Consider the following 72089-nt stretch of genomic DNA (forward strand, 5'->3'; position numbering starts at 1 on the left):
TGGAGAAGTTGATCTGAAGCAAGAAGAAGGCTGGAGCTCTTGTGGAAGCATTGAAGCTTTAGTTCTTCTCAATTTTATAAACTTATCTTCTCATCTTCTACCTTACTGTTAACTATAACTACTGCTGTGTTTTTAATGTCTGTTATGGGCTAAACTTGTGTTGTGTTGGGATGATAGTAATACCTAAACCTGAATTTTGAGATGTACTTATCATGTGTTCTTTAGTCTTACTACAATACAACCTTTTGTCAATGAATTCAGCATGATATATATTGATTAATTTCGGTTCTTGAATGATCTTTCATGAACGAATGTTATGATTGAGTTAACTGGAAAGTTAATGCAGCTTAGATGCTTGTTGAATTGTGTGAGTTAGCATAATCTTTAATTAGTTTGTGTTAATTAGTAGGTTGGGTAGGAATACCCATTTACCTCACATGGCCATGATTGGGATTGGGTTTAAATTGCATTCATATTTCAATTCTTCATAGGAATATGCAGATGTTGATTTAGGATGCTAGCTTATGTGTATTGGAAAATACCATATTGCCATTCATTCCAGGTTCTTGAAATATTTTGGGGTTGTAATATTACTTTAGTATTTGCATTATAGAATTTAGGGGAGGGGAAACTTGATTCCCGACACTCTTTTCGCTCACTAAGTTCCCTCTATTGCTTAATCTCCATTTTAGTTCCTTAGTGTTATTAACTCATTTGGTTATTTAGTTAGTCAATCACAAATCAACCTTGTTAATCTCGTTTAAATCAATTGTACTTTTACATTGAAAGTTAATGATAGAATTCTCCGTGGGATCGATACTCTACTTATCATTTATTAGTTGATTGCAACACGTGCACTTGCGTAACATCTTGGTACACAAGCAACAAGTTTTTGGCGCCGTTGCTGGGGAATTTTGTCATTGATAATTAGTGTAGAAGTAATTTCTTGTTTTATCTACTGAAATTTCTTTACTTTGATATTAGTCTTCTTTTATTCTCAGGTGCTTTTACCCTTGTATGAGTCCGCTGCCTAATCAAGAGTTGATACCCTTTGACTTTGAAATCAAAAGGACATTTCGGGCTAGAAGAAAGGAGCAGCGAGGTTTAGCTGCAGATCAAGCAATGGCTGAAGCAGTGAGATACGGGTTGAATAATAATGAGAATAATATGGCAGTTGAGGGTGATGATAGTGATAGGGCCATTAGAGGATATGCTGTCCCAAGGTTGCATGAGCTGAATCCAAGTATAGTAAGGCCAGAAATTCAAGCATTACATTTTGAACTTAAGCCTGTGATGTTCCAAATGCTTCAGACTGTAGGACAGTTCAGTGGGATGCCAATAGAAGATCCTCATCTCCATCTTAGACTCTTCATGGAAGTAAGTGATTCTTTCAAGATACCTGGAGCAACTGAAGAAGCCTTGAGATTGAAGCTATTTCCTTACTCATTGCGGGATAGAGCAAGAGCATGGTTGAATTCTTACCTCCACAATTAGTAGCCACATGGAATGATTTAGTAGAGAAGTTCTTAATGAAGTACTTCCCTGCAACAAAGAATGTCAAGTTCAGATATGATATCACTAGTTTTCAACAACTGGATAGTGAATCTTTGCATGAAGCATGGGAAAGATTTAAGGAGCTCTTGCGTAAATGTCCTCACCATGGTATTCCTCATTGGATTCAAATGGAGACTTTCTACTATGGTTTAAGTGGACAAACTCGATCCATAGTGGATGCATCAGCAAATGGGGCTATATTGACAAAGTCTTACAATGAAGCTTATGAGATCTTGGAGAGAATGGCCAACAACAACTACCAATGGCCAGCTGAGAGAGGTGCTGCAAATAAGAGAGTGGCAGGGATTTATGAGTTAGACGCAGTGACAGCTTTAACTGCACAAGTGTCATCCCTAACTAGTGTGTTAAAATCCGTAAACTTGGCTACAGCTGTATAAACTCAACAAAATACAGCAGTCTCGTGTACATATTGTGGTGGGGAGCATGTCTTTGATCGTTGTCCATCTAACCCATAATTTGCTTACTATGTTGGTAATTTCAGCAATGCCAATAACCCATATTCCAACACCTATAATCCTGGTTGGAGGCAGCACCCTAACTACTCTTGGAATGCTCAAGGACATAATGCAGGCCCATCTTCCATCCCACCTCAACCTCATCCGCTTCCAAGTGCTCAACAGCAAGTGAAAATTCAGCCTATGGAACCCTCTTCATCAATAGAGCTTCTATTGAAGGAGTATATGGCAAAGAATGATGCAATGATTTAGAGTCAAGCATCTTCATTGAGAAATTTGGAGAATCAAATTGGACAGCTAGCTAATGCTTTAAGCAATCGACCTCAAGGATCATTGCCAAGTGACACAGAAAATCCTAGGAGTGAAGGCAAGGAGCATTGTAACGTTATTGCATTAAGGAGTGCAAAACCTCTAGAGCCACCTCATTCAAAGCCTAGCCAATAGAAGGGAACTATTTCTATCCAAGAAGAAGGGGAGAAGGAAGATCCTGTTGCTGTTCAAAAGGAACAAACTGACTCTGCAATAGAAGAGTGCTTTGTTGTGGATGTCATTGAAGAGCTAGTTTCAGAAGAGTTGGAGAAAGGGTGTATTAAAAACCCACTAGAGCTTTCATTGGCAATAGAAATTGAACAAGTGGATGATGAAGGAAGTAGATATATGGCTTAGTTAGAGGCAAAACCAGCTAAGGCATTTAAAGGGAGTGCATTCGAGCCTCTTGGGTTAGCTAAATGTGAAACTCAACCCCCTAACCCATCAATTGAAGAGCCACCTATGTTAGAGTTCACACCTCTCTCAGAACACCTTCAGTATACCGATTTGGTTGAAGCCAAGACACTCCCTGTTATTGTTTCAGCAGTGCTAACAGAGGAGCAGGAAGATATGCTACTTGAAGTGCTGAAGAAGTGTAGAAGAGCACTGGGATGGAATATAATAGAGATCCAAAAGATCAATCTTTCAGTGTACAAGCTTAAAATTTGGTTAGAGAAATGTTGCAACGGGTATGTGAAGCAGCAAAGGAGTTTGAGTCCAAATATGGAAGGTGCACAAGAAGAAATCATTAAATGGCCTTGGGAACTAGAGCATGCAGTGGATCAAGCATTATTGGGGTGCACCATTGGAGCGTGACAAATCTTCAATTATCCTTCAAGATGCTTAAAAAGGGAGGCAACCCAATTTCATTGTTGTTAGTTATGTTTTTGGTTATTAGTTGATTAGTGTTTAATAAAGTTACTGGGTAGTTTCCAATTTTGATAATCTTCATTTGATAATAAAATTGGAAGATGACTTGATGACATGTATTTTTGATATGCAGGGAGTGTGGGAAACACAAAGAGATTGAGTGGTTGTTTTGCCATATTGAGCAGTAAACCCAACTGCTGAACAGAGAATGTGGCAGTACCCAGGAGAATTCACTATCTTTGTCACAGATTTGCTGCAACAAAATTTTGTTCATTAGTGACGGGTCTGGCATCCTCTGCTACAAATTGTATTCTGTGTTCGTTGCTGTAGTGATGTTGCAGCAACGTTACAACAAAGATTTTTCAGCTAGCTACGGGTCTTACATTCTCCGTTGAAAATTACATTATGTGTTCGTTACTGTAGAAATGCTGCAGCAACACCACAGCGAGGATAAAACCACTCACTTGACCCAGTTTAACCTCAAACCCAACCAACCCATTGTTTCTACACTTCTAAACCTTTCCTAAACCATTGCTGACCCATATTGACTCAACCTAATTTAAACCAATACCAACCCATTAAACCCCTCATTTAAAAAAAAAAAAAAAAAAAAAAAAAAAAAAACCAAAACCAAAACCAAAACACCCAATCCTGTTACCCACCTTCGCTTACCTCTGTGCTACCTTCTTCACCTATCTTCCTCTCACTTTCCTTCTTCGATTTCCTTTTCCGTTGTCTATCCTTGCTGCACCAATGTTGCGTTCGATTTTTGTGTGCTTAGGGCTGCTCCAGTTGCACTCCCTCTTTACATCAGCTAAGTGTTCACATTCATGATGATGCATTAGATCCGTAGCTGGTTCAAGGAAGTCTTGTTCTCCTTCTTTTTCTCTGTTTTTTCCATTACTTTATTTTTCTTTCTTTCATTGTGGGGACACTCCTTATCTTAAGTTTGGGGGTAAGCTTTGCACTGTTCCAATAATTGCATGTGTCATCTTTATGTTATAGATGTTCTTAGTTGCTTAATTTTCTCTAACTTTCTTTTGTGGTTTACTTTTAATGCTGCATATGTTGTCCAGTTTTAGATTTGTGAGTTGTTGTCTAGTTTTAGAGTAGATGTTTTGGGTAAATGTTTTGTGTAGTTAATCTGGCTTGTCATGTAATTTGGATGGTTGTTAATGAATGAGAATGTCAATGCCTCTTAATCTGATTTTGTTGGAAATCTTAGCACAAGTCTGCTATAAAGATCTGATGTCTGCATTTACTCATTTCTGTGATGTCATATTATTGATGCCCCAAGTGATGTTTCAAGCTCTGGAGAACCTGGGAAAGTTGGATCAATGTGAGAGTTTTAGGATTTTAGAATTGGTTGAATGAGAACCTTGAGACTTACACATTAGGGGTCCCCATTTGGGTGTTTCCAAGAACTCTGTGCATTGTGAATATTGACGGAGGTTTGACCCCTTCCCTTCCCCAAAAGAATAATGCTCCGCTGATTTGGGTTGCCTAGTAACCAGGAATATGCATGTAACCCATGTGTATTTTTGACGTCAACAGTGGCCTGAAATATGAGCATGATAAAAAAATAATAATAATAAGAGAAAGGAAAAGAAAAGAAGAAGAAGAGAATATTGTTCCGCTATTTTGGGCAACCTAGTAACCGGGAATATGCATGTAACCTATGTGTATTTTTTACATCAACAGTGACCCGGAATATGAGCATGCAAGGCACTCTTGTTTGTGATCTTGTTGAGCAACCGGGTATCTTCATCACAAATGAGCGATATTCGCGTAAAAAGGCAGGATGACAACAGCATTTAAAATTTAAAAAAAAATGGTTCATAAAGAATAAGTTTGGGGGTCGAATGCTCAAAATAGTATGAAACAAGTTCTTAGGGGTGTAAAAGGATATAGGTCCCTAATTAGTGGAGAGGTAATCATTTGGTCAACATATTAGATCAATGAACTAAACTTGAGGACCATGATTCAGCTGGACTAGGGTACTCTGGGGCAAGATTCTTAACTTTCACACACACACTTGAGAGCATCCTGATGAGTAAAGTATGACATCTAAGTGTTATTGGCAGACGTGTTGGATCTAAAAAAAATTGGAAAAATATTGAGAGGCAACTTCTGTCTAACACCCATCCTATTGCATGATTAAGCCAAGTTATTTGCTTTTCATTTCTTTTGATCTCTTAATGCTTTCATTAGTAGTTAGTTGGTGTTTTCATTTGTCTTTATTGCTCGAGGTCAAGCAATGTCTTAAGTTTGGGGGTGTGATAACTCTATGAAATAGATTTAAGATTGATAACTCTATACTTGAGATGGCTTGATTTATGAGTATTTTATCTTTGTTTTAGTGCTAGTATTCATTAGATGTTGTCTTATTGAGTCTTAACATGTTGCATCTTGTATAGGTCATTATTGTCACTCTTACATGAATTTCCCTTCAGATTAATGGATGAATTTGATTAATACTCTTTCTCTTGAAAAATGTAGGTGAAGATCCATAATAGAAGAAGAATTTGCATGTCCTCTAACTTTGCTGTAGAGTTTGCTGCAGCAATACGGAGCAGAATATTCTTAGATCCAATTCAAATGGAAATGACCAAAAAGGGCTAACTTAATGGACTTTCTTCCTGTCATTCCATGAAAGATCTCAGCTGTTGACATCAAAAGAAAATGTTCTAATCCTACAAGCCACTTTTAACCTAGCACTTTTGGGGGAAAAGAAGGGTAAAAAGGAGGCAAAAACGTGAGAGGCAAAGAGGAGAGAGGGAGATAGCAACACACGGCTAAGGAAGGGAATAGATGACACAGCTGAAGGAAGGAGAGGAAGAACCAAAGATGGACTCATTGAGGAAGCAAGGGAAGGCTGCTGGAGAAGTTGATCTGAAGCAAGAAGAAGGCTGGAGCTCTTGTGGAAGCATTGAAGCTTTAGTTCTTCTCAATTTTATAAACTTATCTTCTCATCTTCTACCTTACTGTTAACTATAACTACTGCTGTGTTTTTAATGTCTGTTATGGGCTAAACTTGTGTTGTGTTGGGATGATACCTAAACTTGAATTTTGAGATGTACTTATCATGTGTTCTTTAGTCTTACTACAATACAACCTTTTGTCAATGAATTCAGCATGATATATATTGATTAATTTCGGTTCTTGAATGATCTTTCATGAACGAATGCTATGATTGAGTTAATTGGAAAGTTAATGCAGCCTAGATGCTTGTTGAATTGTGTGAGTTAGCATAATCTTTAATTAGTTTGTGTTAATTAGTAGGTTGGGTAGGAATACCCATTTACCTCACATGGCCATGATTGGGATTGGGTTTAAATTGCATTCATATTTCAATTCTTCATAGGAATATGCAGATGTTGATTTAGGATGCTAGCTTATGTGTATTGGAAAATACCATATTGCCATTCATTCCAGGTTCTTGAAATATTTTGGGGTTGTAGTATTACTTTAGTATTTGCATTATACAATTCAGGGGAGGGAAAACTTGATTCCCAACACTCTTTTCACTCACTAAGTTCCCTCTATTGCTTAATATCCATTTTAGTTCCTTAGTGTTATTAACTCATTTGGTTATTTAGTTAGTCAATCACAAATCAACCTTGTTAATCTCGTTTAAATCAATTGTACTTTTACATTGAAAGTTAATGATAGAATTCTCCGTGGGATCGATACTCTACTTATCATTTATTAGTTGATTGCAACACTTGCACTTGCGTAACATCTTGGTACATAAGCAATACCTGGTTACTCTGCTTGGACTGCTGAGGTTGAGCTTTCTCTCTCTTGCGCTTGAAGCCTGCACCCTTACTAGTGCTAGCTTCAGCAGCAAATACCTAAGTTTGAGGGGCATCGGCCAACACCAGATCCTCATCTAGCTCAAGGTGCTTGGCAGCTTGATCAAAAGTCTTGACATCATCAGCATGAGTCATGAAGATCTTCATATGCTCCTAAGTCTTTGGCAATGACCTGATGACTGCGAAGACTTGCTCCTCATCAGTCTTTTGGCGCCCACATGCGCTTAACTCACTAATCATGTTAGACATGATGGTTAATGCTGCCTCATGGTGTGACCCTGGTGCATCTTATAACCGTCGAAGGTGAGTCTGAGCTGGCGGCCTCTTGTGGTGGAAGTCCCTCCGTACTGGAACTTCACAGCCTCCCACAAAGACTTTGCAGTCCTATGCTTCTCAAAACGAAGCATCAGGTCATCCCTCATGAAGCTCAGGATTGTAATCCTAGCTACCCGGTCTTTCCTCTTCCAAGCATTGTATGTCTCAAGGTCCCTACGATGCTGTGCAGTGGTACCTTCCTCAAGTGGGTTCATGGTCTAGTTTATGGTTTCTAGCATATCCTGCTCTTCCAGGAGATATTGCACATTTCGGTGCCAGAGGTCATAGTTCCTCTCATTCAGCTTATCTCCTTTAGTAAGGTCAGCAACTATGCTCTTTGTAGCAGCCATTTATTCTAGAAACATTACATAGAAGGATGAGTTCAACTATTCTAGCATAAAACACAACTCATGCAACAACAAATCATACTAGCATAGTCAACCTACGGGATAAGCATTTAAACCAAAAGAGATGCTAACAGACATTCAATCAAATTCTCATGCAAACTCACATAGACTTATATATTAGTTTCATTCTATGCAAAAAACATGATTGATAGACCCATAATTAAAAATAGTTTTAATAAAATAAAACATGCAATCATGTTAATGCTATGAGGTGGTTCACACAGAACACTTCTACCTCATTAGCTCCCACTAGTCCCCATTAGACCCTCAATGCTCAAACATCACATAGATTGTGAGCCATTGATGTCCAGTAAATAGAAACACAATCAAAACTAGACAAAATTCAGACGGATTCTGAGACGGCTCTTCGTCTGGGAATCCGTCTGGCTTTGTACAACCAGACGGTCGACCGTCTGGTCAAGACGCATGACCGTCTCCCAGATGGAAAATCTGTCTGGGTCACTGTGTTTTGTCAGACCAATAGACGGACGATTGTCTAACCAGATGGTCGTCCGTCTAGTCCACAGTGACCAGAAAATAGCTTCTTTTTTTCTCACAATTTTCTTGAACGAAATTTTTTTCAAAAAACGGAAATTCACTTTTTTTCACCCAAAAAATCATCCAAAAATACATGAAAAAAATCCAGCAATAAATATTAAACAAAAATAATTATCATGGATAATCAATTCATGCAAAAATTCACAAGGATCCTCCCATTCGGATCCGAACCCAAAACATAAGGGTTTCCAAAAACCCTATCAATTCTCCCATGGGTTTCGTATTAAACCCTGGATTCTCCGTGGGTTTCCTTAAACTCTTGATCCTCCCATTGGATCCATACAATGAAAATAAACAATGGGGGGAACAAAAGAACCGTGGGAACCAATGGCTCTGATGCCAATGTTGGTAATACTCCATGTAATTTTCAAATCTATAATTGATAAGGGAAAGATCCTTACCTGGATTCGTTTTCCCACTTATGAAGTATACGCAGCGGAAGTAAATCTGGATCCACGTTCTCATTCCACCACCAAAGCTCTACCGGGAAAATTCCACAATCACTAGGAAAGGGAATAATTTCCACAACACAACCCAAATGCCTTGTGGAAAAAGGATGGATGAGTGATCTAAAGCAAATGAAGGAAACCTCCAATGAGCTTCTCCTTCCTGCGTTTCTTGGAGAAAGGGGGAGAGAGATGGAGCCGCCTCTTTTCTAGAAAAACTCTCATATGAATGAAATCATTCTACCTCAAGTGATGCGGTGGTTACAAATATATAACCTATATTATGTAACCGCCCTATTATGTGAGTTTCCAGATTTTCCCTTGGGCATCTAATTTATTAATTATATTAATAAATTTCAGCACATACAGCTTAGGATGTCTTTGGGACAAAAAAATTGGACTAGATAAGGACTGTATTCCTAATAGATAAGCGAGCGGACTTCAATTATAGGCATCCTTGCAACCAAACCACATCCAACCTTATGAAGTTTCATCTCAAAAAATGAATTAAAACATTCTTCTACAATGATTGGCATGAAATGAGGTGGTTTATGTGCTGTATAAAATGACCCCCTTCATGTTGAGATATGATAACATCTTCATCCAGTTCATATTGACATCAGCTACATAACAAGAACCATCTGGTACATTCGCATACTGATTATATAATATGTCTATCTTCAAGGCTTCCAATGGTACAATGAAATCAAAGAAGCTCGATACTATTCACATACTAATAGTATTGGTTTTCCATTTTCAAGGCTTCAAATTGGTAAAATGGAACGCAAGAAATCCATACGACCAAATCCTTCAGTTGATAGGTTTATTACATCTCGCCTGATCCATTGTTTCGCAGAATCCTCTTCCATGGGTTCTAGAACCCAAACGTGAAAATTATCATCAAACCTAGCCACAAGTGATAAAAACCCTCCAAAATCCATTAGGTTACAATCTTCAGTGGACCAAATACCAGAGAATACAAAATTCGGGAGTGTCATCTTATAAGAAGCTTCATCAATGGTGTGAATGGAAAATAAGCACCTTAGACCATTATCTCTACCTGGTGAATACACAGAACTGTTAATGGATACGGGTTTGTTCCCATAGAAAGCCAACTGAGGTCCAATGATTGTTCTCCATTCATTAGAACCAAGAGTGAGTACCTTATACACAATGGAATCAATACTGGCATCAAACACCTCAGAAACGATTTTGTATTTCCCTGTTTTGCCGAATATATGTTAACCCATAAAGAGTTCCTAGAGATAAATCACAAGTAAGCAAAGACAACTTTACCCATTTTCTAGTGAAAAGGTTCCCTGATAAATCTCCAGGTTTCCACAGGTTCTTCACCAAAATAAGTCCATTGCATGAAGCAAGTATGAGCTGCTGAAAATGCAAACCCAAGTCTTGTACCTCTACCTTTCCTTCTTTCATCGTTAAAAAATTTAATGAAATAACCAATATCGCCTTCTGTTTAAATCAAGATAGCAGGTTCCGTATAAGAGATGTTGGAATACACAAATTTTGATTCAAATATCAAGTTGTACCATTGCTTGTGTTATGCCAAACCATATTTAAGACTCCCAAACTGGTGCGAATAGCCTTAACCAGGGTCAAATGGGTTTGGTTTAGTTGACTGCCATAGCTTGGCACTTCTTAGAACTCAATTTCCAAATTAGCTACTTGGCTATCACTTTCCATACTCCAGCTTGGTAGTTTCCACCGCCTGTCTAGGGTTGAGCCCTGGGATTTGATGACAGACTTGAAAAGCCACCTACAGACACTTTATGCCCAAATTAGCTACTTGGATAACACTTGCCTCCCCTTTGTATTACCGCAATTGCTAGCACAGAGTTAGCCGATGCTGCCGATGCTTATTCCCCAGATACCGTCATTGTTTCTTCTCTGAGAAAAGAAGTATACAATTTGTGGGCCTTCTTCTTCCACATGGCATTGCTCCGTCAAGCTTTCGCCTATTGCGCAAAATTCCCCACTGCTGCCTCCCGTAGGAGTCTGTGTTGTGTCTCAGTCCCAGTGTGGCTGATCATCCTCTCGGACCAGCTACAGATCATCGGTTTGGTAAGCTATTGCCTCACCAACTAGCTAATCATATACAAGCCCCTCCTTGGGTGGATTCCTCCTTTTGCTCCTCAGCCTGCAGGGTATTAGCAACCATTTACAGCTGTTGTACCCCTCCCAAGGGCAGGTTCTTAAGCGTTACTCACCCGTCCGCCACTGGAAACACTACTTCCAGTTAAGCATGCCGTAAACGTTCATCTTGGATCCTCACTTATTGACAAGATCTTAGTCAGATACAAAACTCCCCTATATAGTTGTACGCGTGCCAGAGTATTCAATCTAGCATCCAATACATCGTATGGATTTAATGACTCATGCTTATTAGGAGATATGCCAGCTTGTCAAAATCCCTCTAGGTATTGCTTCCCGCTGACTTGTCGAGAGTCAGAACAAGACATGTCTCATCTAGTGTTAGCTTTTGCAAAGTCCAATATGGACCTTATCAAATGCAGCAAAAGCTTTTGCATCTGTTCCTTCGATGTGGATTGTCAAGAATCATGTATGGTCATCCTACGGCTAGCATCTGTCTACTCCATAATGTTCTTCGTCTATAAGAACGACCACTTATACCTTCGTCTGGTAAGCCAACTGATCCCAACTTCTGCACCTACCCAAGAGAACTTCATCTCTTCAAGCATTTACTCTTCCTTGTGAGGAATTATTTATCCAAAATCTAACTTCATCATTGGAGGTGGCTTCCCGTCTACGGAAGTGGCTCACTCTCACTTGTCTCTTTGTTCACATATACTTGGTTGAATTCGCTTCCTTTCTGAACTTGAGTCAAAAGATTTTGGAGCAATAATTGGTTATTGGCACCGTCTGTTGGAATGAAACTTTTCATTCTTCCCTATGCTTTTTATCTCTAAGAAAGATGGTAGGAAATACTTAAGACGATAATGGTTCTAAGTACAAGGATGTGGGTGTGGTGGTGGAAAGAAGAGAGATAATGCTTGAAAGGATGGTCCATCCAAAGATGCTTCTCTTCCACTGTCACATCCACCCAGCCGGTACCCTATCTGGCATACCCAAGTGTGTGATCCATAGCCCTGAAGATCCAATATTCGAGGAAATCATCCTCCCACATTCACAATAACATAATTACGAACAAGGCATAATCAAGGTAATATTACATAAACCAAGAGATCAAGATAAGATGAAGAGAATGACAATATAATCAGAGTGCAAAGAGAATGATACCAATATAATAATCAATGTCGAATAATCACATGCAGAGTGTGCGGAAAATCACTCCACACAATACAGCGGGATGTAGCTCGAAACTAGAAAGAAAAAATTACGACCGATTCCAAAAGAAAGGAAAGAAAAGAAGTAATTGAACTAAACTAAGGTCTCTTCTAACTTATAAATACAACTTCTAAAAGTATAAGTTTCGGAATCCAAATAGCGAGTATCTAGCACATGAGTGCGACTAATCCTGACACGATACGTCTTCACCCATGAGTTCTTCACTTTCGTAGTCACCGTAGCCACCAGTTTGGGAGTAATATACGTCATCAGCTTGTGTTTCGTAGTACTGGTCTTCATAGTCGTTAGTACGTATAGGATAGTCTAACAAAGATATTTGCAAAAAGGAGTGAGTTCAAAAGAACTCAGCAAGGCAAGTTATCCCATAGCAACTTAGTAAAACATGATAACACAACATAACATGATGCAAAATGAAATGAGACAGACAATGTACGTATGAATCTAAGTGTATGTATGCTGGTCTCTATTAGCAGACATGCTTTAAGTCATAGCACCATACTCCTCTGGGTAAGGTCCAAATCACTCTCCCTCAACCATCTCAGTATCTTGGGTTCTCCGGTTGGTAATGGGTCCTGCATCCCTCTCGGACATTCCATGGCTGGGGTTTAGGTCACCGCTCTCTCACGCCACCATTTGGTATGAGTACTGGAGCATGTCAAGGTCAAGCCTAGTCCAATGCAAGTCATCTACTTAGTTATATAAAGTCAGAGTCAGATACTTCCATTCCTCCCCTCTCAGGATCATTTCCGGTATTCTTCTCACTAGAGTCAGCATATCCTATGGCTACAACCAACTCAGACTACGGACTCATCAACCCTATTGGTCATCCACAAATAATAGACGGGAAGCTCTCATGTCCTCTCACAAATATAACTCACTGGTCTCGAGCGCCCATGAGCCCAAGTTTACTAATTGCGACACCCTACTAATGAATGGCCCCCACAATGTGATCCATGTCCTCTCACGGGTTGGTTACCAGTCTTGAATTCAAATTCAAATCCACTGTAACTAACTCTATCCTCTATTGATCTTACCTCCAACCAATCAAGAAGAGTTTGAGTTATAGTTAAAGTATCAACAAGTTGTAGAGTTTGATTGTAAACAAGTTATAATTCAAATTCAAATATCTGAATTGTAATACAAATAATATCAATATACATCTCCCACTCACTAATTGAGTGTGGAAGAATTCTCTCTCAAACGAAATTCTTACTTGGTATCAGTTTTTCAGCCTCTGACCGCCGTCTACACGATCCTCAAGACCAGCTCCACCACTGCCATAGCTTCTCCTCTGATTTCACCTACCAACATCGTTTCTCTCCTACCTATAAAGCTTGATCGAAGCAACTATCTCCTCTGAAAATCGCAATTTCTTCCTCTACTTCATGCACATGACCTTTATGGCTATGTCGATGGAACCAATCTAGCTCCTCCTCAAACCATACCCAATCCCTCCACCACATCACCCACATCAACCTCCATTCCTAATCCTGCATATTCTCAATGGCGCAAGCAAGACCAGATGATCTTATCTTGGACCATCTCCTCCCTTTCTAAAAGTGTTCTTTCTCAAATCGTTGGTCTCACCACTTTCCACGCTGCTTGGAATTCCCTTGAACGAACTTATGCCTCCCATTCTCAAGCCCGCATAATGAAATTGAAATACCAACTCTTGTAAATTCACAAAGGCCACTCTTCTATGGCCGAGTATGTTCAGAAGCTTAAATCTATTATTGATCATCTTGCCGCCATTGCTCTCTCAATTTCTGATGCTGATATTATCCTCATAATGCTTCGTGGCCTAGGCCATGAATCCTTTGCCACCTCAATTACCTCCCGTCTTGATCCTCTTCCCCTTGATGATTTCATAGGCCTTTTACTAAATCAAGAAATCTTCAAAGATCAAACAAGGCAACAATGCCTTCATCAGAAGTTAATCTATCCACCAGATCAACCTCCCCACCCACTAACCGAAATTGTGGCCTCTTTCACAACTATGGAAGAGGACAAGCTCGATGTTACTCCAATCGTGGTCGACATGCAAAACATCTTCCACCTCTCCTCCCTACCCCTATGGTTGCTTGTCAAATTTGCAACAAAACTAATCATATAGCGGTGCAATGTTATTTTCGCTATGCACCAAGTGACAATGCCTCCAAGCTGAATTCTTCTCCAAAAACTTTCTTGGCAGCACCCATGGCTTCATTTGATCCTTCTTGGTACCCTAACTCAAGTGCCACTCATCATGTTACATCTAATGTAACCCACATGGATACAACAATGCCTTACCATGGTACTGATCAACTTCACATTGGTAATGGCTTAGGTTTGCATATAAAGGATATTGGAAGTGCTTCTTTATCAACCCCTTCAACAATTCTTACTTTATGTAAAGTGCTACATGTTCCTTCTATTACTAAAAGTTTGCTCTTTGTGAGTAAATTTACACGTGATAATGATGTTTATGTGGAATTTCATCCAAGTTCTTGCTTTGTGAAGGATCTCAAAACAGGGATTGTTCTACTTCAAGGATCAATTGAAGCTCGCCTCTATCGCTTCCATCCATCATCCGCATCTCCCTATGTTCATCTCAGAGAACGTGTGTTTTAAGAAGTGTGGCATGACCGATTAGGGCATCCGTCGAAGAGAACATTGGACTCTCTCTTTTGCAATTCTGGCCTGCATCAACCTTTATCTACTTCACCAGTTTTGTGTGACCCATGCCAGATGGGAAAATTGCTTAGATTGCCTTTCAAATTGAATAAATCAATGGTAGTAACTCCATTCCAATTATTGCACTCTGATGTTTGGGGGCCTTCTCCATCACAATCTACACAAGGTTATAGCTATTATATTTCTTTCTTGGATGATTACAACAGATTTACATGGCTTTTTCCCCTTGTACGTCGTTTTGATGCAATTTCAGTATTCAAGCAATTCTATTATTATGCAGCCAATGTCTTTAATTCCAATATTCAAGTTTTTCAATCTTATGATGGCAAGGAATATGAATATTTTGATCATTTTTTAAAGAGAATGGTATATCTCATCAGTATTCATGCCCACACACTTCTTAACAGAATGGGAGAGCAAAACGGAAGCATAGACATATAGTAGAAGGCCTCACTCTTATGACTTGTGCTTCAGTCCCCCTTATTTTCTGGCCAGCCGTCTTTGAAACGGCTGTCTTCTTAATCAACAGAATGCCTACTTGATACTTGGGAATAAATCTCCATTTCAGGTGTTATATCACAAAGATCTAGATCTTTTATTTATCAGAATCTTCGGATGTGCATGTTTTCCTTGGTTACGGCCTTATAATAAAAACAAACTTGAATATCACTCCAGGCAATGTATCTTTCTTCGATACAACAACTCACACAAGGGGTATGTATGTTATGATCCAATTCTTGGCCAATCCTACATCTCTAGATATGTAGTTTTTGATGAAACCAAGTTTCCCTTTGCAACTCAACCTCTTAACCACCCACCCCGCTCTCACTCCACTCCACCATAGTTACAACTAATAATCTCTTTTCAAATTAAATTAAAATTTTGAAATCTCCCATCCCACCCAAAATTCCAATTCAAATTCAAATTTTAATTTTTCCCACCCCACCCAAACTTCGAATTTAAATTCAAATTTTGAACTCTCCTTTCCTAGTGAAAATTCAAATTCAAATTTTGAAATTTCGGAAACTCTATCTCAACCTCTCACTACACCCGAAACCCTAGCCCATAACCCACCCGAAACCCTAGCCCATAACCCACCTGAAAACCTACCCCAAAACCCACCTGAAACCCTAGCCCATAACTCACCTGCACCATCCCAACCAACTCAACCTCAATCTTATCATGTGCAAACTCGATCCAAAACGGGTCATCCCAAACCCATCTCTAAACTGAACCTCCTAGTCACCTCTTTTGTTGATAATCCTGAAACAGAACCCACCTTATATACCACTGCCAGTAAAGACCCCAAATGGAGGCTTGCTATGAGTGACGAATTTGATGCTCTCTTACGTAATGGTACTTGGAGTCTAGTTCCTCATCAACCCCACATGAATTTGATTGGAAATAAATGGGTTTATAGAATCAAACGAAACAGTGATGGCTCTGTAATCATGTTATAAGGCTCGTTTGATCGCCAAGGGATTCCATCAGCGTGAAGGAATTGATTATTTTGACACTTTAGTGCCGTTGTCAAACCTACTACCATACGCTTGATTTTATCGCTAGCAGTTGCCCAAGGATGGACTCTTCGCCAATTGGATGTTCAAAATGCATTTTTAAATGGTGAATTATCTGAAGAGGTTTACATGGTTCAACCATAGGGTTTCATTGATCCAAAGAGACCTACTTATGTATGTCACCTTCAGAAAGCATTATCTGGTTTAAAACAGGCCCCTAGGGCATGGTCTCATCAGCTTGGCAGTTATTTACTCACTCTGGGACTCGCACACTCCTCATCTGATACATCACTATATTTTCGTACTTCAGCACATCAAACAATCTATCTTCTTGTATACGTGGACGACATTGTCCTCACTAGATCAAGTTCTTCTAAGGTTAATTCAATCATTATAGCCATTGGCAAGGAATTCGCCATCAAAGATCTCAGTGACTTAAACTACATTTTAGGGGTCAAGGTCACTCGCTCATCTCACAATTTACATCTTCGCCAGTCAAAATATTCGTCAGATCTTTTGCAAATGACCAATATGCATGAAGCAAAATCAGTAGCAACCCCGACCTTCATCACCAAAGCAACCTCTAAGGAACCTCCCCTCTATGATGATCCGTCCCAATATAGAAGTATAGTGGGTGCCCTTCAATATTTGACTCTCACACGCCCTGATATAGCATTTGCTGTCAATAGGGTTTGTCAATATATGCATTACCCTACAATTGATGATTGGGCTGTGGTTAAGAGAATTCTTCGTTATTTAAAAGAGACCCCATCCCATGGAATTCTATTTCAGCCAACAACTAATCTTTCTCTCACTGCCTTTAGTAATGCGGACTGGGCCAGTTCAACTACTGATCGACAATCTACAAGTGGCTACTGTGTCTACTTAGGCCCTAACTTGATCTCTTGGAGTTCCAAGAAGCAACCCACCGTGGCCCACTACTCTACAGAATCTGAATACAAAGGGGTTGCTAACGCTGCCGCTGAGTTAATATGGTTACGTCTGTGAAATCCAGCCCTAACATTGTCCCAAAAACCCTATTGTTTGTAGGTCCGAAGGCCCGAAGTGAAGGAAAAAGTCAACTATGGGCCATCTCAATGGAAGACATGGTGTTTGACCTAGAACCCATGGAAATTGATGATGGTGTTCCATACTTGGAAGCTTTGGAGATTTGGAAATGAAACTGTACCTTGATGAAGATGAGCTTAGTTGATGGACCTAAAGCCTAGTTGGACATGAATTGAAGGCATTCCTATATACTAGGTAAGTCATATGTTGAGTTGGGAGAAGCCCATTGGTTTTGGATGAGGTTTCGATCTTGATGTCCTTAGTTTGGCCTTGCTATCATGCTTGGTCGACTGGGTAGTCGACTTGGCCAGTCAACTAGCAAATCAACCAACAGGGACACAATCTGAGAAGATCCTCTGTTTAGGTCTTTTGGTGCTCTATATATTAGAACTACGTGTTTCTTAGCCTCTTTTGTTTTTAAAACCCTTAGAGAATGTGGGGAACCCCTCTCAAAGCCTCTCTTGGTGTTGAAGAAGATCTACTTGCAAGTTCACAAGTTTTTCATCTCTTGTTCCTCAATCAAGGTTAATAATCTCTCATACTTGTTATTGATTTACTCTTGCATAATCAAATTCTTACTACTAATTCTTACTACTGTGATTACCAAGAAGGTGTTGCATCCTTGCAAACACCTCTTCTACAGTCTCCAAGGTTGGGAATGAATCTCCATTCATTCCAATGATCTTCATACTTGATTTTAGCCATGATTCTTATGATTTCTTCATAAAGCCATGATCATTCCTTTGATTTGATTTCTCTAGCATGTTAGATCTGTTTTTATGTTAGATTCATGAATAATCTACTATTGATATTCATCTAGAATGAATCCTTTTTTTCTCCTTTGAATCCATGGTTGTTTTTCATTGAAAACCATGTTTTGATCAAATTAGAAAGTCGTGTTTTCAAATTAGAAAGTCATGATTTTGATCATTGTTTGGTGTCTAACCTATGCTAGTTAGTCTTAGATTACTGTTCTTAATGTTCCTTTGAATATTCGGAATGTTTTGAATCCCGGAAGATGAGTTTTGGATCAAAATTCTGAATTCTGCTGCATACTGTTCATTTGGTCGATTGCTTAGTCGATTGGACCAAGCTACCACCCAATCGACCAAGGCTGATAGTAGCTTTGTTCTTCATCCGATTTAATCCGTTTGACTTCTCATCTTCTAGGTCTTTTTCATAATGATGTATTTACGCTTGTTTAGGGTTTATTTGCTAACTTTTGAACCATTCCCTTTGATCTCCAGATTTTCATAGAAGCTAATTAAGGTAAGGATGGTTATTTCCATAATAACTTAGATTGCATGATCTTCGTTTCTAATTTGGGAATTTCATGAAAACACTGATGTTCTTATAGTTTCTTATCATTATGCTACTACTGTAAGTACCTTAAGTACAGTAGGATCTTAATCATGTATTTCTCATATTGCTTTGATCATGTATGGATACTTATTCATGCGAAGTTACTTATTCATTTGATCATGTTCTATGTATCTTTCTATATGATGGAATATCAATTGCGTATATTATTACTGAATTGGGATTGTTATTGATTAGGTATGATTGGGGATTGGGGAATGTCCTTTTGACATTTCTGTCCTTGGACATCTGTGGAAGTGGTATTGGATATTTCCTATGGTGCCCTTTGACGTTTTCCTGGATTATTGGTTGTCATACCTAGGGCTTGTTTAGCGGTATTTGGCTAGGATGTCCCTATTACATCAAACTCGATTCGGAAGGGTATTGAGACCGAGTAACCCATGGCAGCAATGTGGGTTTGTGGGAGCTCAAGACCGGTGAGTTATATCTATGAGAGGACATGGATCACATTGTGGGGGTCATTCATTGGTAGGGTTGCAATTAGTAGACTTGGGCTCATGGGCGTTTGAGACCGGTGAATTATATCCTTGAGAGGACATGAGAGCTTCTCGTCTATTATTTATGGATGACCAATAGGGTTGATGAGTCCATAGTCCGAGTTGGTTGTAGCCATAGGATACACAGACTCTAGTGAGAAGGATACCGGAAAGGATCCTAGAGGGGAGGAATGGAATATCTGACTCTGAGTTGATATAACTAAGTAGATGACTTGTATTGGGCTAGGCTTGACCTTGACATGTGCCAGTACTCATAAATGGTGGTGAGAGAGAGCAGTGACATAAACCTCATCCATGGAATGTCCGAGAGGGATGCAGAACCCATTACCAACCAGAGAACCTAAGATACCGAGATGGTTGAGGGAGAGTGATTTGGACCTTACCTAGAGGAGTACGGTGCTATGACTTAAAACATGTCGCCCAATAGAGACCAACATACATAAAGTTAGATTCATACATGCATTGTCTGTCTCGTATCATTTTGCATCATGTTATGTTGTGTTATCATGTTTTACTAAGTTGCTATGGATATAACTTGCCTTGCTAAGTTCTTTTGAACTCACTCATTTTTGTGCAAATATCTTTGTTAGACTATCCTGCAAGTATTGACGAATATGACTGCTAGTACTATGAAGAGCAAGCCGATGATGCATACTACTCTCAAGGTGCTAGCTGTTACGAAAATTACGGTGAAGATTCCTTGTGTGATCATGCTGTGTACCAGGATTAGCCCTGTCTTGGAGTGGAGGCAATCATGCTTGATTTCTAGAGTCTATGTTTATGAAGACGTTCTTTATAAGCTAGAAGAGACCTTAGTTTAGTTGATAGAACAATCTTCTTCTTTCTTTTAGCTTTTGTTCCCCAGATATAATAGCTTAGTTTTGACTTTCGATCTACTTTTCTGCTGTAGTTGTGGAGTGACTTTCAGCACACTCTACATTTTGATTATTATATTTGTATCATTTTTTCGCACTCTGATTATATTGTCATTCTCTTCTTCTTATCTTGATCTCCTTGTTTATATAATGTTACATTGATTATATCTTGTTCATGATTATGTTATTGTATATGTGGGAGGATGATTTCCCCAATTCTTGATCTTCGGGGCTATGGATCACACACTCGGGTATGCCAGGTAGGGTACCGGCTGGGTGGATGTGACAACGTCAGCTACTGCTTGAATTTGGGGTTGTCACTTCTACACCAACACTATACTGTGATACTATTGGAGCTACTTACCTTACTGCTAATCCGATCTTTCATGCATGAACCAAACACATTGAGATTGACAATCATTTTGTTCGTGAACAAGTCAACACAAAAAATCTTTTAATATGATTTGTTCCCACAGGAGACCAAATCACAGACATTCTCACTAAAGGCTTATCTGCCCCAATATTCAAAATTTTAAAATCCAAGCTTACTGTCTGTTCTCAACCAATGATCTTGCGGGGGAGTGTAAAGAATAAGACTCTGAATTCAAATTCAAATTCAAATCCATCATAACTAACTCTATCCTCGATTGATCTTATCTCCAACCAATCAAGAAGTGTTTGAGTTAATAGTTAAAGTATCAACAAGCTGTAGAGTTTGATTGTAAGTTGTAATTCAAATTCAAATATTTGAATTGTAATTCAAATAATATCAATATACATCTCTCCCTCACTAATTTGAGTGTGGAAGAATTCTCTCAAACGAAATTTGATTCAAACTATATGCTTACTACAGGGCCAATTGGAATCAGAACTGAGCCCATTCAAGCTGGGTCAATTTCAAAAATGATTATCCAATTTTGTTTGAGACTCAGTGGGGAAAAATATTCAATTTTTCTGGATTCTTTTTGTTTTATCTCTGGATACTTCAGATAGAAATATCGTTTCTTTTGATAAGGAAAAAGTCATTCCAGGTAAAAGTCTAAATCTAATTTTTTTGGATAAAAGAGCTAAACTATTATATGGAATTCTCTACCATAGGTTTTACTGAACATCAAAATTCCCAAGATGGGAAGAAGCCCGATATGACCTAGCTTTACGATTTAACAACTAATGAGACTCTTTTGGTTGCAAAAAGTAGAGAAGAACGAGGAAAATGGAAGTGGATGATCGGGTTTGGGAGAAACGGGAGGTGTCTTTACCTGGCAGAAGGCACCAAATCTTTTGACTCTTGTTTTTGAAGCCGCTCTTGAAGGGCTTGTTAGCAACTGGAATGGACGGAAGTTGTGTTTAGCGAAGTGTGGAGTAATTTAGTTCCTTAGCCTGGGGACAGATTTGGTCAATGGATCATGTTCTATTTTTGTTATTCATACCTAGAAACTTTGCAGGAATTAAATTTGGTACTTTTCCTTCTATACTAGGTATAGGGTTAAAGATGTTAAACAATACGTAACCATTCTGATGTGCTAGACCCATTCTGATGTCGCATCAATTTGATAAGCATTTGCCAGGCAAAGCTCTTGGTCTCAAAAATCACTAAGAACAGCTTATGATACAGGAACTGAGAGCAGAAATTGTTTTAGATCAGCTTATAATTATATTATTTCAAAAATGTACATATCTCACACTGAAAACCCAAAATTTGTTACAGAGAACAATTTAAAAGCAAATGAATCCCATTTGTGATTTAAAGTTTATAACAGATCATATACTCCGGCCTACCAAAATCTGCAAATATCATTGCGGCTGCAAAACATGACCAATCTTCGTTTCATTGATAGAACCCTGCAATTCTGGCGCAGATTGAACCACCGCAGTAGCCGGATAAGATGGAATAGCTCCTGGATTTATAGCCGTGTAGTAAGCTTGCTGGTTCAACAATTCCGGCATTGGTCCAGTAGATACGGTTGGATACTCGTAAGCCTCCATAGCTGTAACTCCCTTCACTCCTCCACCATGCACTTGACCCACGCTTTGAACCGTATGTGGGAACCCAACTGGAATTCTCTGAATGTAAATTGCAGACATCGGTCCTCCAGCGGCCGGAACTTTTCCCGGTAGAACCGGGCCGGTGAAATAGTAAACAGGTACTGGTTGCATTGCCGCCGGAGCAGGAAAATAACTTGCCGGAATGTGTTGCCACGTAGTGTAATCAGTATACCTGGTTGGATGCGAAATTGTTTCTTCCCCAGTCTGGGTTTCCTTCGAATCGGTTACCGGAACCGGTTCCTCAACTTTAGTCTTGACTGGTGGTAGATCAGGTAATGAAATCGGCGAAGCCGGGTCGGAACCGGATACGTTTCCTGCCAAATCGGGCGTGATTTTGGATTTACGCGACTCGTCCGAGTTATCGAAGCCGAAGAGGTAATCAGGGATTTCCGAGATAATGGAGGAGACCTCAGAGCGGCCACCTTCTAAAGAAGGCGCGTTGGTTACAAGTATACCACTGTTGATCGCGTCCAAGAACCACTGCTCTCGTACGCTCTTGGATTGGCCGTCGATGATGGAGCTAAGATTGCCGGAACCGCCTGAAACGGTGGTGGTGAAAAGGAAGAGACGAAGACGAGAAGTCTTTGAGTTAGAACCATGGGTGATGCGATCGTACTCTTCCATCATGTTCTCTACGTCTTCGTCGGTGGAGACGGTGATGAGGGCGTCAAGGTCTTCGTTTGGGAGCTGATATTTGATGGTGATGTCGGTAGTGCCGGAAAGTTTTGATAGTTTGGCTAGGAGTGAAGAGAACTTGGTGGAACGGTTCACGGCGACAATACGGGTGTCGCCACCGACATATCGGAGCTGGTTGTCATAAGGACGTGGCAGAATCCGGCCGCCGAAACTGCACATGAAGGCTACACGTGGATGAATTTCGTCGTTTTGTTTCTGCGAAGGAGATGGCGGAGAAGGATACACCGGTCGCGGTGACTGTGATATGGTGTCTGCGGCGCCGGGAACGACGTCATCTTGGTGGTGCGAAGTCATCTCAGGCTACCTTGTGACGGTTACCAATAGAGGGAATGCGATTCTATGCTGGGGTCATTCACGTAGTGGAAAAGAGATTTATAGTGACAACTGCATCACACTAAACGTTTCATGACATCATAGCGTGCGGGAATATTCGGAACGTGTGCAATTGCAATACATGTAAATCAACCAATAACTTCTATCAAAATAAATAAATAAATCAACCAATTATAATTACAATTGGCAGAGTCTCCAAGGGAAAGAAAAAAAAACCTTGATGGGTTTGGTATATGAAATAATTCTCACTCCCTAATGTACACTACATATTTAAAAGGGAAATTATCTATAATCATTCATAAAATGAATCATAAAAGTAAATTAAAAACATACTTTTTTTTTTTTTTTTTTTTGCCAACCCCGGTTTATAAACCGATGGTTCGATCTGCGTCGCACACCTGGCTGTGGTGAGTGAGTCTCCCAGTGGGGATTTTTTGCATCCACAAGGATTCGATACCGAAACCTTACTTAAGCGAACCAAGCTGCTTACCACTTGGACCAACACCGTTGGTAAAAATACAATTCTTTACCCATTGAAATAAAAAATCTCAATTAAGATTAATCTTTATACAATCCAAACACTCTCTTGGTGGACAGTTTAATATAAGAGAAACACTGTGTGTCTTTTCTTTTTCAACAAGAGGAACACTATTTGATAAAAGAAAAATGACATACTAATGCATTAATAAGTAATAACTAAAGATATACACATGTTCAACTTCCTTCATTAATGGAGATAAGAATAGGACTCTAGGATGTTAGGAACGTGATTTCCAAGAAACATTATGCAATTAAGATTACCAAATTTCATCCGACTTTTGTTAATGATTGATATCGATATTGATATAAATTGATTTATATTGATGATCTGACCAATCAATTTTACATTCTTATCTGTATCTTTGATCGAAATTTGGTTTTTTTTATATTTTTTTATAAGAAATTCACCCTGATTTGGTATTAATCAATCTTGTTGCACTGGTTAACGAAATCTCATGTGAAGAGTTTGGATCACATAGTTCTCTTCTAATGTTATTTAATTACACATATTATGTGGGGCCTACGTAAAACTTATTGGAAATTCACTCTTAAATTATTTATAGTGCTCCTCTCACGGGGAGAGATCGAACTCCCATATTAGCATGCAGATATATCTATGAAAAAAGAAAACAATCCAATGGTCACTGGGGCCATTCGATTGGATTTTAGAACATATGTGATGCGTCCAAAATCTGCTCAGCCCTTAGATCTCCTCGTGATGACCTGCAAAAAGAAAGCGTCAGACGTGGTCCGATCGCTGGGGTCGGGAGTCCACCTCCGAAGGCTAAGTCAGTTGATGAACTTAATCACAAACGGCTCTACTAGAAGCACATAATTAAGGAATGAAAGACTGGGAAATATGATCTAGATCGTAAGCCTCTGATAGTTTACATCTACCAGTGTGTATATGTGAATTTGAGTTCCCCCTCACCTCGTAGGTAAGTAAGGTTTATATAGAGTGTACCTTCGAATCTTCTTCGTTGGATGTACTCGAGCCTTCTTCGGATAGTCATTGGATCTTAATAGTTAGATCCGTTGAGCGATAGACTTCTACTAGTTTGGACTAGTAGAGGACTCCTCAGATAACCTTTAGGTTAGGTGATGATTATCCCTTCGATAATGATAAGCAACAGTCGCCAATTTGTGCATGCCATGTAATTAACTTAATCCATAAGTTGGATCAGAGCGTGCTTGTAGCTGAATTAGTTTTCTTCCTCAGCAAACTATCTTCTGGATCCGGTTCGCTCGGGAGCGAGTCGATTCCCTCTGTCTCGACCTGGGTCGAGGGTCAAACCAAGTATGAACCCGGTTCGATCATATTTTCTCCATATCAATATGACACCATTTAAATAACAAGGAACTTAACCTAGTGATGCGTCAAAAAAATTGATTAGCCCTCCGATTCTTGCAAAACAACATCAGATGTGAGCTGACTTAGGTAAGCCACTTCTAAAGGTTAAATCAATAAGAGCACCACCTAAGAACTCTAACGAGTGTAGAGCTTAATTGAAAGATGAAAAAATGGAGAAAAACTATTCAGCCACCTTTTCTTTAGTTATGCTTTAGTTTATATAGGGTTTGCCTCCTATTCTCGACCATGGGATTAATTCACAAGTCTCATTTATAGTCGTCTGATTGTAGGGTTTTCTTTCTTGCATATAAGTCAGTTACGGTTTTCATATAGAGCATGATTGTTTATCCCAAGTTTGACGAGATCACATCTCCTTCTATAACCGTCGGGTTCCTTGGTGCTTACAATACCTCTGGTTTCAATTCTTGAACCGGTCCCGATTGAAATGATTGAACCGACCGTGGTCCTACCTGGTTAATTATATTTTACTCATCACGAGCCCCCCATACCGAGTGATCGGGATCAGGTCCTATCACTTGGTAGCTCTTTCTCGACCACGGACCTTGGGTATGGTAGATGGAAGTTTAAATGGCCCTTCGTTCTTCAAACGTCGCATTTATTGTCAAAAATGGAACGTCTTCTTGAGCCGTATTTACTTATCGTAAACCCCCCCCCCTTTTAACGCCATGTGCTTGTTGGGAAAAGGCGTCATCATGATGCCCTTTACTCGAACCATCTTCATCTTTTTTTCCGTTGATCTTGGACTAATATAATTCGTTGGATTCCAAGTCTCTAATTGTCACCTATTCTTGATCATCGATATAAAATAATCTCGTGCTTTCAAATCCATCCGCCCTATTTAAGCCATCCTTGGCCTTCGTTCCACTTCTTCACTTCGCTTTCTTACAAATTTGCCTATGTCTGAAGATTTCAACGAGCTTCATGCTACTTCATCCTTTGCGCATTTCATCTTCAATCTTGCTTCAAGTCTGAACAAGTAAGTACTTCCCTTTGCTTGTTCATCCTTTTCCTCTCCTTCTTCATTCTCGTGCTTCTCTTTCGGCTCTTTATCCTCCAGTAGCTCAGGGTTTTACCCACTTCTTTTTAGAATTCATCTTTAGGTTTTCCATATTATGGGTAGTGGCAAAAAGTTCGAGGATGATTCTATTGACAAAAATGGTTAAGGGGGGATGATTCAGCTAATCAACTGAGCCCTTCAACCTTTGTTGAATTATCTGTTGATAAAAACATTAGGGTCATTGACCGATGGTTCAGTCCTTTAGTCGAATCTTCTCGTAAGAGGCCATTGGGGAACCAAATGGAGGGTGAAGTTGCTACTTCACCCCTGTCTCACGAAAGTGTAAAGCTTCACCCAAACCAGCTTTTGGCGGCTCCCGACCATCGGAAAGACCTTCTCAAGGTCCTAGTTACTTTGTTTCTCATGTTCACCATGCCAAACTTGATGATATCTCTGAGTATTTTTCCATTCTATTTACCTACCTCCTTCGGGTCCCCAATTCTAACCCTCTCGAAGAGTTTTCCATGTATACCTACATCCTTTCTTTTCTTCTCTTTTTACTACCATTCTCTAAATCATTGGGACTTGTGCCCAGGTATTATAATAATAAGAAGAAACCCAAGGAAAGATCGAAATCCACCCTTTCATAGCCTCATAGGTAAAGCAATTATTTTTTTTTTTTTTTTGGAAATGAGGTTCATTCGGGCCAGCTTGCGCGCACCACGATTACATCCTCAACGGAGCTTTTATATAATTGATGCCGCCGAATGGATGTGAACATAAGACCTCCCCTAGAGAGGTTGGGCCTTTAACCGCTTTACTAACCCATCATTGGCAATAAAGCAATTATTTCACTCCCATTATATATATGAGATGCACTGATTAAAGAGTCCATCCACAGAAATCCAAAATTTAAATCTGAATTAAATTCTTTTAAAATTTAGAAGTGTCAAACCTTGTGTATAAAAGAATTCAATTTTAGAAGTGTCAAAAGATCTAGCTTGACGGATAATTTAAAAAAAAATCCCTTTTTCTTATATCTTCCCACTACGCATTTAGAAAAGAATCTCAACTCTTGATTTCAAATTCTTCTTTTAAAAAAAAAAAAAAAAAAAAGAAAAAAAAAAGGGAATTTTTGAGCAAGTAAAGGTCATCCCAAACCGGTGCAAAAGAGAAGAATGGTCCGCAGAGAATATATGTGGGAAAGCAGCTAAATGGAAGCACGACTGGGCAGCAAAATTTGCTTGTGTTCTTAACTTCCTATGGGGGTGGAGAAATCAAGATGTTCATGATGAATCTTTTGTGAGGCCTGGGAATGGTCAAGTTCTTATTGAAGAATACTTTGATGGAATACAAAATGCATGGAGAAGTTGTTGTTTTTTAGTTAAAATACCCATGCAGATGAAATACACTATAGGATGGAAGCCCCCCAAAAGGGCTGGTTTAAATATAATACCGATGCTGCTATTAATAGTCGACAACAATTTGCCCAATTAGGTGGACTCATTAGAGACAAGGATGGTAATTTTAGAGGCAGGTTCACTAAAAGGATTTCCCTTTGTGAAGGTCTCGAAGCAGAATTATTGGCAATCCAAGAAGGTTTGTCACTAGCATTAAATATGGGAGCTTGGCCAGTCCAAGTTGAGTCTGATTCCCAGCAAGCAGTCTCTTTGCTCAATCCAGGTCATAAAGAGAGATGAAAGTATGGCAAGATAATTGAAGGAATTCACCATCTATTCGTTTCTAGAGGACATGTTCGTTTCAGTCATGTGGGAAAAGATGATAATCAAGCTGCAGATTGGTTGTCTAGGTTCTCTATGGATCCAGGAAATTCATGGTCTTTTATTCAGGAGCCTCCTCCGGATTTGATGGAGATTCTCCGTGTTGATTTTCAAGCTAGCTAATCTTTTTTTTTTTTTTTTTTTTTTTTTTTTTTTTGGTCTTTTGTCTTTTGACCCCGCTTATGTACCAAAGAAAAAAAAAAATCATCCCAAACCAGTGTGCCTTACCAGCACAAATTTTAATAGCAATCTTAAGAATTAAGATCTGAAGTATTACTAAGTTTTTTAATTTTTTTCTATTTTTGGTAATAGAAAATATTCCTAAGCTGCCAGGTTGTTAGAATCTGAAAATTGGAGGAGACAGATGTGTGCATTTATTTACAATTAATTTACTTAATATGACATCTCATCAGAAAAGTCCAGAGTCGACTTTAGAGCAGAGGCATGAACATGGCCACACGCCGGCGTAAATTATTTTTAGTTAAATCGCAAGATATTTCTGGAGGAGATGAAGATCATCTTTGCGTTAGCTCCCACACAGTGAGAAGAAGTAGAAAGAAAGGGAAAGTTCCGAAAATTGAATCATATCAAGTCCATAAGAATAAGGGCTGTAAAGTGGAGCCAATTCCAGAAAACCAAAAGCAGAACAAACAACAAAATAGAACGGTGAATACGATTATCAATTAGTGCATTTACGAGAGATATCTGTACAATTATAAATCGAACAAAGAATCAACAATTCTGTTCCGACTGCAAAAAAAACACAATAATAGTAACATGATCTTCATAGAAAAGCAAAGAATAAATTTAACTTACAAGTATTTTTTGATCGATCTCTTGTGCTCTGAAGAATGCGAAGGTGTTCTTTCGTTCAGATCTTACTTTTATATATTGCTTGTTGGAGAAACGGCGAGAGAGAAAGAGGGAGATGGGTTAGAGACTTGGAAAACCAAGTTTGGAATTTGAATGACCGAGTGAGGTTGGGAAGGCAGGAGAAAGGCGGAGCGGTTGTGGGGTATTAGTATTTAGTCGGTCGGTGCTGTGAAATTACTGTTTTGGGTTCAAACCGTAGAACTGTCCCTTCTTATTCATCTGGAGGCGTCCACCATGTGGCCATGCCAGTTAAGCAATCTGCAGTGCACTGCCTTACCGTTTTACCAACGTGCCTTGCGCGTGTATAGCCGATGGGGCTGCAACAAGTTCGATAAAATTAAAGTTACGCCAATGATGGGTTAGTCAAGCGATTAAAAATCAGCCCTCCCACGGGGAGGTCCTGGGTTTGCATTCACTCGGCGGCGGTGTATATTAGTAATTTAGTTCCCACCCCATAATAACAAACTACCTTTCTAAAAAAAAAAGAAAAAAAATTTAAAGTTACTCTACATTTATATCCATGAAAAAGCTGGGTGAGCCATTGGTAATGAGAAAGGGATCTCAATGGCTCGATTTGGAGTGGTTCTAGGTTGGGCTTAATATTTTTAGACTGAAAACACCGAAGTTTGATACATACCATTTATAAAATTGTGATTTTGGTTTGGTTTTAATTTGGTGTAGTTAGGGTTCGGATTGACGAATAGTTTGGAGCAACGGTTTAGATTCGAATTGGATTAGTTTTCATACCATTTCCAACCCATTATCAAGTCATTATAGCCCATTTCAAATTCAAAACTATGAGGGTCATGAATCTTACCTCTTGGGCTTAAGGTTCAAACTAAACAACTCTATTTGACTTCTTTAACCTATTTAAAGAGTAAAATAAACTCAGAATCTTATTAAAAAAATTACACATGACATATTGATGTGTCCAAAATCTGCTCAGCCCTTAGATCTCCTCGTGATGACCTGCAAAACGAAAGCGTCAAATGTGGCCCGACCGCGGAGGTCGGGAGTCCACCTCCGAAGGCTAAGTCAATTGATGAACTTAATCACAAACGGCTCTGCCAGAAGCACAGAGCTAAGGAATGAAGAACTGGGAAAGGTGATCTAGATCGTAAGCCGCTGATAGTTTAAGTCTATCAGTATGTATCTGAACCTGAGTCTCAGATTGTGTGTTTTCGATCCCCTCACCTCATATGGTAGTGAGGTTTATATAGAGTATACCTTCGAATCTCCTTCGTTGGATGCACTTGAGCCTTCTTCGGGTAGTCGTTGGATCTTAACAGTTAGAACCGTTGAGCAATAGACTTCTACTAGTTTGGACTAGTAGAGGACTCCTGAGATAACCCTTTAGGTTATGCGATGATTATCCCTTCGATAATGATTAGCCGCAGCCGTCAATTCGAGTCTGCCATCATTAAGGTAATTACCTTAATCCATAAGTAGGATTAGGGCGTGCTTCTAGCTGAATAAGTTTTCTTCCTCAGCAAGCCATCTTCTGGATCCGGTTCGCTTGGGAGCGAGTCGGTTCTCTCTGTCTCGACCGGGGTCAAGGGTCGAACCAGGTATGAACCTGGTTTGATCATAATTTCTCCGTATCACGAGCCCCCCAGACCAAGCGTTCGGTCGATCCCGAGGGCTTGGTTTTTAACTGGATTTTTCGTCAGGCGATAGTGTAAAATCCAGCTTTTACCTAACCCTGACCCGACCCGGTCATTGTTATGTTTGTAGGTCCAAAGACCCGAAGTGGTGGTAAGAGGGACTTATGGGCCCTACTGGTTGATGACGTAATGTCGGGATACCAGTTTATGGACATTGATGATGCTGCTCCTTCCTTGAGCACATTACCAGTGTTAAGTTAGAATCTGCGCACTGATGAAGAGCGAGACAGTTGAAATAGCAAACGGACTCCGGTGCATAATCCGAAGGTACTCCCTGAAACTAGACCTCTTGAGTGAACTGTAGGAGAAAACCCCATGCAATTTGACCTTGTATAGCCCTCCAAGTCCGCACCTAAAGTTGCTGTACTATTCTGTAAAATTCTGCAGAGTTTGTTTTGGTCGATACTATTGGTCGATACCATCGACCAAATGTATCGACCAACAAGTCTGCTGAGCCCAGATTTAAAGATTCTTAGAATATTCTTTTCTATTTATTTATTCCTCGAGATTGGAGCCCTATCCTCGCGTCTTTAACATCTGGGAACGTGAGAGAGCCTCCCAAGAACTCCTCCTTGGTAGTGGTGAAGCATCTTCTTCATCAATCATTGCCAACCACTTATTCCTACCTTCTTGTTCCACTTTAAAGGTATGACTCTCTCTCCTAGTCACTTTCTCACTCATCTTTTCTCTATTTTACTGTTGGGACCATGGTCAAGGTGCTGCAACCTTGCATACACCTTGCCATGAACCTTCTAAACCCCATACAATGATGTTTTCACCGATATGACTATGATTGATTCACCTCATGATCATTGACTACACATTTCCATGATTTATTGCTTACCAACTTGCTTTATTTACCAAAACTGAGATGAAGCTCGTGATTTACTTAATCTATACCTTGCATATGTGCTCCATGTTACTTCTAAACGATTCCCTACCTAATCCCCCATGTTTTCCCCTAATTTGCATTGAGTTATAGCCAATGCTATGATCTACAACTCTTAACCTTAATATGTCAATTTGGGGATTTCCAAATGGACCATTGGATTATGAAAGTTTCTTGATAATTAGTGTCCCCATGTTGTGCCTAGACTATCCTCCAAGTTTCATGTCAATCCGAGACCAGGAAGACCAAATCTGGGCAAGAATCCGAAAAGCCAGCTTGCTGTCCGGGAATTGAATTGGTCGATACTATTGGTCGATACTATCGACCAAATGTATCGACCAATAGAGTTCTTGTCAGCAACTTTTGCCCGATTCTGATTCGTTTGATCTCCGATTGTTCCGATTTCTTCTCCGACCTTTCATATATGCTTGTTTAGGACTTTAAGACTATTTGGGCCCTTGCTTGTGATCTTGGACCATTCTCTTCTCCGATTCAAGGTAAGGATAGTTATCGATGTAATTACCTAGGATATGGAAATCTTGACTTGGTATTCCTATCCTAGTAAATATAGTTTCTAATTCATATCCTTATCATGTTAGACTTGCTACATATGTATTTTAACGGTAGCTTTGTGTTTACATTATATTACTTCAATGTTGTATCATGTTTATCAATTTCAATATATGATGACTTATGTCAATGTCATGAATCGAATGTTTATTATGACGTTGTATCTTGTGAACTGATATGATGAACTTGGGCATGTGATTGCTTAAGTATAACTTGGGATTGAGGGGTACCCTACTGGTGCTTCTGTCCTTGGACATCGGAGGGAATAGTATGGGATGTTCTCCGAAGGTGTCCATTGACGCTTTCCCGGGTTATTGAATGACATGCATAGGATTTGTCTAGATGTATGGCTAGGATGTCCCTATCATATCAGACCCGATTCGGAAGGGCATTGAGACCGAACAACCCGTGGTAGTAGTGTGGATTTGTGGGCGCTCAAGACCGGTATCCACTCCGTGAGAGGACATAAATTGCATTACGGTTACCCGAAAGGGGCCATTTATTGGTAGGGTTACAAATGGCTAGACTTGGGCTCACGGGCACTCAAGACCGGTGAAATGATCCGTGAGAGGGACGTGAGAGCTTCCCGTTTACCATTTGTGGATGACCAATAGGGTTGATGAGTCCGGTGAGTAATATCCGTGACTCTAGTGTGAAGGATACCGGAAAGGATCCCGAGAGGGGAGGAATGGAAGTATCTGGAACTGGCATGATATGATTAAGTAGATGACTTGCATTGGGCTAGGCTATACCCTGACATGCGCCAATACTTAGACCAAACGGTGATGTGAGAGAGCGGTGACCGAAACCCCCAACCATGGATTTGTCCGAGAGGGATGCACGGGACCCAATTCACCCCGGTGATGAGTGACCGAGACTACCTAAAGAAGTATGGTGCTATGACTTAAAGCATGTCTACCATAGATGACCAGCATACTTAGAATAAAGTCATATTGCATTATATGCCTCATATCATCTGCATCATTTTATGATTATCTTGTGGTTTATGTGTGGAGGGATAACTTCCTTGCTTGAGTTCTTTTGAACTCATTCCTTTTCTGTTGCAATATTTTGTTAGGCTATTCTACAGGTGATTACTCCGATGGTACCCTCCCGAGACGGACCCGGATACCTCATACTACTATCCGGAGGCTAGCTACATGAAGACTTCGGTGACCATACTGAAGAAGATCACCCGGCGTACCAGGGTTAGCCCTGGAGTTGTATGGGAGCAGTCATGTTGGATCTCCATGGTCCTCACTTTTGAGGAGGACATATCCATTGTGGAGGAGATTTATGAGTAGTTACTACTTCTTTTTGTGACAGTTAAACTTAGAAGAATTGTAATAACTTTAATTTATCTTCATAACTTGAGACTTGTACTTAACTAAATTTTGACCTCACTTCCGTTTGGTGAAGGAGTGGATTCCGCCCACTGCTTTCTTAAGTTATCTGATTTGATATTTATTTCCGCACTCTGATTATGTCTGACACCTTATTTTTGAATTCCATGATCATTCATTGTTAGTTTATGATTATTATCTGTTCATGATTGTATTATCGTTGATGTGGATTATGTGGTCCCTGAACTATGGATCTGGCAGGGCGTGGATCACATCCCGGGTATGCCAGATAGGGTACCGGCTGGGTGGATGTGACAGATAGACTCTGCATGCTCCATTAAATGTCGTATCACATTTAATACGGTGGTCACTTTTCCTCGAGCGTTGTGAGGGTAAGGCCACGTGTCTCCTTGCAGTCGATCTGTCGTGGCTCACGTAATCCAAGCGACGGTTTCCGAACGCCTGTTTCGGATTCGTGAGTTCAAACTTTCAAAACGTCTTTCAATCTCAATCGTCGATTTTGAATCAATCTCGATCGTTCAGATTCCCGAACACTAGTGCGGGAGTTTTAAAAGCGGTTCGTTGTCTTCGTAGGTTTCATTCTTCCTGTCTGGAATTTGAACCTTTGTTGTCTGCTTTGCGCCTTCTTGCTCTCAAGCTTTTGCCTCACTGAATCAGTAAGTTTACTGGTCTTTTTCTTTTTGTAGTTTACTGAAACAAGTAATGGCGGATAATAGGGCTTCTCTGGTACCCAGTGTTGGTAATAGTAGTGAAGCTTTTGCTTCTCCTCCTTTCGAACAGTCGGATAGTGATACAAAACCCTAACTGTCCTCTGGCGCGAGTTTGCTGAAGTTTCTCAAAAAGGTTTAGAGAGAAAAACCGAAACTCCTCCTGCCTTCCTCGAGTCTGGATCTTCCAAGATTGTCGAGTCTTCTAGGCAGCCTCAAACTTCCAGGTCCGATGGTGGACCTGGCTCTGTTCCCTCCATTTATAATGAGGAAACCCTTCTTTCAGCCATCCAAGATTTTGATTTTCCTTCCTCTTATCAGGTTAGGGCTCCCCTTTCTGATGAGAGGGTTGATTCAACCCTTTCGGGTGAATTTTCTTTGTACATAGATGCACTGGAAAGCGGGGTTCGCTTTCCCTTTTTTAATCCTTTGTTCTCCGCAGTTCTGAATCATTGGGACATTTGTCCCGGAATGCTCCTTCCCAATAGCTGGCGTCTCATCGTCGGCTTCTTGGGTTTGTGTTTTGAACTTGGCATTACGCCATCTCTTTCTCTCTTTGTACATTTTCATGTTCTTTCTATCTCCCATCCTCCCGGATGGGTTTTTTTGTCCAAACGTAAAAAGGCTGAACTTGATTGGAGGGGCAGCATCCTTGCCAAAGGAACTTGCCCTTCTAACCACAAAAGATGGCGCGAACGATACTTTTTCTGTCGAGCGCCTCCATCGGATCTTAACTTCCCAACCGCCTGGAGGTGGTGTACTTCTTCTTCCGAGAATAACCAAGGCCTCCCCTTATCCAAAGAAGACGAGGCGGCCGTCAAGAAGATCAAATCCATTCCATGGTATCAAGAGATACATGGACTTGAGGTGGAGTATAACTCCATTCTTCAGTACTGGGGCTTGGCTCATTGTGAGCTTCTAACCATCATCCTTTAATTTTACTGAAGTGATATGTCTTTAATTTTGACTCTTGTTCTTCTTTGCAGTGCCTCCAAGAATGAACCCCGAGAACCTGCGAGTGAAGGCCGCTAGGGCCGTTGCGATAGCCGAGCAACGATCACCCAGAGCCTTGACTGTAGATCAAGAGGCTTCTGTTCCCTCTCCCGACCCCTCTTATAGGGGTATCAGGAATATTAGACCCATGGCTGATGCTTCGGGTAAAGGGAAGAAGCCAATGGTGGAGAGGTCCAATGTCTCCTCCTCCGCCCGAACCAAAAGGAGGCATGATACAATTGATGCTTCCTCCCATAAAAAATCCAAAGCTTCAACGGATTGTGAGGAGGTCTTCACCCCCCAGTGGACCCTGAAGTTGACCGATAGGGTGACTCGGGACCCTGAGAAAGCAGCTGAGTGGAGCTCCCTCAGTCTTGTTCCTTCTGATCGCTAGGAATTTGAAAACCTGGATGACATTGCCCTTGTTAGTCAATCCACAAGGTACCGGTCTTCTTGCTTACTTATTTTTTCATAATTTCTTATGACTTCTTCTGATATTTTCCGCCTTCCCAGGAATGCCGTGTTGAGCTTCTATCAACACATGGAAGCATTGAGCCGGGTTGGCCGCAACAGCTCCTTGCTGTAAACCTGTGAAGAGAATTTGGCCAAGGCCAATTCTGAGATAGACCGGCTGACTGCAGCTGCTGAGGAGCTGCAGAAAAAGCATGAGGAAGAAGTGATCTCCCTCAAGGAGGCCCTCAATGCTTCGAAGGCTCGTGCCGCTACTGTCGAGCGCGAGGCCAGGAAGCAAAAGGAAGCTGCCACGTTGTTCGGTGACAGGCTTGAATTCCGATGTAGGGAGAACGAAGAATATTTGAAGTTGGCGATCCCTAGCAAGCCCGAGCATATAAAGCCAAAGCTTCGGAAGGAGTGTGTTCGGAAATACCTGAACAGCGTGCCTTTCTCTGAGCTGCTAGGGGCCTACAACATTCAAGCTTATCGCTTGGGGCAGAACGACGTTTGGGAGCGAATTCTCGCATCAATCCCTAACTTCGATACTGCTCCCTTCAGTGAGGTGTGCCATAAAGAGGTCTTCGAGAAAGTTGGCATGGATCTCCCAGACTGGGCTCAGGAAGAAAATGATCCTTTTCCAGCTGACCCTCAATATGAGGCATACCTGGCTGACGAGCCGGCGCTTCCAGAGGAGAAATCACAAGCCGAGTCTCAAGCTGCTGCTATAGAGGACTCAGTCAATGTCATTCTTGAGGAAGGCTCTTCTGAGAAAAGTCCTCCCGACCAGGGTCCCTCGGGCAACGATGAAGAAGAGGCTTAGGGAGTTATCTCTTTTTTTTTTTTTTTTTTTTTTTTTTTGTTTTGTTTTGTAAAGATTGACCTCCTTATTAATGAATAGACATTTCTTTTTCATGTTTGGCCCTTCCATTTCCCTGCCGAACTCCTGTCTTGAATATCGAAGTATAAATGATAAAATTTATCACTCAACTTCACATTCTTCGACGAATAATAATCTTGTAGAAATATTGTGAAGATGTGTTTCAGAAAGATGCATTAATCTTCCCCACTACTTCATTTATTGCAAAGTACACACGTTTCCCTTCTGCGAAGTCCAAACGTTTTCTTGCTTTTGTATACCATTCACTGTTTCCAATGAATTGGAAATACACCCATTATTATAATGGCGGTGCGACGATTGGAGGTATCTCTGCATCGGGTGCTCGCTTCCACATGTTTCCATGTGGCATCCTTCCTACCGTTGATCTTGCTTTCTGCGGAATTCGAAGCGTCATTTTGATCTGGGTCGTTGGTTGTCCTTAGCTTTTAACCGTCGTCTTAATACCTGAGGCTATTTAAAGCCTTCGTGGGTACTCTCCATTTATCCTGCTATCTGCAAGTTAGATTTGCTAAAGTGCTAAAGCGACATTCCGTCCTTCTGCCTGCTTCCGTATTCCTCGTACTCCAACAATAGCTCTATCAACTTCTGAACAAGTGAGTTTTTTTTTTTTTTTTTTTTTTTTGATTACTCATCTCTTTCCCCACTTCCCCCTTGAGTAAACTGCAGAGTAGTAGTACTTGGGGTTTAGTTAATCGGGTTTTTCTAAAGTGATAAAGAACTAGGGTTTTCCCTTTTTTTTGTTGTCGTTGGATATCTGTACTGATACGGCTTTTCTGTTTGCATAGTGGCTCCCAAGATCAACCCGAACTTTATCAGAGCGAAGTCTAGCAAGAAAATCGTTCTGTTGGCGGTGGTTGGGGCCAGTGAGGTGGTTTCAGCTAGTGAATCCTCTAAGCGTAAGGCGATTGCTGTTGGTGAATCTTCAAGTCAGATTCTCACAGTTTCTATTGATGCTGCCCATACGTCTCTTTTGCCCGAAGTGATCGCTCGTCTTTCCCAGGAAGATCTTGATCACTCCGTTGTTGATGGCGTTGCTGACGCCCCTGCTGCAGAGACTGTTGGTGCACCCCCGAAGGAGACTATTCGGGCATCTAAGGCAACTATGTTGGCGTCTGATGAAGGTGTGGTCCCAGCAGGCGCTGCTCCTATTTCCAATTCCAGTGCTTGTTTGGCATCCTCCTCCTCTCCTTTGGAGTTGGAGGATTTTGCCACTAAGAAGCGTCGTCGGGTGACAGGTGATGCAGCTCATCCTTTTCTTGATGTAGCTCATCCTTCTCATCCTTTGCCCGAATTAGTGTCAAACGAGTTTGATAGAGCGTTGGAATGGTGCACTGCTGCTCGAATGACTTCTGAGAGCGCAATGCTTTCCAAACTCTCAGATGAAGTCTTTATGAAGTCACTGGTGATGTAAGTCTTTCTTCATTATCTTTTGATTCTGAAAAATTACTCTTCTGCTCCTTTTTAACTCGGAAGTTATTTGCAGGAGTCTTACTGGTAACTTCCACCACCAAGTGGAAGCAGCCTCTAGGCTCAATAGGTTGAGCAATGAAGTTTCCAGGCTCCGGGAAATCTCTGAAGCTAAAGATGCTGAGATTGCTCGCCTTCAGAAACTAGCTTGGGAGGTTGTAGGAGAAAAGAATTCGATGATCCGTCGTCTTCAGTCGGACTTGGATGATGCCAGGGAGAAGATCCGGCAACTGGAGCGAGCAGTTGGAAAGTCAGGAGCCAAAGGATCTGAAACGTTACCCCAAAGGCAAGCTGTTGTTCCTTTGCCCGAATCCCTTCCAACTGAGAGCCTGCGTCTTCAAGTATTTACACAGTAAGCCCTTTGTTGATATTCTGAATGCTTATAACTTGCAGGCGTACCTGGATGGTGAGAACGAAGTATGCGAATCAATATTAAGGAAGGATCCTCATTTTGATACGACTCCCTACAGTGTTGTTTGCCATCCTGAAGTATTTACCGACCTGGGTATTCCTCCTCCTGACTGGACCAAAGAAAAGATTGATCCTCCACCTTCCGATCCAGATATTTTGCATTATTTGGAAGATTCTCCTGTTTATCCTCCCCTGGAAGAAGTCAATTATGACGAGCTCGTCTTGAATGCAAGTTTGGTCGAGGACCATACTTCTCCTGGACAAGCTGGACAAAGAGTATGAAATTGCGGAGGATCTTATGCATACTGAAATATTTTTTGTAATCCTCATTTCTCCTCTTCTTTTCCTTGAATCTACACCAATGGTCGACTCATATGTTTGTTCTAGCAAAGTTGTGTCGATCTTGTATAACTTCTTAATAGTCACTGATGATGACTTTCTTTTTTGACCGAAGATTGTATCCAGCTCTTGTAATTGTTTTGATACTGGCCTCTTTCGATCTTTTGAAGAAATAAGAAATTAACTTCATCTTGAACTTTGCTAACCACTTGAATCGCTGTTGCATTAGGTCTTAGTTGTTTGAAAAAATGCCTTTACTTAAAGATTTCCGGAGAAATACAATAATTCTGAGAAGGAACTCACTCGGGTTTTAAACCGATGCCTTTACTTAAGGATTTCCGGAGAAATACAATAAGTCTGAGAAGGAACTCACTCGGGTTTTAAACCGATGCCTTTACTTAAGGATTTCCAGAGAAATACAATAAGTCTGAGAAGGAACTCACTCGGGTTTTAAACCGATGCCTTTACTTAAGGATTATTCGAAAATTCAATAAGTCTTGAAGGAACTTACTCGGGTTTCAAACCGACGCCTTGCAAAAGGAACTCACTCGGATTTTCATTCGATGCCTCGACTTAAGAAGATCCGAAAAAATTCCATAAGTGTTGAAGGACCCACACGGATTTTCATCCGATGCCTTATAGTTGGATCTTGTTCTTGAATGTGGTGTATGATGCCCCCCAATCAAAAGATAGTTTGTTGAAAGCCAAAAATTGCATTGATTGAGTTGAAAATGTTTACATCGCTAACAAAATTGAAATCATCATCAAGGATAAAACTTTTTGAGATGCCTGGCATTCCATGACCGATCCAACTCTTTCTGGGTGTTGATGTTCTTCAGCCTGTAAGCTCCTGAACCAACTGGTTTTACAACCATATAAGATCCTTCCCAGGAAGGGTCCAATTTTCTTTGGTGACGCGGGTCGGAAGCTAGGGTGTTTCTCAACACCAAATCTCCGGCTAAGTACCGACGATTCTTCACTCGAGTATTATAATGAGACGCTATCCTTCTTTGATAATGTTGAGTTCGTGCTATTGCCTTTGCCTGAACTTCGTTCAACAGATCAAGACTATCAAGCAGTCCTTGTTCATTTGCTTTTTCCTCAAACTCACGATCTCGTAATGTCCCTGCCATTATTTCCACTGGTGCCAATGCTTCAGATCCATATGCCAACCTGAATGGAGTTTCTCCTGTGGGTGTTCGAACCGTAGTTCTATAGGCCCACAGTACATTATGAAGTTCTTCAACCCAAGAAGCCTTGTCAGCTTCGAGTCTTCTCTTTATTCCTTCCAGTAGCGTTCGGTTAGTAACCTCTACCTGTCCATTGCTCTGGGGGTATGCCACTGAGGACATACGATGCTCGATCATATATGTTCCATAAAATTGCTCAAATTGTGGACAATCGAACCGAGTACCATGGTCAGTGACAATAATCTTTGGAATCCCAAAGCGATATATGATTGACTCAAGCACGAATTTCTCCACTTTTTTCTCAGTAATTGCTGCCAGTGCACTGGCTTCAACCCATTTCGTGAAGTAATCTATTGCTACTATCTCCCGTCCGCCTGACGCCTTGGTGAATTTGCCCATGATATCAATTCCCCACATCGCAAAGGGAATGGGATCTAGAATTGAAGTCATGGTTTCAGCCGGGCGCGCCGACATCTTGTAGCATGAATTTGTGAGTTACCACACTGACAAACATATTCCATAGCAGCCTCTTGGACCTTAGGCCAATATAACCCAAGTCTTAGAATTTTGTGAGCCAGGGCTCGTCCACCCATGTGAGCTCCACAAATTCCTTCATGAACCTCAGCCAAAGCTGATTTTGCTCCTTCGGGGCCTATACATCTCATAAGGGGTCCAGAATAAGATCTTTTGTATAGTCTCCCATTCTGAATGACAAATCTAGCTGATCGTATCTTGATCAACTTTGCCTCTTTCGGATCCTCAGGTAATTTGTCATCTCTCAGATACTCGATTATCGGATCCATCCAGCAACGCTCTGCTTCAATATAAGAAATTTCTTTCTCATGATAACTTGGGAAAGTTATCTCTTCAATATAAACCGAAGGGTCTAGATTCTTTTCTTTGGCATTGGCTAGTCGGGATAGCTCATCTGCCACTAAATTTTCATTCCTCGAAATCTGAGATATCTTCAAATTCCGAAATTGGTTTTGAAGTGCCTGCACTATCTCTTGATATTTCTGCAAGCGTGGTTCTTTAATACCATACTCCCCCTGGACTTGGTTGACTATAAGTTGAGAGTCACTATAAATAGTAACATCTGCAATAGACAATGCTTTTGACAACCGAAGTCCAGCTATCAGAGCTTCATATTCTACTTCATTATTACTTGCTTCAAATGCAAATCTCAAAGCATATCGAATAATAAATCCTGTTGGACTTTTTAATAAAATTCTAGCTCCTGCTCCATCTTTATTACTCGAACCATCCACATATACCTCCCAAGATCATGATGATGATCATGGATCTTAAAGATCACGATGAGATCATGGAATAGATGCTTGCAAGAGTGCATCATCTTCTTCCTGATCTCAACGAAGAACAAAATTAAAGAAAGAAAATCAAAGGTAGAAGAAAGAGTGAGTGAAATCATACCTTTGCCGTAGGAAGATGAAGAATTCTTCAAGTCTTTGTGAGAAATCACCAAAGAATGCAAGGGAATGGGTTAGATTAGGGTTCTAACTCATTCCAGAGGCTTAGGAGGCAGAGGAGGCGGAGTATTCCCAAGATTAGACTTAAATAGAAGAGACAGGATTCAAATTTCAAAAACAGAATCAATTGGTCGATTGGTCCAATCGACCAATGAGTCGACCAATCAAGACAGCAACTTCAAAACAGGGAATTGAAGGCTCAGATCAAGTCCAAACATCAAGGGGTTTTGCACACACCTAGAGTGACATACCTAGGAGTTAGAAATGCCTTCGAATCAATACAGAGACCACTCCAAGACCATCAACTAATCCAATCTTCATCCGGGTGCAGTTTTCACCATTGGGACACTAGCATCAACACTCATGGATTCCAATCCAGCCATCAAGTCTTCAACAGAAATGGCCTAAAGATGACTTCTTGCCTTACTTCGGGTCACTAGACCTACAAATAACAAAGTTTCCGGATTAGGGTCAGGGCTGGGTTTCCCCGAAACCTTGTTTACCATCAGACAAGGAAAGAGCGAATCGATCAGAGAGTATCTGAAAAGATTCAATAGAGTAACAATGGAGATAGAGAATTTGGATGAGCAAGTAGCTAAAACTGCTTTATTCACTGGACTCACTAACTGAAGACTCCTGGAGCTATTACTACAGAATATGCCTACAACTTATGCTGAGTTGGTACATAGATGCCAAAAGCAGGTTGAGGTCATGGATATCTTAGATGCACGCCAAGGAGACAACAAAGCCTCCACTAAAGAACAGAAGGCTCCTGAGCAAAAGCAGAAGCCAAAGCAGAATGTTCAAGATCGGGTTGGGAAGCCTCAGGCTTGGCAGTAGAGATCTCTCGATAAAAGTGAGTATACTCCATTGAATGCTCCTCGGGCTGATATTCTGAATATCATTAAGAAGCGAAATATTTTTAAGTGGCCACCCAAAATTCCTTTGAAGCCTGGAGAGCAGCAGGATCGAGAAAAATATTGTCGTTTTCCACAAGGATTATGGTCATTATACTAATGAATGTCGTCATTTAAAAGCAGATATTGAGAGATTAATATCTCAGGGACATTTGTCCAATTTTGTTAGCAGAAGAAGGGAGGAGCCACGTGAGGCTGCCCCTAAAAGGGTTCGTTCGGTTAGTTCAGAACGACCAAAGGAGGCTCCGAAGTCTACAAAAGGTAAGGAGGTGATTGATGCTACTCGATCACCAATCCTTACAATTTTCGGAGGCCTGGAACCCGAATTACTCCAGAGGTTAAAGACAAAATCTAAATTTGTTGGAACCGGAGAGACGTAGAAGCAGAAGAGGCCAAATGGTGAAGATTCCATCACCTTTGGTGAGGAGGATGAAAGAGGCATTTGTCTACCTCATGATGATGCCATAGTCATCAAGGTAGAGATTGTGCGCCGAGAGGTACATATAGTTTTAGTTGATACAGGGTCTACAGCAGACCTAATTTCTTATGAAGTGTATCAAAAGCTGAAGGTGGATGAGGATTTGATGGAACCGTCATCCACGCATTTATATGGCTTTGCAGAATCGTCTGCAATAGCGGAAGGATCTGTCCAGTTGGATTTATCTATTGGAAGTTTTCCCAAGGAGACTACCGTCTGAATCAATTTTTTGGTGGTTCGGGAACTTCCAGCTTATAATGTTATCCTCGGATGGCCATCTTTGTCCAAGATAGGTGCTATTGTTTCGACGAAACACCTAAAGATAAAATTCCCGACTGACATGGGAATTGGTCAAGTTTCCTCTGATCAGAGGATTTCTCAGCAATGTTATGTCGCCTACTTAAAGGACAAGGAGGGCCCGAAGAAGGTGACAACCCTACCTATAGAAGTTCGAGATGATCGGGAAGAAGTAGAAATGCAAAGGCCCGAGCCAGTAGAAAAGCTGGAGCAAATCCAGCTGTGTATCGAGGATGAGCAAAGGCCCAACTGACATGGGAATTGGTCAAGTTTCCTCTGAGCAGCTGGAGGAGTTCAAGGAGGAGTTGAAGTTTTTTCTTCAACAAAATAGTGATGTATTCGCATGGTCTGCCGAAGACATGCCAGGAATTGATCGGGCTGTCGCAGAGCATAAACTCTGGATAGATCCAAAGGTGAAACCAGTTATCCAGAAAAGGAGAAATCTCTCCATTGAAAAATACGAGGTTGTTTGGGGCGAAGTCGAAAAACTGAAGAATTCTGGTTTCATAGAACCAATTGAATGCCCAACTTGGTTAGCCAACGTGGTAATGGTCAAGAAGGCGAATGTGAAGTGGAGGATGTGTACAGACTACACAGACCTCAACAAGGCTTGCCCTAAAGATTGCTATCCGTTGCCACGGATTGATCTCTTGATAGATGCGACTGCAGGATATGAAACTTTGAGTTTCATGGATGCCTACTTAAGGTATAATCAGATCCTTATGAATAAGGATGATGAAAAGTTTACGGTTTTCATGACTGATCGTGAAAGCTTTTATTACAAAGTCATGTCATTTGGCTTGAAAAATGCAGGAGCTACATATCAGAGGGCCGTCAACAAGATTTTCAAGGACTTAATCGGGAAGAATGTTGAAGCTTATGTTGACAACATGCTGGTAAAGAGCTTTACAAGAGCAAGTCATATCGCAGATTTAACTGAAGTATTCTCAGTACTGCGAAAATATCAAATGAAGCTGAATCCAGAAAAGTGCGCCTTTAGAGTTTCTTCAGGCAAATTTTTGGGCTTCATGGTATCACAGAGGGGTATTGAGGCTAATCCAGCAAAAATACAAGCTCTAATTGACATGGAAGCTCCCAAAACTGTTTGTGATGTGCAGTGCTTAACAGGGAGAATTGTCGCTTTGAATCATTTCATCTCCAAGTCTGGGGAGAAATGTTTACCATTCTTCAAAGCACTCAAAGATTTGAGGGGCAGCAAGGAAGAGAATTGGACTGAAGAGTGCCAGAAAGATTTCGAGGAGTTAAAAGAAGCACTGGGACAGCCACCACTTTTGTCCTGACCAGAGAAGGGGGAAATTTTACAGCTATATCTAGCGGCGTCCCTTTCAGCGGTCAGTGCAGTACTTGTTCGTGAGAAAGATAAGAAATAGTGGCCAATTTACTATGTGAGTCACGTGTTACTTGATGCGGAGACACGATATTCACAGATCGAAAAGCAAGCTTTAGCTCTCATGACAGCAGCCAGGAAGCTACGGCCATACTTTCAGGCTCATCCAATAGAGGTATTTACGACTTTCCCTCTTAGTAAAGTTATTAATAAATTTGATTTGTCTGGAAGGATGGTGGCCTAGTTGGTCGAACTCAGTGAGTTCCAAGTGAGCTTTAAGCCCAGAACGACAATCAAAGCTCAGGCGTTAGCTGATTTTGTAGTAGAAACTACTGCACTAGTGGAGACCACTATTGAAGATCCCATTATACCAACCATTTGGGAAGTATATGTGGATGGCTCGAGTAATAAGGATGGAGCAGGAGCTGGAATTCTATTGAAAAGTCCAGCAGGATTTATCATTCGATATGCATTGAGATTTGCATTTGAATCTAGTAATAACGAGGCAAAATATGAAGCCCTGATAGCTGGACATAGGTTGTCAAAAGCATTGGCAATTGCAGATGTTACTATTTATAGTGACTCTCAACTTATAGTCAACCAAGTCCAGGGGGAGTATGGTATTAAAGAGCCTCGCTTGCAGAAGTATCAAGAGATTGTGCAGGCATTTCAAAAAGAATTCAGGAGTTTGAAGGTGTAATATCCAGCCCTATTCTAACCTTGACCATGACCCGGATCCACTGTTGTATTCAGGTCCGAGGACCCGAAGCGGTGGAAGAAGAGATTTATGGACCATCCTGATTGATGATCATGATTCGGAGACCGAGCCCATGGACATTGACAATGATACCCCTTGCTTAAATGCATTGTCAGTGTTTAAGGAAAGTCTGCGCATCGGAGAAGATTAATATGGTTCATGTACCAAATGACCTCCTGTGCACAATCCGAAGGTATTTCCCAAAACTAGACTTCTTGATTGAATTGTGGAAGAAAACCTCACTCAATTTGACCTTGTATAGCCTTTCAAATCCCTACTTGAAGTTGCTGTTCTAAACCTGAGTTTTCTGCTGAAAATATTTTGGTCGATCATTTTGGTCGATACCATCGACCAAGGACCATCGACCAAAATGTCCCAGTCTGCCAAGTTAATGATTCCATGGAATATTCCTTTTCTATTTAATATGACCTCGAGCCTTGAGCCTTTTGCAATCATTTTTCTCACCTGGGAACGTGGGGAGAGCTTCCCAAAGCAGCTCCTTGGTTAGTGTGAAGGGTATCTCATCAAAGACACTTAGTTTATCATTGATTCTTGTCTTCATCTTCCACACTAAGGTATGACTCTTCATTCCACTCTCTACCCTACCATTTTCTACTCTTTTCTATTGTCATCTTGCTGATGGGACATTTGGAATGGTGCTGCAACCTTGCAACCACCACTCCAAGTGCCTACTCATACTCAATCCATGATTCCCTTAGCCATTCATTGAGGCTAATGCTTATATCTCATGCCTAGCATATGTATTCCATGATTTACCTATTAACATCATACCATTTGATATCAAACTGAGCTATAGAGTGTATTATGTTCATGTTTAACATTGCCATATGATTCCAATCAAATTTCTATTAGTTCCTCTAGCTATTGCATGCTATTCCTCATCAATGCAATCAATTCCAACTCATGCCATGATGTTTATCACTTGAACTTGATAGCTCAAATTGGGGCTTTTTAATTAGACCATTGGATTGGGTTAATTCCTTGATTTATAGTGTCCTACTACTGTTGTTAAGTATGCCTCCAAGTTTCAGATTGATCCGAACACCGGAAGACTCATTTCAGACCAAAATCCCCAAAATCCACTATTCTGCCTGAGGACAATTTTGGTCGATACTTTTGGTCGATACCATCGACCAAGACCATCGACCAAAGTTGTTGTTTGACACAACCTTGGTCAGTTTTGACTCAAATGACATCCGATCTTCCCGACTTCTTTTCTAACTTATTATTGATGTTTGTTTAGGGCCTTAACAATTCTATTGGACTATTCTTGGTATTCTCAATTCATCATCAACTCATCCAAGGTAAGGATGGTTATATCCATAAACATATAAGTCATCAAATGTTGAACTGTGCTTTATTCAAAGAATGAAATCCCTAAATTTCTTTCAATCATTATGATACTGTTACATATGTGTTAGAACAGTAACATTTAAATCTTTATACATTTGTTGTGTTACTTTATCATTTTGATTTGCTTGTGTTTATAATGATTCGTTTTAATATCATGATTTGATTACTATTATGAATATGCATTGGATGCATGAGAAATGATGAGATTTGATGTGTGATTGCTTACGTACGACTTGGGATTGGAGGGTGTCCTACTGACACTTCTGTCCTTGGGCATCGGAGGGAATAGTATGGGATGTTCTCCGATGGTGCCTATCGACACTCTCCCGAGTTATTGGATGACATATATAGGATTGTCTAGTTGTGTGGTTAGGTTCATCCTTGTCGTGTCAGACCCGAATCGGAAGGGCATTGAGACCGAACAACCCGTGGTAGTGTATGGTTGGATGGGAGCTCTAGGCCGGTAGCCAATCCGGTAGGGGACATACACCATGCTACGGATACCTGAAAGGGGCCATTTATTGGTAGAGTTGCATATGGATAGACTTGGGCTCACGGGCGCTCAAGACCGGTAACCAATCCGTGAGAGGACGTGAGAGCTTCCCGTTTACTATATGTGGATGACCAATAGGGTTGATGAGTCCGAAATCCGGGATTTCGCTGACTCTAGTGTGAAGGATACCGGAAAGGATCGCCGGGGGTGAGGAATGGACGTATCTGAATCTGACTTGACCGACTAAGTAGATGACTTGCATTGGCTAGGCTTTACTGTGACATGCGCCAGTACTTGACCAAATGGTGATGTGAGAGAGCGGTGACCGATCCCCTTACCATGGTTTTTGATGACTTTACCGATCTTCCCCGGGCATTCCCAAGATATGGAAATGGGAGAGTGACTGACGACCCAGAGAATTACGGTGCTATGACTTAAAGCATGTCTACCTTAGAGACCAGCATTCATAGAGTTAGGCTCATATCTGCATCATATGTTCCATATCACATTGCATTATTATATGTTACGAATGTGTATGATTTCTAATTATGGAATAACTTCCTTGCTTTGAGTTCTTCGAACTCATTCCTTTTGTGCAAATGTTTTAGATTACATTCCAGGTACTGAAGATTACGATGGCACCTCCTATGAGGCGGACTATGATTCCACATACTACCCTTCGGGTAGTGGCGTCGGTGAGGATTCGTATATTGGAGCCGAGGAGGATTATTATCCGCACCAGGGTTAGCCCCACAGTTGTGCGGGAGCGGCAGTCTTTGGGTTTACTTCATCCGTACTGTTGAGGAGACTACCATTAGTATAGAAGAAACCCTAGCATAGTGCCCCATTCCCCTGGTGTATTTGTGGAACCTTGGATTTTGTAATTAACTTGTCTTTGAATTATTCCGGTGACACTTGGATATGTAACTAACTTGATTTAATACTTTTCCGCTGCTCTGAGAGGGTGGCTACCACACCTTCTCACCCTTTATGATTTTGATCATAATTTATTATTATCTATGTTCCGCACTCTGATTTAGTTAATCTTGTCTTATTCATGATACTTGGTATTAGCTATTTTTACCATTGATTATTACTGTTCATGATTGTGTTACCGTGTATGTGGGAGGCATGGACCTCAGATCATTGATCCTTGGACTGTGGATCACATCCCGGGTATTCCAAATGGGGTACCGGCTGGGTGGATGTGACAGAAAACACAGTGGCAGATGAGCTATCCCGATTAGCCAATGCCAAAGAAAAAAATCTAGACCCTTCGGTCTACATTGAAGAGATAACATTTTCAAGTTATCATTTGAAAGAAATTTTTTATATTGAAGCAGAGCGTTGCTGGATGGATCTGATAGTTGAATATCTGAGAGATGACAAACTACCTGAGGATCCAAAAGAGGCAAGATTGTTCAAGATACGATTAGCAAGATTTGTCATGCAGAATGGGAGATTATACAAAAGATCTTATTCGGGACCCCTTCTGAGATGTTTAGGTCCCGAAGGAGCAGACTCGGCTCTGGCCGAAGTTCATGAAGGAATTTGTGGAGCTCACATGGGTGGACGAGCACTGGCACACAAGATTCTAAGACTTGGGTTATATTGGCCTAAGATCCAAGAAGCTGCTATGGAATATGTTCGTCGATGTAGCAATTTTCAAATTCATGCTACAGTATCAAAGCGCCCAGCGGAAACCATGACCTCGATTCTAGATCCCATCCCCTTCGCGATGTGGGGAATTGATATCATGGGCAAATTCACTAAGGCATCAGGCGGACGGGAATATCTGATAGTACCAATTGATTACTTCACAAAATGGGTTGAAGCCAGTGCCCTGGCAACAATCACTGAGCAAAAAGTGGAGAAATTTGTGCTTGAGTCAATCATATATCACTTTGGGATTCCAAAGATTATCATCACTAACCATGGCACCCAGTTCGACTGTCCACAATTTGAGCAATTTTGTGAAACATACATGATCGAGCATCATATGTCCTCAGTGGCATACCCCCAGAGCAATGGATAGGTAGAAGTTACTAACCGAACGCTGCTTGAGGGGATAAAGAGAAGACTTGAGGCTGACAAAGCCTTATGAGTCGAAGAACTATATAATGTACTGTGGGCTTATCGAACTACGGTTCGAACACCCACAGGAGAAACTCCATTCAGGTTAGCATATGGGTCCGAAGCGTTGGCACCTGTGGAGATAATGGCGGGAACATTACGGGACAAAGAGTTCGAAGAAAAAGCGAACAAGCAAAGGACTACTTGATAGTCTTGATTTGTTGGACGAAGTTCGGGCAAAGGCAATAGCACGAACTCTACATTATCAAAGAAGGATAGCGTCACATTATAATACCCGAGTAAAGAATCGTCGGTACTTAGCAGGAGATTTGGTGTTGAGAAATACCTTCGCTTCATATCCACTCCACCAAAGAAAAATGGACCCTTCCTGGGAAGGACTTTATATGGTTGTAAAACCAGTCGGTTCAGGAGCTTACAAGCTAAAGAACATCAACACCCAGAAAGAGTTGGATCGTTCGTGGAATGCTAGGCATCTCAAAATTTTTTATCCTTGATGATGATTTCAATTTTGTTCGTGATGTAACCAATTTCAACTCAATCAATGCAATTATTGGTTTTCAACAAATTATCTTTTGATTGGGGGCATCATACACCACATTCAAGAACAAGATCCAACTACAAGGCATCGGATGAAAATCCGTGTGGGTCCTTCAACACTTATTGAATTTTTTCGGAATTTCTTAAGTCAAGGAATCGGATGAAAATCCGAGTGAGTTCCTTCCGCAAGGCATTGGTTTGAAACCCGAGTAAGTTCCTTCAAGACTTATTGAATTTTCAAAGTATCCTTAAGTAAAGGCATCGGTTTAAAACCCGAGTGAGTTCCTTCTCAGGCTTATTGTATTTCTCCGGAAATCCTTAAGTAAAGGCATCGGTTTAAAACCCGAGTGAGTTCCTTCTCAGGCTTATTGTATTTCTCCGGAAATCCTTAAGTAAAGGCATCGGTTTAAAACCCGAGTGAGTTCCTTCTCAGACTTATTGTATTTCTCCGGAAATCCTTAAGTAAAGGCATCGGTTTAAAACCCGAGTGAGGTCCTTCTCAGATTTATTGTATTTCTTTGGAAATCCTTAAGTAAAGGCATCGGTTTAAAACCCGAGTGAGTTCCTTCTCAGACTTATTGTATTTCTCCGGAAATCTTTAAGTAAAGGCATTGTGACTAGCAAAGTTCAAGATGAAGTTAATTTCTTATTTCTTATTTCTTCAAAAGACCGAAAGAGGCCAACCTTTATATCAAACATACACATGAGATTACAAGAGTTGGGATACAATCTTCAGTCAAGAAAGAAAGTCATCACCGGTGATCATTAAGAAATCATACAAGATCAGCACAGCTTTGCCAGAACAAACACAAGAGTCAAGAAGCAGCATGGATTCAATAAAAAGAAGAGGAGAAACGGGGATTACAAAAGCATTTTAGTATGTACAAAATCCTTTGTAATTTCATACTCTTTGTCCAGCTTGTCCAGAAGAAGTATGGTCCTCGACCAAACTTGCATTCAAGGCGAGCTCTTCAAAATTGAATCCTTCCAGGAGAGAATAAACAAGAGAATCCTCCAGATAATGCATAATATCCGGATCAAAAGGCGGAGGATCAGTTTTATTTTTGGTCTAGTCAGGAGAAGGAAGACCCAGGTTGGTAAACACTTCGGGATGACAAACAGCGCTATAGGGAGTCGTATCAAAATGAGGATCTTTCCTTAGTATTGATTCCCATACTTCGTTCTCACCATCCTGGTACGCCTGCAAGTTATAAGCATTCAGCATGTCAACAAAGGGCTTACTGTGTAAATACTTGAAGATGTAGGCTCTGCGAACGTCAGTTGGAAGGGATTCGGGCAAAGGAATGACAGCTTGCCTTTGAGGTAACGCTTCAGATCCTTTGGCTTCTGACTTTCCAACTTCTCGCTCCAGTTGCCGGATCTTCTCCCTGGCATCATCCAAGTCTGAACGAAGACGCTCGATCACCAAATTCTTTTCTCCTGCAACCTCCCAAGCTAGCTTCCTAAGGCGAGCAATTTCAGCATCCTTGGCTTTGGAGTCTTCCCGAAGCCTGGAAACCTCCTTACTCAGCTTATTGAGCCTAGAGGCTGCTTCCACTTGGTTATGGAAGTTCCCAGTAAGACTCCTGTAAACAACTTCCGAGTTAGACAAGAGCAGAAGAGTAAGCTTCAGAATCAAAAGATAATGAAGAAAGACTTACATCACCATTGACTTCTTAAAATCCTCATTTGAAAGTTTGGAAAGAGTTGTGCTCTCAGAAGTCATTCGAGCAGCAGTACACCATTCCAGCGCTTTGTCAAACTCATTTGACACTAATTCAGGCGAAGGATGAGAAGGATGAGCTACATCAAGAGAAGGATGAGCTGCATCACTTGCCAACTGACGACGCTTCCTGGTGGCAAAATCCTCCAACTCCAAAGGAGAGGAAGAGGATGCCAAACAAGCTCTAGAGTTGGAAATAGAAGCAGCACCTGCTGGGACCGCACCTTCATCAGATGCCAACATAGTTGCCTCAGATGTTCGAAGGGTCTCCTTCGGGCATGCACGAACGGTCTCTACAGCAAGGGCATCAGCAGCGCCATCAGCAACGGAGTGATCAAGATCTTCCTGGGAAGAACAAGCGATCTCTTCAGGCAGAGGAAGCGTAGGAGTGGCATCAGTAGAAACTGTGGGAATCTGATTTGAAGATTCACCAACAGCAGTCGCCTTACCCTTAGAGGATTCACCAAATGAAACCACCTCGCTGGCCCCAACCGCCGCCTATACTGGAACAATTTTCTTACAGGATTTCGCCCTAATAAAGTTCAGATCGATTCTCGGAGCCACTGTGTACACAGAAAAAGCCGTATCAGTACAAAAAACCAACAACACAAGAAACAAAGGAAAACCCTAGTTCTCTGTTAGATATGAACTACTCAGAATACCCATTAAGTAAACCCCAAGTACTATTGTGGAGTTCACTCAGGGGGAAGGAGAAGAGATTGGTGATAGCAAAAAGCTCAATTGTTCAGAGGCTGATAGGAACTATTGTTGGAGTACGAGGAATACGGATGCAGAAGACGGAATGTCATTTTTGCAAATCTAACTTGCAGATAGCAGGATAGATGGAGAGTACCCTCGAAGGATTTAAATAGCCTCAGGTATTAAGACGACGGTTGAGAGCCAAAGGCAACCAATGGCCTAGATCGAAAAAACGCTTCGAAATCCTCAACAAGCAAGATCAAAGGTCAAAAGAAGGCACGTGGAAATAGGCACCTGATACGAGAATATCTTCAACCGTCGCACCACCATTTAAATAAGGGTTGTATTACCAATTCATTGAAAACAGTGAATGGTGTACCAAGGCAAGAAAACGTTTGGACTTCGCAGCAAATGAAGGGAAACGTGTGGACTTTGCAATAAATGAAGGAGTAAGGAAGAATAAAGGCTAAGGCATCTTTCCAAAACATCTCTTCATGATATCTTTACAAGATTATCATTCGTCGAGGTATACGAAGTTAAGTGATAAGTTTTATAATTTATATTTTGATTTTCAAGACAAGCTTTCGATAGGAGACGAGAAATATTAAGGCAAACATGGAAGAAGTATCTATTCATTAATGAGGAGGATCAATCTTTACAAAAAAAAAAAAAGAGGTAACTGATCGTGTCGCTAACCAATCAAAAATAAAATCCTATACTAATCTAGTAAGCAGAAAGTACGGAGTCGAACTATGGGGAACTAAAAGGCTAAGTTACTAAGATTGAATTCAACAAAACTAATTTAAATTAAATCTATTAATTAATGCAAAAACATTAACTATGAGTATGTGAAGATCTTTGGGATTTCGAATCCCCAATGCTTTTCCCTAACCGATATAACTCTACACTTCAAAGTAAATTAGGGATGGTCTTCCTATGTATGCCCTATCTTCGCAAGACTATCGTCCTTCGTGGAAGCTTGGCACGCTTAGTTCGCTGAGTTATAGAACATCTTTGGCCAAACTCAAACACAATCAACTAGAAGATATAGAACAATCAACTTAATGAAATAAGCATGGTTCATCTACATCCCAAAGAAAAGGAACTAGCTACTCATTATTACAAAGTTCATAAGAAAAATAAAGATGAAACATAGGGAGAGAGAGAGAGAGAGAGAGATGTGGTCTTCTTCTTCAGCAATGAGAGAGATGAGAGCCGCATTCGCCGTCTTCTTTTCTGTGGTTGGCTTCTCTTTTATGTCTCCCGCACACAATGAATCCTCTCTCTTCCATAGCATGTTGAATATCGAAATCCAAGCTCATACGAGAGAGATATGCCCAAAATACTGAAGGTAGGTCTGTTTATCCGATTTTCAAATTTATTACCAATTTTGTTCCTTAGACCTCCACCTGTTTCCAATCTGGCTAAGATCTCACTTTTCATGATTTCTTGGGCAGCAAGATTGACTGCCATGATTTAAAATCTACCAATATCTAATATATTTTTCAACTTTACTCCATATTATCTCTAATATCCAAAATCACCTTATTCCTGAAAAATACACAAAAATACTCAATTAGCTCTCTTTAATTAAATAAGTATGGGGAATTAAATCAAATAAATAAAAGGTAAATGCATGCTTATCAAATACCCCCACACTTGAGTGTTTGCTAGTCCTCGAGCAAAACAAGACAATAAAAGTAACACAGAAAATAAAGAAAGAAAAACCTAACTCACTTTCGTAGGAATCACGGTTGCACTTAGCATGTGCAACAAGCCTTTAAACCCCTAGGTTACCCTAGTGGACGAGTTGTGTCTCGTGAGTGTTTGCAGAGAATATACACACAAAATTCTTAAGTGCTCTTCTAATTATTCTGGCAATAGTAAGATTAAAAAGACGGATTCCAAGACAAAGACACTCCATTAAAGATTGAAGGGAATATAGGCACCCCCACACTTAAGCTCTTACACCCTCTCTCGAGTCTAGCTCTAGGCAAACAATTCAATCGAGAAATCTCTTCTTATCTTCAGTCTACCAGTTCACCCTCAAATAAGACTAAACTAGGTACCAAATAATACAAAGAACTCGAGATCTAAGCAATATTGACCTTCTTAGACATTTCTCCTTTTTAAGCACATTAATTCACTTCTTTCTTTAATGGTCACAGTTCTAGTCCGTGCAATGTCTTGCCTCTTAAGCTTTCTAGATGGCCTATGTAACGAGTGTTGGGCCAGCCGCTCTCTAGCCAGATGGCCTTAAGGGACTAGGTGTAGAATACCCCTGGAACTTACTTACTCAAGCCAACTAGGCTACAGGCCAAGACTGGACCAAAGACACCCCAACTGTTTGACGCGAGGCATGATGTTGGTAACACCAAGACCCGGTTACTAAGAAGGAGGTCTAACCTTTAAACTTCAGCATATTTTTTTTCTTTTTCTTTTTTCATATTATACTTCAATTCACTTCACATTTAAATAGTCTAAAATCGGTCTCAACTTGTCACCATAAGCACAAGGCAATACAAGATAACTAGATGGTCAAACCTTTTGGACTACCTGGAATTCCTATTTTCCGATTCAACCTCGGTCTCAAAATGTAAAACCCATTACTATTCTCTCAAGAGGGTGTTCATTACATCAGATGGGATTTCTAAAACACTTAAACTCTCATTTTGTATCCAAGCAAGGAATTAAAACATTTATCTTACCAAAGCCAGAAAAAATTGGGCACTTTTTATCTTTGTGACAATGCTCTACCAACTATCAACAAGTCTTACTCGAGTTGACACCCCCCACACTTAAATTATGCAATGACCTCAGTGCATGCAAACAAAATAATAAAGCAAATAGAGGAAAGAGTGTACCCGATGTTTGAACTCATGATAGAGCACACAACAGTAAAACCTAACAACAAACAAAGAAAATAAAGGAAAAAGAACAAGAAATAATATCTAAACATATGGGTTGCCTCCCATAAAGCGCTAAGTTTAGAGTCTTCAGCCAGACTCAGTAAGAAGCAGCCAATGGAGGTGGAAGCTCAAATCTAAATGTGAATAGTGAATGCTCCAAAGAAGTGGAAGAGTCCAACAATGTGTTGACTTCCTCAATATTTAGGTTAGATTCCCCAAATGGCTAGTAATGTTGTAGGGGATCATCAATAAGCATGATTGGAATATAATCAACCACTACCTCATCAATAAAGTTAATTGCAAATCACTCTTCACCCCTATTTGGGCTTAATGATTCATTCTTTATAGAATCTGGAATTGAGGACTCAAGAGCTTCAGGGAAGTGGGCTTTGGGAGTGTAAGATTCCGGAGTAGGACCCTCTACAATCGGAATGTGCAGCCCCTTACAAGGAAATTGATGGGAAATACTCACAGGTGGTGTTTCTTTACTAGGCTTGTGTGCATCATTGCCAGTCTCATGGGTCAAATCAACCTCTTCTCGACTCTCAAGATCAATGGGCAATGGCTTAGGAGTAGGCAAAGGTGCATAATATTCCTTTGCACTGCGTGTCACAACAGAGATTGCTTGGACTTGTTCTTTCCTATACCCAATTTGATGATTAGGGTTACCTATTGGTTGCTAGGTAACTGACCAACCTCCCTCCTACTGATGGCATCAGCTAGTTGACTAAGTTGGATTTTCAATTGTTAATGGATTGAGAATGGGAATGCAACAATTGAGTGTTTTGCTCTAATCCACTAAGTGCTTTTAGTACCTTATCCTCAAATGATGAATTATGTGAGGGTTGTGAAGAGGATGGTTGCTCATTCCTATAGGCATTTTGGTGCATATTAAATGGAGGTGGCCTATAAGGTATTTGATTAGAGGGATTGGGCATTGAGTTTCGCCATGAAAAATTGGGGTGGTTTCGCCATCCTGGGTTATAGGTATTGGAATATGGATCATTGCCAAATTTAGAGACTCCTTGGGCCAAATGTGCGTGCTCCTTAACAAACTCAGGGTATTGTGTAGCCAAATAGCAATCAGTGACATGATGGGATAGGCTAGAACATAAAGCACATGCTTCAATCTGATTAGGTGGAGAGAAACTTGTAGGAAGTGGAGATGGGGTTTGTTGTCCTAATGACAAGAGATGGTCCAATTTCTTTGATAGCAAGTCAACCTTAGTGCTCATCTCAATGGTAGGATTGATCTCATAGAGACCGCTCCTCTTTGGTTGCCCAATGGATGGAATCTCAGTCCTAGCTGTTGAAGCATGGTGTTGGGAGTTTTCACCAAGGGTCTCAAAAAGTTCCCATGCCTCATTCTCATTCTTGTGCATGAAAGTCCCACCACAAGAAGAATCAACCATTTGCCTATGTCGGTCTTTAAGGCCATCATAAAAGCATTGAACCAATTGCCATTTAAGAATAGCATGATGGGGGCATTTTCTAAGCAATTCTTTTAATCTTTCCCAGGCCTCATGAAATTGTTCTCCTTCTTGTTGGGAGAAACTCGTTATTGCTCGCCTAATGCTATTGGTACGGCCAATGGGGAAGAACTTTTTAAGGAACTCCTGTTGCATTTCTACCCAAGTGGAAATTTTAACATTGTCCAAAAATTGAAGCCAATGCTTAGCTTTATCTCTAAGGGAGAATGGGAAAAGAAGTAACCTTAAAGCATCAACTGAGAGGTTTTGAATTTTAACCGTGGATGACACCTCTAAAAACTCATCTAAGTGCATATAAGGCTCTTCATTGGCATGTCCATAAAAAGATGGTAGCATTTGAATCACACTGGATTTGATCTCATACTGAGCTGCCTCTATGTTAGGCAACTTAATACAAGAAACCGGAGTATATATCGTAGGAATGAAATGCTCACTCAAGGGCCTCATTGGATACTCATAGTTTGCCATGGTTCTTTGCCTTCTAAGGTTGGCCAAAGTCTCTTCTAACTCTAAGTCAAGTGGAGTCAACTCAGGGTTTAGGACCGACAACCATGCATATACACAGAAGAATAAAAAAAAAGAATAAGCTAAATAAGGAAAATTAAAAGAAAATAACTATAGCAAAAGGGAGAGTTTAGGACGTACCTGAAGCGCAATCCACGTGATCTTTCGAACAAAAGTTACACATGTGGGATCTGAGGGATGGGGATTTTTAAAAATTAACCTAAACAACCCAATCTAATGCAAATATTACAATTGAAAATTCCTAAATACAATTATATCTAAGAAAGAAAAGACAAGAACCTAAACTAATTATCGAATTTCTACTCTTGCAGTTACCTACAAAACAAAAGAAAAAGAGATTAGTTAAATAAGCAAAGAAAAATTAAAAATTAAAAACACTAAAATTACTCTAAAAATTATGCCTAACTGACAAAAGTCAATCCTAGCAACCATGCTTTGGTTCCCTGGCAACGACGCCAAAATTTGATCGTGTCGCTAACCAATCAAAAATAAAATCCTATACTAATCTAGCAAGCAGAAAGTACGGAGTCGAACTATGGGGAACTAAAAGGCTAAGTTACTAAGATTGAATTCAACAAAACTAATTTAAACTAAATCTATTAATTAATGCAAAAACGTTAACTATAAGTATGTGAAAATCTTTGGGATTTCAAATCCCCAATGCTTTTCCCTAACCGATATAATTCTACACTTCAAAGTAAATTAGGGATGGTCTTCCTAGGTATGCCCTATCTTCGCAAGACTATCGTCCTTCGCGGAAGCTTGGCATGCTTAGTTCGCTGAGTTATAGAACATCTTTGGCCAAACTCAAACACAATCAACTAGAAGATATAGAACAATCAACTTAATGAAATAAGCATGGTTCATCTACATCCCAAAGCAAAGGAACTAGGTACTCATTATTACAAAGTTCATAAGAAAAATAAAGATGAAACATAGGGAGAGAGAGAGAGAGAGAGAGAGAGAGAGAGAGAGAGAGAGAGAGAGAGAGAGAGAGAGATGTGGTCTTCTTCTTCAGCAATGAGAGAGATGAGAGCCGCATTCGCCGTCTTCTTTTCTGTGGTTGGCTTCTCTTTTATGTCTCACGCACACAATGAATCCCCTCTCTTTACCCATCGATTTGACCTTTATTCTTTCGGATTTTGGAAAAACTCAAAACTGGAAAGTTGTAGATATTTTCAATATCATTCCATAGAATCTTGAATCACCGAAATTAAAGCTCATATGAGAGAGATATGCCCAAAATACTGAAGGTAGGTCTGTTTACCCGATTTTCAGATTTATTACCAATTTTGTTCCTTAGACCTCCACCTGTTTCCAATTTGGCTAAGATCTCACTTTTCATGATTTCTTGGGCAGCAAGATTGACTGCCATGATTTAAAATCTACCAATATCTAATATATTTTTCAACTTTACTCCATATTATCTCTAATATCCAAAATCACCTTATTCCTGAAAAGTACACAAAAATACTCAATTAGCTCTCTTTAATTAAATAAGTATGGGGAATTAAATCAAATAAATAAAAGGCAAATGCACGCTTATCAGTAACTCCCTAAGCTTCTTCCCCATCGTTGCCCGAAGAGTCCTGCACAGGAGAGCCTTTCTCAGGGTCCTGAGAATTGCCTTCCTCAGGATTGTCATTATCAGGATCCTCTTCAACGGCAGACTGTGACTTTTCCTCTTGGAGGGGCGGTTCATCAGCAAGATATTCCTCAGATTTTGGGTCGGCTGGAAAAGGATCATCCTCTTCCCGAGCCCAGTCAGGGAGATCCATTTTTAACTTCCCGAACACCTCTCTGTGACACACCTCACGAAAGGGAGTTGTATCGAAGGAAGGGATAGATTCAAGAATCTTTTCCCAAACGTCATTCTACCTCAAGCGGTAAGCTTGGATGTTGAAGGCACCTAGCAGTTTGGAGAAAGGTACGCTATTCAGGTACTTCCGAACACAATCCTTTCGAAGCTCCGGCTTGATATGCTTGGGTTTGCTAGGAACTACCATCTTCAGAATATTTTCATTCTCCGCGCACTTAAACTCAAGTCTGTCACCGAACAATGTGGCAGCTGCTTTCTGCTTCTTAGCCTAGTCCTCAGCAGCAAAAGCGCGAGCCTTTGAAGAGTCGAGGGCCTTTTTTAAGGAGTTCGTCTCCTCGTCATGCTTTATCTGCAGCTCTTTGGCAGCTGCTGTCAGCCGGTCTATCTCATAATTGGCCTTGGCCAAATTCTCTTCACAGTCTGCATAGAAGGAGCCATTGCGACCAACCCGGCTCAATGCTTCCATGTGCTGATAAAAACTCAACACAACATTCCTGGGGAAGAGGAGATTATCAGAAGAAGTCATAAGAGAGATTATGAAAAAATCAATGAAAAATCAGGAAGGCCGATACCTTGTGGACTGACTAACAAGGGCATCATCGTTCAGGGCTTCAAAATCCTGACTATCAGAGGGCGGAAGATTGAGGGAGCTCCATTCTGCAGCTTTCTCAGGGTCTTGTGTCACCTTATCAGTCTGCTTTAATGTCCATTGAGGTATGAAGACCTTCTCACAATCCTCGGTATTTTTGGATTTTTTGTGGGAGGAAGCATCAACTGTATCGTGCTTCCTTTTGGTTCGAACGGAGGAGGAGATAGTTGACCTCTCCACCATTGGCTTTTTCCCTTTTCCCGAAGAGTCAGCAACGGGCCTGATGTTCCTAATACCCTTGTAAGAAGGGTCGGGAGAGGGAACAGAAGCCTCTTGATCAGCAGTTAGGGCTCGGGGCGACCGTTGCTCAGCTGTCACAACGGCCCTAGCAGCCTTCGCCCGAAGATTCTCAGGGTTCATTCTTGGAGGCACTACAAAGAAGAACAAGAATCAGAATTACGAAAAGACATATCACTCTTGTAAATTTGAAGGATGATGGTTAAGAAGCTCACAATGAGCCAAGCCCCAACACTGAAGGATGGAGTTGTACTCCACCTCAAGACCATGTATCTCCTGATACCATGGAATGGATTTGATCGTCTTGACAGCCGTCTCGTCTTCTTTGGATAAAGGAAGGACCCGGTTACTTTTAGAGTATGAAGTATACTGTTTCTAGACGATCGGGAAGTTGAGATCTGACTGAGGCGCACGACAGAAAAAGTATCGTTCGCGCCATCCTTTGTGATTGGAAGGGCAAGTTCCTTTGGCAAGAATGTTGCCCCTCCAGTCAAGCTCAGTCTTATTACGCTTGGAGAGTACAACCCAGCCGGGAGGATGGGAGATAGAAAGTAAATGAAAGTGCGCAAAAAGAGCAAGAGATGGCGTAATGCCAAGTTCAAAACACAAACCCAAGAAGCCGACGATGAGACGCCAGCTATTGGGAAGGAGCATTCTAGGGCAAATGTCCCAGTGATTCAGAATGGCTGAGAACAAAGGATTGAAAGGAAAGCGAACCCCGCTTTCTAGTGCATTTATGTATAGGGAAAATTCGCCGGGAAGGGTCGAATCAACCCTCTCATCAGAATTGGGAGCCCTAAGATGATAAGAAGAAGGAAAATCAAAACCCTGGATGGCCGAAAGAAGGGTTTCTTCCTTGTAGAGGAGGGAACAGAACCAGGTCCGCCATTAGACCTGGAAGTTTGTTTTGACTGCCTAGAAGACTCGGCAGTCACCCTGGGAGTCTTAGAAGATCCAGACTCAGGAAAGGCAGAAGGAGTTTCGGCCTTTCTTTCTAAAATTTTATGGGAAACTTCAGCAAATTCACGCCAGAGGGCAGTTAGGGTTTTATTATCACTATCCGACTGCTCGGAAGGAAGGGAAGCAAAAGCTTCGTTACCACTACTATTACTGACACTGGGCACCAGAGAAGAAGAAACCCTATTATCCTCCGTTACTAGTTTCAAGTAAGGTACAAAAAAACTGGAGACAGGAAGTTCAACTTTGCAAAAGGATTAGTAAACTTATTGATTCAGTGAAGCAAAGGCTTGAGAGCGAGAAGGCGCGAAGCAGACGATGAAGTTTCAAATCCAGACAAGAAGAATGAAACCTACGAAGACAATGAACCGCTTGTAAGCACCCGCACGAGTGTTCGAGGACCTGAATGATCGAGATTGATTCAGCATCAACGGTCGAGATTTGAAGACATTTTGAAAGTTTGAACTCACGAATCCGAAATAGGCGTTTGGAAACCGTTGCTTGGGTTACGTGAGCCATGATAGATCGCCTGCAAAGAGACGCGTGGCATTGCCCTCACAACGCTTGAGGAAAAGTGACCACCGCATTAAATGTGATATGACATTTAGTGGGATATGCAGAGACTATTGCCTGATGAAGAACCCAGTTAAAAACCAAGCCCTCGGGATCGACTGAACGCTTGGTCTGGGGGGCTTGTGATATGGAGGAAATATGATCGAACCTGGTTCGTACTCGGTTTGACCCTTGACCCCGGTCGAGACGGAGGGAATCGACTGGCTTCCGAGCGAGCTGGGTCCAGAAGATAGCTTGCTGAGGAAGAAAACTAAATCGGCAATAGGCACGCCCTAATCCGACTTATGGATTAGGTTAATTACCCTAATGATGGCAGACACAACTTGGCGGCTGTCATTTATCATTATTGAAGGGATAATCATTGAACAACCGTGAAGTTATCTCAGGAGTCCTCTACTAGTTCAAACTAGTAGAAGTCTATCGCTCAACGGATCTAACTGTTAGGATCCAACGACTATCCGAAGAAGGCTCAAATGCATCCAACGAAGAAGATTCGAAGGTACACTCTATATAAACCTTACTTACCTACGAGGTGAGGAGGACTCAGATCCAGATACACACTGGTAGACGTAAACTATCAGAGTTTTACGATCTAGATCACTTTCCCAATTTTTCATGTCTTAGCTCTGTGCATCTAACAGAGCCGTTTGTGATTAAGTTCATCAACTCACTTAGCCTTCGGAGGTGGACTCCCAACCCCAGCGGTCGGGCCACATTTGACTCTTTCGTTTTGCAGGTCATCACAAGGAGATCTAGGGGCTAAACAGATTTGAGACGCATCACATTCAAATTTTAAATTACATAAGGGCTTGTTTGGTTACATGAATCTAGATTTGAAATCTCTAGATTCACAAATGGAAGATTTATACATGTTTGGTTGTGTGAATCCCTGGATTCATGAAATCTAGAGATTCACATTCTTATACTAAAAACATGAATCTGTAAATTTATGGGTATGAGGTGAAATCTAGAGATTTCATTCTTACTATAAAAGCGTTAAACATTTGAACCATGACTCCATAAATGATTTTTTAGAATGAATCTATAGATTTCATTCCAACGACTCAGGTAACCAAACAGTTAATTTTATGAACCATGACTCATAAATTTGAAATCTCTAGATTTTTAAAATCTTCAGATTCAAATAACCAAATAGGCACAATAAATTTAAGTGGATCTATTAAGTATGAGTAACTAATAATATAAAATGAGATTTTAATCGAAAGAGATTTCAATTCTTAAGCTTATGGACGTTGGTCTTTCTCGAGTGAGCAACCCCTTGGTTGGGAGTTGGGACACAGGTATTAAATGGTGTGTTTTTTTTTTTTTTTTTTTTGTTAAGACTGCAAAAGCCTATGTCACTTTCACCAAAAGACCATTGGTATATCCGTCTGTATGAAAAGACTTGACAACTGGTAAGAGCAGCCGCTTGACTCAGTTCTGTTGGAATCACTCAATCATCTGGCTTTTTACAAAATTTTGTCTGCCGCGTAACGCTGGATGGCAATACACGGTCAGGCCAAAGACATGGACCAGAAAGATGGTCCAGATTTTATACACACTTCTCCATGTGGGGAACCTAATCCAACTTTGTGGGGACCTGATCGATCCTACTACAGCGACTCGTAAGCATTAAATACATTTTAATAGGAAAACAACAGAAAGCATTAACTGCAATTTTTAACATCTCAATGCAGGTATCATCTAAGTCGGTCGATTTGCATGTAATGCTGAGTATAAATAACTCTCTCAAACCCCCCCCCCCCCAAAAAAAAAAAAAAAAAAAAAAAAAAAAAAAGGAAAAAAAGAAGGAAAAAAAAAAAGTATAAATAACCCTCCACACCCTCAACCCACCACAAGAGAGAAGAAGAAACTTCTCTGAAATACCACTTTGGCTGTGCGGTTCAAATGGGTAGCCTTAGGACGCCTTCCCTGGAAACTCCAGAGGGCAAATTCAAGCCACTTGAGGTCGAAGCATTCCGAAAACAAGCTCATCAGACCGTAGATTTCATAGCTGACTACTTCAATAATATCGAGAGCTACGATGTTCTCAGCCAGGTGCAACCGGGTTATCTCCGTGATCGTCTTCCTGATGCTCCACCTTACAACCCTGAGCCGTTTGAAGCTCTTCTCACAGATGTACAAAGGCACATATTCCCTAGCATGACACATTGGCAAAGCCCCAACTTCTTTGCTTACTTCCCTGTAACGGTGAGCACAGCTTCCCTTATTGGAGAGATGCTGTGCGCTGCGTTTAACTCGGTTGGTTTCAACTGGCTAGCTTCACCCGCCGCAACGGAGCTCGAGATGGTCGTTATAGACTGGTTTGCTAAGATGCTTAAGCTGCCCAAATCTTTCATGTTTTCTGGAACTGGTGGTGGTGTCATAGAAGGCACGACCACTGAAGCAATACTCTGCACTCTCGTCGCTGCCAGAACACAGGTGCTCGAGCGCATTGGACAGGAAAACATAGGCAAGCTCGTTGTCTACGGCTCCGACCAAACTCACCCTGTGTTCGCAAAGGTATCCAAGATCGCTGGAATCTCCCCTAGCAACATGCGAGCAATTCCCACGACGATTGAAACCTATTTCTCCCTGGATCCTGTTCTGCTACGTAAAGCAATGCAAGCTGACGTGGCAGCTGGTTTGGTTCCTCTGTACCTCTGTGCCACAATAGGTTCCACCTCGTCAACTGCCGTGGATCCGTTAGGACCTTTGTCTGACGCGGCAAAAGAGTTCGATGTGTGGGTACACGTGGATGCAGCTTTTGCTGGCAGCGCATGCATCTGTCCTGAGTTTCGACACTATCTCGATGGCATCGAAAGAGCTGACTCGTTGAGCGTGGCTGCACATAAATGGCTGCTCACTAACATGGACTGCTGTTGCTTGTGGGTTAAATCGCCGAGTTCACTTATGAAAGCCCTAAGAACTAAACCGGAGTACATGAAGAACACAGCCAGCAAGTCGAAGTCGGTAGTGGATTATATGGATTGGCAGCTGGCAACCGGCAAGAGGTTTCGTGCTATCCGGCTGTGGATGGTGTTACGTTGCCACGGCGTAGCAAACCTGCAAGCCCACATCAGAGCAGGGGTTCAAATGGCGAAAATATTCGAAGGGTTCGTGGAGGCTGATCCACGGTTTGAGATCATCGTTCCAAGACTATTTTCATTGGTGTGTTTCAGACTTAAACCCGTTCCTGGAACCGGAGAAAGCGAAGACAAGACCGAGTTGTTGAACAGAAAGCTCCTAGAGCGGATCAACTCAACTGGTAGAGTTTACATGGTTCATTCGATCGTTGGTGGAATCTACATGCTAAGGTTTTGTGCGGGGAACTCGCTGACAGAGGAGCACCATGTATGTGCAGCGTGGGAGCTCATTCAGCAAGAAGCTGATGCAGTGCTAGGGCAGGAATTAGGGTTGACAAAGCATAAGGTAGACTCAAAGTGAAGTTCATGCATGTGGTCGTATCGTGTAGTCCAGGGGTCTTTGTTTGGTTCGGTCTGTCTCCGTTTGACTCGGTTTTCGTCGGCGAATAAGGGAGTCCAAACCAAACCTGTGTTAGTAGCTTGGTTTTAGATTGGTTTAATTAGGTCTTGGTGTGGTCAGATTCCAGCGTATTTATGTTCTCTAAGTATTGAATGAATATCAGTTTAGATAGTTTTATTTTTGTGCCTTGATATGAATACTTACAATCTTAGCCTAAGTACAGCAAGGAAGCAACCCTCTAAGAATAGTGAAATTGATCTGGAACCATATGGTGATTGGAATAAAGAAAGAAGTATCTAATATTGAAGTCAATGGTTACATTTTTTTGACAAATTAAATCATTAATTTTATCACTGTAAATACTTGGTACTCAGATTAACGTATACATATTTGGGCATAAAATAATGGAAAATTTTAAAGACATCTCAAAATAAATATCCAAAAGCACAAGCACCTTTTTGTCAAATTGGTTAGAGGAAAAGACAAATATATTCTTAGTGTTGAAGATAATAATAGTTAAATAAAGCAAGAGAGAAGAAGAGAAAGAGATGTTGAGAAAAAGAGAGAGACGTTGAGGAGAGAGAGAGAGAGTATGAGTGTGCCTATGAAAGAGCACAAAAAATAATAATCACACTGATTTACAATGAATTAGTACATAACTTTATATAGAAACAGAGTCCCTCTTCATAGTGTTCTTGGAGTCCTTCTCTGTATAGTTCTATGAGTCTTTTGGCTGTAGTGCTAGGACTCTAGTATTTTAGATTACATAAAATATTGAATAGGAATTTGTACCAATCACAGGAGCGGACCCAGGATGCAATATTGGGGGGGGGGGCGAAGAATAAAAGCCAGATAACCTTTCTGTTGGGGAAATACTAATGTTTTTTTGCCACACCTATTATGTTGACCCCTACAAGACTCATTTGGGGTCCCCCTCTAAATTATTTTATTGTATTAATGAATAGATCCACATATATTTTGTGGGGCCACACATATTTGAAAAAAAGGTAAATTATTGATAATGATATTATTTCTAACAAAATATAGGTAAAATTAAAGCAACAATATAAAAAATATATATATACGCATGACTTCAAACTAAAAAGTTAGATGCAAGCCAAAATTGTCTTTGGTAAGAAATGTAAACCATTTTTTTTTTTTAAGGTATGATGCAAATTAATAGTAGTTAGTTACTTACTAACTATAGACATTTTATTCACAACACCAAATCAAATAACGAAAATTGTAGAAGAAAAAACGAAACATAGAATATAAAATCAAATAAAAAATAAAATAAATAAATAAAACAAATTAAAAAGAAGAAGAAGAAGAAAAGATAAACGATAAATAAATTGAGAAAGAGAAAGACTACCTAATTGTGGAGTAGTTTTTTTTCTTCCAAATTTTCTTAACCCACAGTTATACAAAGGGAAGAGAATAAATAGGAAGAAGAGAGGAAAGAGGAGAGAGAATAAATAGGGATTGAAGAGTTTTTTTTTTTTTTTTTTTTTTTTTTTTTTTTTTGTGAAAATCCTTTCATTCCAAAAAACTAGGAAAAGACTCAGAAGGCTGGACAAGAAATACCCCAGCTTATGGAGAGGAAATAGGCCAAAAGGTCTGCCTAGAAACGACCAAAGCCCTCCGAGCAAGAGAATGGGTACATTCATTCCCATCTCTCGAAATAAAAAGGAACCTACAAGAAATAAAACTCTTTCAAAGACAATACATCTTCAAGTACGGTAGCAACTGTCAAGGGGGGTGGATCAATACTGATGATGGCCAGGTATTGCTGAAGGCCTAGACAGTCAGTATAGATGTTAACCTTAATCCACCGATTTTCCTTAGCCCAGCACAATGCTTCCCTAATCGCTAAAGCTTCACTGGAAAATATAGATGGCAATGAGCAGGGTGTAGAACATGCTGCTCTTAGTTCGCCCATGTTCCAAACTCCAAAACCAGCACCTCCTACCCCCTATTCTGGACAACCTGCAGTATCACAGTAAATAGAGCACATTTCCAAATCTTGAGTTGGTTCTACAACTTCCTGGTTAGTGTTCAAGCAATTCTTTGCAGCTCCTCCATTACAAATCCATAATTCATGGAAGGCCTTCTCCGCTTTGACTACAACTTCTAGCGGTGTCTTCTTTTCTCCATTAAACTGTAGATCATTTCTGTGTAACCAAAGGTGCCAGCATTCAAAGGAGAATTGACATAAAATTTCTTTACTGTGCCGCTTAGATGTAAAATGAAGAGTTTTCTAAGCCTCCAATATTCTTGGTAGAGATATTTCAGTTGTTGTTTGTAATAGAAACTCCAGACCGCTACCCACCCAGACTGCTCTAGAGAAGTGGCATTGAAACAATACATGGCTGCTTGTTTCCTCTACTTGACCGCACCATTTGCATAATGGTTCTACCTTGATCTGCCTTCTCAAGAGATTTTCTGCTGAAGCAATACCTTCTGCACAGACTCTCCACATGAAATTCCAAATTTTAGGCAATGTGTTGCATTTCCAAAGTCTCTTCCATTCCCCCTTCTTGATACTCTCCCACCTGTGTTGCCTTGAGGATGAAGGCATATATGCCATTTGAGCATCTCTACGATTAAGAAGGAGATGATATGCTGATCGGGTAGAAAAAACTCCATTCTTAGCTACACCCCAAACCATCCTATCCTCACAAGCATTCAATGGCAAATAATTTTTTGGATGGCCTCAACTTCAATCGGGATGAAAAGCTCTTGAATTAGTGATGTTTTCCATGTTTTAGTCACTGGGTCAATGATCTTGATATGGAGAGTTTATGATCTGACCGAGTTCATACCTGGTCCGACCCTCGACCCCGGTCGAGACGGAGAAAACCGAATCGCTCCCGAGCGAACCGGATCCAGAAGATGGCTTGCAGAAGAAGAAAGATTATTTGGCTGCAAGCGTGCCCTAATCTTACTTATGGATTAGGGTAATCACCCTGATGACAACAGACTCAAACTGACGGCTGCGGATAATCATCATCAAAGGGATAACTATCGCATAACCTAACGGTTATCTCAGGAGTCCTCTACTAGCCCAAACTAGTAGAAGTCTATCGCTCAACGGATCTTATTGATAAAGATCTAATGACTACCCGAAGAAGGCTCGAGTGCATCCAACGAAGGAGATTCGAAGGTACACTCTATATAAACCTCACTACCATACAAGGTGAGGGACGGATCAATCGATCAAAAAGAATACTATTTGAGACTCAGGTTCAGATACATACTGATAGACCTAAACTATCAGCGTTCTGCTATCTAGATCACCTTTCCCGTTTCTTCATTCATTAGCTTTGTGCTTCTAGCAGAGCCATTTGTGATTAAGTTCATCAACTGACTTAGCCTTCGGAGGTGGACTCCCGACCCCAGCCGGTCGGGCCACATCCGACGCTTTCGTTTTGGCAGACATCACGTGGAGATCCAAGGGCTGAGCAGATTTTGGACGCATCAATTGGCGCCGTCTGTGGGAAAGTTTTGAAAAAGCCATGGTGACTAGATCAGCAGCCGCAGCAGCCGCTGCACAACACAATTCCGGTGTTTAGATACCTGGGGTGAATAATCCATATATTCCCCAGGAAAGACAAAATCCTATCGAGGTGGATAAAGGCCAGGGAGGACGTAATCTTCCTCCTGATACAATCCAAGATCAATTGGATCAGGTAAAGATTCAACTCTTGGAGGTGAGCCAAGCACTCCGCTTGCTCACTGCATCGAGTGGTTTTACCACAAGAACCCGATCAACATGATTCAGTGGAGACGTGCATTGCCACGTGACCAAAGAATGGCTGAAGACCGGAATGTTGATCAGAATTTCCGTGAAGGAGACCGAGGACTTCGGAGGATTGATGATCAACCAAGGCGAGGCGATCGGTTCGACAGACCGCAAGAGAGTACAACCGATTCAAATACAAGGTTGGATACTGGGGTAAGAACTCACTCACCCGTTGTCAGAAGAACCGTTCGTGATGATCGAGCAGTTCGTGATGAGAGAAATGTTCGTGAAGGACGGGCTGTTCGTGATGATCGAGTAGCACGTGATGGTTGTGTTAATCGAGGTCGTGATCGTATTGCTGAAGATCACCCGACCCAGATTGGTCAAGAATTGGCCAACATCAATGAGAAGTTAGGGCAATTGGCTAAGGGAAGAATAATCGAGGATATTTACTCGCTCATTCGGAAGACTCCTTTTGCTGAGCCAATTGCGGGATATCGGTTTCCCCATAACTTCCGTTTGCCTACCTTCTCAACATTCGATGGCTCCGGAGATCCAACAGCTCACATCGGCTATTACCAATGCACCATGGCGTTTCGTGTAATTCTCGATGAAATTTTATGTGTGGTTTTCGGTTCATCTCTAATCGGAGCGGCACAAAAGTGGTTTTCTAACCTCCCCTCGGGAAGGATCGTAAACTTTGACGAATTGGCGCGTCAATTCATAGGGCGATTCCAGAGTGGGATACAGGGTTAAGAAAACGGAAGAAACCTTGTTTATGTCAAACAAGGAAAGAACGAATCGATCGGAGAGTTTTTGAAAAGATTCAACAAAGTGACGATGGAGATAGAAAACTTGGATGAACAGGTAGCCGTAACCGCTCTATTCACAGGACTCACAAATCGGAAACTCCCCGGAGTTATTACTACAGGATATACCCACGACTTATGCCGAGTTGGTACAGAGATGCCGAAGGTGCTGAAGTCATGGAGATTCTAGATGCGCGCCAAGGAGATAATAAAGTCTCCAGTAAGGAACAAAAGGCTCTTGAGCAGAAGCAGAAGCCAAAGAAGAATGTTCGTGATCGGGTTGGAAGATCCCAACCTTGGCGCCAAAGATCCCCCGACAGAAGTGAGTACACTCCATTGAATGCTCCTCGGGCCGATATTTTGAATATCCTCAAAAGAAAAAATATTTTGAAGTGGCCGCCTAAAATTCTTTTGAAACTCGGAGAGCAGCAGGATCGGGAAAAGTATTGCCAATTCCACAAGGACTATGGTCATTATACTAATGACTGTCGTCATCTGAAGGCAGATATTGAGAGATTAATATCTCAGGGACATCTGTCCAGTTTTGTTAGCAGGAGAAGGGAGGAGCCACGTGGGCCACGGGCGGCTGCCCCTAAAAGGAATCGTTCGGTTAGTTCAGAACGATCAAGGGAGGCCCCGAAGTCCAAAAAAGGCAAGGAGGTGATTGAAGCTGCTACTCGGTCACCGATCCTTACCATCTTCGGGGGTCCAGAGCCCGAATCATTCCGGAGTTTAAAAACCAAATCCAAATTCGTTGGAGCCGGAGAAGCGCAGAAGCGGAAGAAGCTGAATGGTGAAGATTCTATCACCTTTAGCGAAGAAGACGAAAGAGACGTTTGTTTACCTCATGATGATGCGATAGTCATCAAGGTAGAGATTGCACGGCGGGAAGTGCATAGAGTATTGATTGATACAGGGTCTGCAGCTGACCTAATTTCCTACGAAGTGTATCAAAAATTGAAGGTGGATCAGGACTTGATGAAACCTTCATCTACACACCTATATGGCTTTGCAGGGTCATCTGTAGTAGCGGAAGGATCGGTTCAGTTGGATCTTTCCATTGGAAGTTTTCCCAAAGAAACAACTGTCCGAATCAACTTTTTGGTGGTTCGAGAACTACCAGCCTTATAATATGATTCTCGGGCGACCATCTTTATCCAAGATAGGTGCTATTGTTTCGACAAAGCACCGAAGATAAAATTCCCGATCGATATGGGAATTGGTCAAGTCTCCTATGACCGTAAGATCTCTCGGCAAAGTGTTATGTGGCCTATTTAAAAGACAAGGAGGGTCCGAGGAAGGTTACCGCCCTCCCCATAGAAGTTCGAGATGATCGGGAAGAGACAGAGATGCAAAGGCCCGAACCAAGAGAGAAACTGGAGCAAATCCAGCTGTGTAACGAGGATGTGAAAAAGATTACTTATGTCGGGTCTGAACAGCTGGAAGAGTTTAAAGATCAGTTGAGGTTATTTCTTCAACGGAATAAGGATGTATTCGCATGGTCTGCTGAGGACATGCCGTGGATCGATCGGGCCATTGCAGAGCACAAACTCTGGATAGACCCTAAGGCGAAACCAAGTGATACGTAAAAGAAGAAATTTCTCTATTGAAAAGTATGAAGCCGTTCGGAACGAAGTTGAAAAACTTAAAAATTCTGGTTTCATAGAACCAATCGAGTGCCCAACTTGGTTGGCCAACGTGGTGATGGTGAAAAAGGCGAATGGGAAGTGGAGGATGTGTACAGACTACACGGATCTAAACAAAGCTTGCCCAAAAGATTGCTACCCGTTGCCTCGGATTGACCTCTTGATAGATGCTATCGCAGGATATGAAACTTTAAGTTTCATGGATGCCTACTCAGGGTATAATTAGATCCTTATGAATAAGGAGGATGAGAAGTATACGGCTTTCATGACTGATCGTGAAAGCTATTATTACAAGGTCATGCCTTTTGGCCTGAAGAATGCAGGAGCAACATATCGAGGGCCGTCAACAAGATTTTCAAAGAGCCGATAAGAAAGAATGTTGAAGCATATGTTGACGACATGCTGGTGAAAAGCTTTACAAAAGCAAATCACATTGCAGATTTGATCGAGGTTTTCTCAAGATCGAGGAAACATCAAATGAAGTTGAACCCCGAAAAATGTGCCTTTGGAGTCTCCTCGGGCAAATTCTTGGGTTTCATGGTATCACAGAGGGGAATTGAGGCAAATCCCGCCAAAATACAAGCTCGATTGATATGGAGGCTCCCAAAACCGTTCGGGATGTACAATGTTTGACAGGGAGAGTTGCTGCCTTAAATCGATTTATCTCCAAGTCCTGGGAAAAATGTTTGCCTTTCTTTAAGGCACTTAAAGACCTGAAGGGCAGAAGGAAGCAAAGTGGACTAAAGAGTGCTAGAAAGCTTTTGAGGAATTAAAAGAAGCACTTGGACAACCACCGATCCCGGTCCGTGCCGGAGAAGGGGGAAATATTACAGCTATATCTAGCGACATCCCTTTCCGCGCTCGGTGCAAGACTTGTTCGGGAGAAAGATAAGAAACAGTGGCCGATTTACTATGTAAGCCACGTGTTGCTGGATGCGGAGACGAGATATTCGCAGATTGAAAAGCGTGCTCCGGCTCTCATGATGGCCGCCAGAAGCTAAGGCCATATTTTCAGTGCTCATCCAATTGAGGTATTTACAACTTTTCCTCTTAGTAAAGTTCTTAACAAACCCGATTTGTCCGGAAGGATGGTATCCCGGTCGGTTGAGCTAAGTGAGTTCCAAGTGAGCTTTAAGCCCAGAATCGCAATCAAGGCTCAGGCATTAGCCGATTTTGTAGTAGAAACTACTGCACCAGTGGAACCCACCATTGAAGATCCCATTATACCAACCACTTGGGAGGAATATGTGGATGGTTCGAGTAATAAAGATGGAGCAGGCGCTGGAATTCTATTAAAAAGTCCAGCAGGATTTATTATTCGATATGCTTTGAGATTCGCATTTGATGCAAGT

The 72089-nt window shown here is 41.0% G+C and overlaps 1 protein-coding gene, 2 non-coding genes and 1 pseudogene across 4 annotated transcripts; 2 read left to right on the forward strand and 2 right to left on the reverse strand.

The window, feature by feature from the left end:
* Positions 1–1559: 1559 nt before the first annotated feature.
* Positions 1560–1666, reverse strand: LOC149028888 (small nucleolar RNA R71). The gene has a single exon (XR_016171276.1). It is a non-coding gene; the product is annotated as a small nucleolar RNA R71 (small nucleolar RNA).
* A 20093-nt stretch (positions 1667–21759) lies between these two features.
* On the reverse strand, positions 21760–28847 carry LOC149028889 (uncharacterized). 2 transcript variants are annotated; one of them, XM_089149389.1, is made up of 2 exons: positions 28690–28847; positions 21760–23234 (listed from the first exon to the last, which is right to left on the reverse strand). In XM_089149389.1, the coding sequence occupies exon 2, from the start codon at positions 23142–23144 to the stop codon at positions 21903–21905; it is 1242 nt and encodes a 413-aa protein (XP_089005515.1). In that variant the 5' UTR covers positions 23145–23234; positions 28690–28847; the 3' UTR covers positions 21760–21902. The 2 variants fall into 2 exon arrangements, with proteins under 2 accessions (XP_089005515.1, XP_089005507.1); XM_089149381.1 differs by having other exon boundaries at positions 21760–23244.
* A 27427-nt stretch (positions 28848–56274) lies between these two features.
* LOC149028890 (small nucleolar RNA R71) lies at positions 56275–56381 on the forward strand. The gene has a single exon (XR_016171305.1). It is a non-coding gene; the product is annotated as a small nucleolar RNA R71 (small nucleolar RNA).
* A 6581-nt stretch (positions 56382–62962) lies between these two features.
* LOC149028891 (tryptophan decarboxylase TDC1 pseudogene) lies at positions 62963–64501 on the forward strand (annotated as a pseudogene).
* The last annotated feature ends 7588 nt before the right edge of the window (positions 64502–72089 follow it).

This window comes from Hakea prostrata, chromosome 1 (genome assembly GCF_041222555.1).
Source record: "Hakea prostrata isolate BN-2017 chromosome 1, UWA_Hpros_2, whole genome shotgun sequence".
NCBI classification, from domain to species: domain Eukaryota; kingdom Viridiplantae; phylum Streptophyta; class Magnoliopsida; order Proteales; family Proteaceae; genus Hakea; species Hakea prostrata.

Coding starts and splice junctions, on each gene's coding strand:
- LOC149028889 (XM_089149389.1), bottom strand. CDS start 23,144: ATGACTTCGCACCACCAAGATGACGTCGTTCCCGGCGCCGCAGACACC.